Raw genomic sequence first — 72,089 nt, 5'->3', positions numbered from 1 at the left:
ACTCAAAGCAGCTGTATTTAGGTAGGAAAAACCCCAACTTAACATTACGATTTAGGTTCAGCACTTGTTCTGTAAACATCACAATCTCATTGCATTAGGAGGATGTCTAAGTTGTGATACATTGTGTACAAATTGTGTACATTGTTTCATCTATCTAGTCTGATGGGGCCTCATTCCTGGACCACGTGGTGGAGTTCAGGCTCAGTTTGAGGTTTGCTGAAATTAGTAATGAATGTCCAAATTTCTTCTGGTTTATAATATCATTTTACTTTAGCTAAAAAGGGTCTGATCCTTCTCTCTTTGGGCCAAATGTTGGGCCAACTTACAAATGTAAGTTGTACAGTACTTACTTAGAGGAGTACTGTACTCTGCCAGTTGGCTCATTTTCTTCAATATAAATATATGCAGAGTAATACTACTCAGCATGAGTAAAATCTGGCCCATTAAATCAATGACAATGCTCCCATTGACTAATGGAAGCAGAGCCAGAGTGAACATTTTGCTTCTTCAACTACGACTAAAAAATGCGGAACAATGTCTGTTGGTTTAACCTGAAATGGGAAAACGTTTTACAGGGTTTTCCTTGGTGCCAAACAGAGGTGTAATATGTTGAATCTTACTGTGTTTAGGAAAAATAACGAGGAGTCCTTGTGGCACTTTGGTGCCACAGGGACTCCTCATTGGTTTTTGCTGATACAGACTAACACAGCTACCACTCGGAAACCTGTGTTTAGGAAATGACTCTCCTTGGTATAGCATTTTGGCACATGTGCTGGATTTCTAGTTCAAGTTTGAGTCCATCTATAATAATGGGAGACCCCCTTTCTTGGCAGAGAAGATGGCTCCCGGACATCTGCTGCACTTATGCTTTCCTCGGGCAGGTAGTATAGGGAAGTCTGAGATGAGTCATTCCCTAAGTACATGCTCTGGTATTATGAGATAATACAAAATTCCTGTAATCAGTATAATATCTTCAGTGAAATTAGCTTCAATGGATAAAGTGAAATTGTCTCATCCTGTTTGAAAGACAAATCACCTTTTCCTGTTTCTGGTCCACTGAGTGTCAGAACAATGACATGGTGAAATCTGATAGTCCACAGGCTCAACAGGCCAGCCATCATGGGCTGAATAGTGGGGTCAGTTTAAGGATGTCAAATTTTTCCAGTAGCTGTCTTTAAAAAGGAAGTAAGCTTCTTCTTGGATGCTTGTCTTCATCCCTGTGGGATCAGAAATACTGGGGAATTTTCTTTTCACAGGGTAAGGATTCAGAAAGAGGTATAGATTAGATGCTTTAAAATTTAGTGACTGCAGAGAAAAGCCTCTTAAAAAGTTGGTTAGTATCCACCAGGCATAGTGGCAAAGGTGGTGATGGTGAAAAAGTCCTGGGGTTTGGGGCGAATGCTAATTATAAGGTATCTAGAGCTAGAGATGGGCAAAAAGCAGAGTCATTTATTCAACCCTCCATCCTTCAAACTTGGAGATTTTAGGTAAAATGGGACCCAGATCCAGACAAATCACCATCATTTTGATTGTGCAAAAGTAAAAGCATCCCAAATTTTCTCATCTCCATTGTGACAGCACTTGCTGCAAGCACATTATCCTAGGAATAAAATGGAAAAATGCACCATTATTCCAGTGCAAGGATAGCTGAGTGATTTGAAAAGGCCAATTCTGAGAATTCAAACCCTAACTGTTAGAAGGTTCTTAAATACACAGAGCAAATACAATAAAAAGATGATAAAAGGAAACTGCACCCAATTTGCTCAGCAAAGTATCCAAAGTCCACACAGGGCAATAATAATAAATTTCTTATAACGTATGAACAATGTATTGCATTTGAAATCTAAATGTGGGGTACTAAAATATGCACAGTGGGTAGAGTTTTCAAAAGTGCTCAAGGAAAATTTTCAAAAGCACCTAAGTGACTTAGGAGCTAAAATCTCATTGAAAGTCACTTGTGTACATTTGGAAAAGTTATCACTGGTTCTTCTTGTGTTTGCTACTGTATGTCCCAATTATACCCTTAAGTAATTTCACCTCCCTGAGTAAACACCTTTCCCTAACTTAGGATGGATTGTCCCCTACTGCAGAGGAACCTGGAGGGGAAGCTAAGAGTAGAGGAATCTTTCTCTTTCTCTTATATCTCCTCCTCCACAGATGATTTAAACTTCCTGTGGCTAAAATGTCTATTTCTTCCCAAATGCATTTGCATTTCACCCATTCTCTGCCACTGTTAATCCTCCCTATCCTTCAGCCTCATAACCAATCATTGACTCCTTCCTTTCCTTCTCCGCACACATCCAGGTTATACCCAAACATTGACATTTTTCCTCCACATTTCAAAGATTCAACCTTTCCTCTTGAGCCTGACAGCTAAAACTCTTGTGTACGCCTTGGTATGGTGTCTTCTATCTCAGTTACTCTAAACTTTTCCTTTCGGGCCTCCCCAATGCCCCCACTAGCCTCCTGCCCTTCAATCCATCAGACATGTGACTGCTAAATTAGCTTCCAGAGCACATCCTGATCTGAACACTTTTAGTCCCTCCTTCCCCACTGCAGCAAGTTAAACGTTCTTGTTCTTGCTTTCAAGCTCCAAGCTATCTTTGCTGCTTCCTACATATCTGACCTAGTCTCTTATCACATTACCCTTTATCCCCTCTGTTGGGCCAGTGATGCCAGCCTAGATACCACATTTGTCTAGTCTTCCATAACCATCCTTAGGCCTTTCTGCATAGCACCCCCTATGCATAGGATAAAATGCCCAGTGCAACAGGGCCCTGATCCTCATTGGGGTTTTTGAAAACAACTGTAGTAATGGAGAAGATGAGGTTATAATTCCATTCCTAAAATAATAGGGCCAAAATGAATAAGTGGTGTATTTAGCTAGACAATAATGATGACTCTGTCATGAATCAGACAGCTCCTATAAATGACTATGAAGTTTATCAGCAACCATTTCATGTTCAGATTATTACAGAAGGGATGGTCACACTGAACTGTGTCATGGATTCTTTACTTTTGTTTCCTGTTCTCTTTATCTAAAATAATAATCATCAGACTAAAGTGCCTTTGTAAAGTAAGATTCATATCAAATGAATGTAGGTTGATCTTTGTGTATAAAGAAATGGAACAATAGTGAGGCTCAGTTTATACGGTATGTATTTTAAACACAGGTGGTGATATCTAATTTGAAATAGAAATGCACTAGGATCTGCGCTGCATGATTACAAAGCACATTCATTCTGGGCAGAGAGGTTGGATTTTGAATTTTGTGTGAAGTAGAAGGTTGGGACGAAGGTGAATATTACAGTCTTTTTGGTGTGTTTTTGAAATGGATGGGGTGTATGACCAAAAAAGAATTTGAAGAACAGCTAGCCAAAGACTCCAAAAGTAGTAGCAAATTTTTTTTTAAAATACATCCAAAGCAGAAAGCCTGCTAAACAACCAGTGGGGCCACTGAACGATCGAGATGCTAAAGGAGCACTCAAATACGATAAGGCCATTGTGGAGAAACTAAATGAATTCTTTGCATTGGTCTTCACTGTCAAGTATGTAAGGGATATTCCCAAACCGGAACCATTTTTTTTTGGGTGACAGATCTGAGGAACTGTCCCAAATTGAGGTGTCATTAGAGGAGGTTTTGGAACAAATTGATAAACTAAACAGTAATAAGTCTCCAGGACCTGATGGTATTCACCCAAGAGTTCTGAAGGAACTCAAATATGAAATTGCAGGACTACTAACTGTCATCTGTAACCTATCATTTAAATCAGTTTCTGTACCACATGACTGGAGGATAGCTCATGCGACGCCAATTTTTAAAAAGGGCTCCAGAGGTGACCCTGGCAACTACAGGCCCGTAAGCCTCACTTCAGTACCAGGCAAATTGGTTGAAACTATCATAAAGAACAAAATTGTCAGACACATAGATGAACATAATTTCTTGGGAAATAGTCAAGATGTTTTTCGTAAAGGGAAATCATGCCTCACCAATCTACTAGAATTCTCTGAGGGGGTCAACAAGCATGTGGACAAAGGAGATCCAGTGGATACAGTGTATTTCAATTTTCAGAAAGCCTTTGGCAAGGTCCCTCACCAAAGGCTCTTAAGCAAAATAAGCAGTCATGGGATAAGAGGGAAGGTTCTCTCATGGATTGGTAACCAGTTAAACAAAGGGTAGGAATAAATGGCTAGTTTCCAGAATGGAGAGAGGTAAATAGTGGGTGTCCCCATGGATTTGTACTGGGCCCAGTCCTATTTAACATATTCATAAACGATCTGGAAAAGGGGTAAACAGTGAGGTGGCAAAATTTGCAGATGATACAAAACTACTCAAGCTAGTTAAGTCCCAGGCAGACTGCGAAGAGCTACAAAAGGATCTCACAAAACTGGGTGACTGGGCAACAAAATGGCAGATGAAATTTGATGTTGATAAATGCAAGGTAATGCACATTGGAAAACAAAATCCTAACTATACATATACAATGATGGGGTCTAAATTAGCTGTTTCCACTCAAGAGAGAGAGATCTTGAATTCTTTGTGGATAGTTCTCTGAAATCATCCACTCAATGTGCAGCGGCAGTCAAAAAAGCGAAAAGAACACTGGGAATCATCAAGAAAGGAATAGATAATAAGACAGGAAATATCATATTACCTCTATATAAATCTATGGTACGCCCATACCTTGAATACTGCGTGCAGATGTGGTCACCCCATCTCAAAAAAGATATATTGGAATTGGAAAAGGTTCAGAAAAGGGCAATAAAAATGATTAGGGGTATGGAACAGCTTCTGTATGAGGAGAGATTAATAAGACTGGGACTTTTCAGCTTGGAAAAGAGGCGACTAAGGTGGGATATGATAGAGGTCTATAAAATCATGAGTAGTATAGAGAAAGTAAATAAGGAATTATTATTTACTCCTTCTCATAATACAAGAACAAGGGGCGACAAAATGAAATTAATAGGTAGCAGGTTTAAAACAAACACAAGAAAGTATTTTTTCATGCAACACACTGTCAATCTCTCAAACTCCTTGCCAGAGAGTGTTGTGAAGGCCAATACTATAACAGGGTTCAAAAGGGAGCTAATAGATTCATGGAAGATAGGTCCATCAATGGCTATTAGCCAGGATGGGCAGGAATGGTGTCCCTAGCCTCTGTTTGCCAGAAGCTGGGATTGGGTGACATATCACTTTATGATAACCTGTCTGTTCATTCCCTTTGGGGTACCTGCCATTGGCCACTGTCAGAGGACAGGATACTTGATGGGCTTGATGGACCTTTGGCCTGACCCAGTATGGCCCTTCTTATGTTCTTATGCATACATTCTGTGGGCAGAATACATGCCATTTAAACTTGTAGTGAAGGTGATATCTGCATATTGCAGGGCTCCAGAAGTGGAAAGGAACTCACTAAAACAGCACTTGTCAAAATGGAAGACACTTTCTATACATCAGGGCTATACTTTTAGGAGGTCTCTACTGCACAAATTTTCCTCCAGGCACCATTTGAATGCTTAGTAATTCATTAATACGTAGGCCCCTGAGTTGTCTTCCTAATGTTTCATAAAGTAGTCATGATAATATAATATAATGAATCTATTGAGAACATGTTGCTTTAAAAAGCTCTATTTTTCAGCCATATGAGATAGTCTGGGAAGGATGCAGACAGAAAGTTTAGTTTAAGCACCACTCAATGAAATCACATTTCATTATGAAGACATTTTACTGTAACATCAGGGATTCTAAGCAAAAAGGCAGAGATTGCAGCTATTGCTCCATGTACTTCATGTAAGTAGATTTTTATAGGATCTTTAAATGCCAGGTGACAGTTATTCTGCTGATGCATTATGCTACTTAGCATACATTTCCCTGGACATGAAAAAAAAGCCCGAAATGCACAGCTGGGATTGGGAACTGTAAGGCCTAATACCTACTTTGCCAGAGCAGCAAAGTGCATGCCACTAAGACATAGGCAGAGATCCTTGACAGTGCCTTAGTACTGAAAGGCAAGAGACATGAGGGGCTGCTAGCTGCAATATGGATGGGGGGGCATTGAGAATGTCAGGACATTAAAGGTGCTTCAGTTGGAGACTAAACTAGGACTCCTATCAGATACTGTAGATGTTTGCTACAGTTACCAGAGCCTTGTGGTGTGAACTGCCATTGAAAAAAAATATCTGCATAACAGCTGTAGCAATTGCTGTTTTTCTGAAGTGAAGAGAAGAGTTCAGGCTGTGACGATCTTGGGCCTGATCCTCAATGCCTTGCACCTTGTGTAGTGTAAAGTGAGTGCACCAAATCAGACCCATTGTACAGGCATAAATGACTACACAAGGTGCAGGGCAGTGGAGAATCAGGCCTCCTGGGTTTCTTGTGGTGGGGGGAGGTATCTGAAGTCCTACTGTAGCAGGAGATTGCCTTTAAAAATAGACTAGCAAAACCAGAATGGTTAAAAGGCCCAGCAAGCCAGTGAGAATTACAAATAGGGATTTAAAGCTAAAGAAAGAGACAATCTTAATTAGATCTCCACCAAACTGTAGAGAATTTTGGATTAAAATGAAATAGAGCTTTTTACTCCTAGGGTTTCAGAGCAGGAATGGGGAGAACTATTTACATATGCTATTTGAGTAGATGGATTGCTTTTCCTGAGAACTTGTCCTCATAACTTTCAGCCTTTTCAGAAAACTACTAAAAACTGCCCGTGTGGTATATTTGGGTGATTCTGATCACAATATACAGAGAGAGGGTTCCCATGGCTATAGACTGAGTGAGTTGTGTCCCAGTTTAATTTCACCCTTCCAAAGTTAACGCCTGTTCGCGTTTGTACACCGGCTCATCCATCATTCAGGGGAGCTCAGTGAAACTTACCTTATATTTCACCACCACAATTACATTCCATTTCATGAGCATCCATCAATATTTAATACAGTGGTGTCAGCTTGACTGTAACACAAGAGGACCTAATAGGAACCCTGAATTATACATTGCATGGTTGGGAGAAAATAAAGAGGCTTTTCTTGTAAACCCAAAGATCTTCTTGCTGAGTCGATTTCTGGGAGACGCTGCATGAAATCCATATCAATGGACGAGGTTCAGAAGAAACTAAGCCAGAGGTGTGAGGCAAGACCCCGCAAAGTGAGGTTCAAAATCTCTTCGGCATACAGTGGCCGGGTGTTAAAGCAGGTCTATGAAGATGGCCAGGAACTGAAGCCTCCAGAGGAAGAATCCCCTCACCGTTTTCTCCACCACAGCTTTGAGTCAGGGGACCATTTCAACAAGGTTGGAGAGGCACCAGAATCCAGGTTTTATTCATCAGCCAAACTGACTGCCCAAAGGATCAGTGTATTCAAAGACGGTACCAAGTACAATCTAGCAAGTAACCCTCCACTCTTCAGTGACTACCAAGCAAGTGATAGTCATCGCAGGGTAAGTAATGTCCATGCTAGATTTTCACACTGGCTGCAAAGTGGCTTTAAAATGGGTCCACTTTTATACTATGGAGTCTGGGTCTTAGCCTGAAGTGTCTCAAATCAAAATATAATATAGTAAGTCACACTGCCAATAACTTTCACAAATTTGCATTGAACTTTGCAGGTTTGGTTTAGCACACAGAAGTTATATATATCAGTTATTCTATTCTATTTCATTCCATATAGGTAAGGTTCTACACCACTGCATCTGCACATATTGCAGTAGTGACTAACATCTGTTACGTGTGTTATGTGCGATTCCTTGTCTCTCTCCTCTCTCCAGTGGGGAAATTGTGTGTGTAATGTAGTGTTCTGGTAAGGTACTATATAAATATTTATATGGTGGTGTGTGTTTATGTACCCGAATTGCAGGCCCAAGTGACTAGGTGCAAACGGCAGGTGACACTAGGCTAAATTGAAACCCTTTTTAAAACATGTCTCAGTGTATGAACTAATTACCAAATGATTGATAGATTTGGTGAAGTTTAACAACTGTGTAGCACACCCTTAGCACATAGCCTATGCTGTATTTCAGTGCCAGACACTATATGTAGACTGGGATTTTCCAAAGAACCTAAGGATGGTGAATTTCAATAGGCTTTGGATGCCTAAAACTCTCTTAGGCTACTTTGAAAATCCCAGGCTTAGTTTGCACCAACTATTTAAAGTTTAAAGGTCAGAAGGAGCCATTATATCATCTAGTCTGACCTCCAGTAAATCACAAGCCATTAACAACCCAAATACTCCTACATTAGGCCCAAAGACTTTAGTTAGATTAAATCATTTCAGTCCCAAGGAAACTAAACTGTTGTGTACCACACACAGAGAGAGAATGGGAGAGATCTAGGTGCCACCAATGCCCACACAATGTCAACCCAATGTGTAAAATAACAAGATATGGAAGCTACTGCATGATACTTGTAGAGAGAGAAGAGGAACTGGGCCAAGTGAGCAAACATACTGCTTTACTAGAAGTGCTCGACAGCCCCTAGGTGAGCTTTAAAATTGGTAGAAAAGAATATAAATTCAAGGAACACAAGAACATTTATTTAGTCCTTCTTTTCATTGTTAGATATAGACTACAACAGATTCTGGATTTAGTTGTTTTTGTTTCTTTTCCATCCAAGGATCTCAAAACACTTTACGAACATTAATAAATTAATAAATGAAGCCCCTCCTTGCCCCAAGAGGGAGGTAAGTATTTTTATGCCCACTTACAAATAGGGAAAGTGAGGCATAGAAAGGTTGATACACAATTTCCAAAGGTGTTGCACACCTGCTGGCTCCAATGAAGGCATCAACTTTGACATTGGTGGTTATTGCAGGTGCTCAGCAGATCTGAGAATGAGGCCCAAGGTGACTTAGCTACAGTCACACACGAAGTTGGGGTAGAACTTGGATCTCTTTGTGGCCAAAACCTGTGCTTTAACCAATAGACCATGCCCCTTTTCTAGCACCTTTGATGTTCAATAATGAATTAGATTCTGGCAGTGCATCAGGTTGTATAGGCAAACATGGCACCCATTATGCAAACTGTAATAGCTCACGCACAGCCTTGGATATTGGAATTTACATTTAAGAGAGGGAGTATTGTCTAGGACTCGAGTTATTTCTGGGTGAGTTTCTAAGACATTTGCCTTTGTTTGGGTGACTGCCCCAAATGCTTGTCTACTCATCTGTTATCTTTTTAAATCTGCAAAATTGAGTTAGGAAATGTCAAAAGTTACAGACTCTCCTGACATCATTCGGCACTTCCATTTCTGGGCAGGATCAGAAAGTGAAGACACGCTTGGAAATATGAAAAATCATGGGGAGATAAATTTCTGCAAACTTCTCAACCGCCAAAGGGTGCAGGTCATTTCCTAATGCAGAGATGGTTTTCCTCCCTAATCCTCCCCTGCTGATTTCAAACCATGGTATTTTTACATCCCTTGGGGCTGAAACAAACAGATGGACTCCAGGATGCTGTCCTACCCAAAGATGCAATTTGTGTATGAGGCTTATAGGGCCTTGTCTAATGCCAACTGAAGTCAATGAAAGATTGTCATTGACTTCAATGGGTTTTGAATCAGGCCCATAGGACCAGATTTTCAAAGGAGTTCAGGGCTAGATTTTCAAGGGGCTCAGCAGCCAGAATTGTGGCCCAAGTTTTTAACAGAGCTCAGCGCTCAATGTGCACTCAGTGTGTTGAGCTCTTCTTAAAATCTGCAGAGCAAGCCTATTGGGTGAACTGCAGTGAGCATTATGGGCCTTATTCCTCTGGAAATTGCCAGGGCAGCAGAGATTGCCTTGTACTGTGTGATAGTTTTGTACAGCTGAGGTACTCATGTGTCCCTTTTACAGCCCTCCCCCATTTTAGATTTTGGCAAGATTGTCATCTACACTAGTAACCTGAAAATCATCCGCACACCAATGGACAAGAAGGAGCTGATGAGAAAAATCATCCAGAACGAGGGCACTGATGACTGGTCCTTCATGTCCCGAGATGGGAAGGAAAGGGATGGTCATCAAATCAATGGGTGTGTGAAAGATGCAGAAAATCAACTTGCTGACAAGCAGTATGTGCAGGTAAAGCAAGATGGGCTGCAGTGCTTCCTCCCCACTCCCGCTGTGTCCTCCTCGCCCGGTCAGGGCCCTGAGAATTCCCACATCAGCCCCTCTTCAAAGCTCACCCATCTGCAAGGTCACCAGTTACTTCAGCTGAAAGCTGGAATCATTGGCCTCAATGTTGTTCTTATATCAACTGTGGGAGATCACTGTTTATGCAGCAAAGCATCCCTGACACCCAGGGGATAGGGGCTATACTTCTGTAGTGCTAGTTTGTCCTGAATATTCTCCCTAGTGAAGTCAATTGGTCTTCCATTGACTTTTATGGATGTTAGACCAGGCCCTTTGTCCCTGTCTCCCAATGGAATGAGAGACCAGGCCTTAGAGTTGACCTTGAATCTCCCCATGCAGAGCACTATTACTACATGGCTGAGCTAGCCCTGAGGTTGTAACGGAAGTCCTTTAATATCAGCAGAAATATTTCGGATTCAGGTCCTGCATTTTTTGCACAGGTCATTCTTTCCTGGTCAGAATTCCAATTAGTCTGACCTCAGTGGGCTCCCAGAATGTCGTGCCGCTGTGCAGTGACACTCCTGAGAATTATAACTTTTGCAAATCAGTAACTGACCTTTTATGCTTGGTGTAGTTTTACTTACAGAAATTCTCCAAACACAAAATCTGCTTGTGGCTCAGACGTATGAGTGTACAGGGAAACCGAATGCTCTACCTTCTCTGGAAAGTTTTAAGGCAGAGGTTTTCCAAAGTGACTTTGGGATTCAGGTGTCTCAGTTTTTGGGTGCTGAATTTGAGGCACCTAAAAGTGGCTTGATTTTCAGAGGGCAGGTGCTCAAAACCAGGGTGTCCTTACAGTGTCTCAAAATCATCACCCAAAATTGAAGATCCCCCTAAATCAGTAGCACATACAGTAACATGGAACTTGTTTTGGTTAGAAACAGGGAAGGGGAGACCAGTTTTTGAATGTGGTCATCTAATGTAGGGATCCAAATTCAACATTTAACCTTCAAAGCTCTGAATGGGTTTGGGATCTCATTACTTGGGAGGCTACCTCCTTCCCTACATGATCCTGTCATAGCTGCAATCCGTGGAGGAGCTCAAGGTGGAGGTCCCTCAATGCAGACAAAGGGAGCTGCCATAAGGTGTTGTCCTTGAATAGTCTAATCTTGTGGAAGCTCAGCAAAGCCCATCAATTTTCCTGGTCATCTGAGATGAAGAGAATATGGTAAAAGGTGAGGTTTCCATAATTAGGACTGGTTCTTTTCGGAGGGTAACTGTGGGCCAGTCTATTTGGATAGATAGATTGCATTTGATATTGTGCAAGCTCAGAGCCCTGGAAGGTGCCTATTAGTATTATCATTATAAGTTGAAATACACCAGTCTGGACTTTCAGCAGGTGGGCACCTAAAGCATGTATCTGGCACCAAACTACACCTTAACTTAGGCCCTCAAATTTCACCATTTGCTCTGTAATGCTATGCAAAATAGAAGTCCATGAATGATGCAAATACCTGAACTTGACAGCCTTTTTGCAGTAAGGCATTTTTCCGAGTGAAGATATTTAATAATTTCTGGGATCTGCAGACACAGGGAATTTTGAGAGGGATTTGAAAGAGAGCGCCTGGCACACACAGATGGGGAGGCAGTTGTAGGTGTATAGGGCAACATTGAGGATGGCATGATGGTGCGTGTGGCGGGGGGAAGAGAAAGAAGAAGGAGATTAAAGAACAGATGAGGCAAGATTCACTGGTGGAGAGACAGAGGAGAGAGGAGTGGTGAGAAATGCCAGCAGAAACAGATGGAGAGCTATGCAGAGCCTTGTGGGAGAAGGAAAGAAGCTTGAACTTCATTGCATTTCACACAGCCCATAATTATTATTTGTGGTAGCATCACAATATGCCAGGCATTTCCCATAAACATGGGAAGACACAGTCCCTACTTTGGAGAGCTCCCTGTAGGCAGAACAGAATAAGGATAGGAGACCCAAGCAGGTAGCAGGAGGGAGAGCAGTATATCAAAGCCATGAGCTGTTGTACTGATTTGAGGAGAATTTCCCCCTAAATTGGGCTCTTCTGGTGACAGTTCTCTGCTACTCTGTGTGTTACTAATTAGATTTCTGGTGTTAAATAAAGGATATTTGTTTGATTCTTTTGTTTCAGGAAGGAGACACTGAACACAATTGCTCCCAGTGTAAAGGATCAGGCTCAGCCCCCTGCTCTCTGTGCCATGGAAGCAAGTTTTCAATGTTGGCTAACAGATTTAAAGAGTCCTACAGGGCTCTCCGATGTCCTGCTTGCAATGAAAATGGCCTGCAACCTTGCCAGGTCTGTGCCCAATAATCATATCTACCATCCCTTCAATTACATATGCATATCCAGGTCAATGTTTCACTGAAACCTTAGTACACATTATCTATTCTTCATATAAGAAAGCAACCAGTGTATAACAGCAGGTTATTAAAAAGTGGCAAGAGTGCATTGTGCACACCCCTAAATCTACGTGTAAACCTACTCCTATTACTGTTACTCCACCCCCCTCCCCATCAATTTGTCTGTACATGCCCCTGTTGCGTCTTCTAATTAAATTAGGCCCCAATCTTGCAAACACTTACACATTGTGCTTAATTTGACATGTGAGCAATCCAGTGAAGTCAAACGGACTACACATATTTATAACTTAAGCACATGCTTAACTCAGTAGGGTGGGGAATACATGTTTACATAGTGCCTGGTACAGTGGGGCTGCAATGCTTGTCTGGGCCCTGTAGGTACTCCTGTAATAAAATAATAACACTAATAAACAGCAGAAGTAGCTGTAGTTTAAGCATGTGAGTAACTTGTCAAATTACAAAATGTTTGTATAAAAACAATGCTGCATGTTGGCAAAACCTCCTCTTAGATTTAACTTGGTGGACATTTTAAAATGATACTTTATTGTGCAATTCACTCGACCCTACAGTGGATTTCCTGCAGATTTCAAATATAGTCTGATGATACACAGCAGTTCTCCCAGTGTATGATTTAAGTAGCTGACTAGAGCCTGTCTCCAGGTCTGAAACCTTATTGAGAAATTACCATGGGGAAATTAAAAATAGAAAAACTGGAGCATTTTATAGCCTGATCCTGAGAAGTGCTGACCCACAGCTCCCATTGATGTTAATGGGAATTGAGGGTATTCAGCTCTGCTCCGCATCAGGCTGTTGGTGAACAGGGCTCCTGTTGCTTCGTATTAATCCCATGTTGTAATTTGCAAAATACAAACTCTAATTACTTTAGCTGAAGCAGTGATGTTCAATTGTTAGCAGGCTACCAGTGGCAGCACAGGACACAAGGGCTTCATAAAAAGTGAAGGCAAACAGGGGAAATGCTTTTTGTTTTCTAAAAGCTTATTACACTTGATATTCTTGGGTAATGTTAATGAAGGTTTAACTTGCATATTACCTCTGAGACTCTGAATTAGCAGGCTTTTTACATGCTCCACACGCTGAGGTTGCAAGCCTAGACAGAGTAATTTATGGTTGAGTTTGTACTTTGGCATGTGTATGTTATAAGATTTTTTTGAGACAGTTGCTTTATTAGAAATAATGCCATCCTAGTTTTCAGATCTTCTGATGTTTGTAACTGATATCAAAATTATGCTTTTAAAAAAGTGCATAATAATATCGCAGATAATTTAGTTTCCTTAACTTGGGGAACTACCATTCTGTGCTGTGAATCTGAGTGGATGGGGTCCTGATCTGTGCATGAACTAATGGTAAAATCAACTTCAAAAGTCTGTAATTCTCATTAAGCATATTTCTGTCCTCAGATTTTGTTTGGTTTTCATTTCAAAATGCTTTTCTTGAGTTTTGTTGGCTTTATTTACAGTTTCACCAGTGTAAAATAAATAAAATGTAAATTATTTTTCCTGGTATACATAAGCTAAATACTTACAATAAAAATTAGCTGAAAATGTAAATTTATAAAGTAATATTTATTGTCCATTCTCATTGCCCAGATTCCTTCCCCAACACTATTATCAGGTCTTCACACCTCTCCTTGTCATCTATCCCCATTTACCTTGACCCCTTAGTTTAGCATTTCCATTGTTCGAAAAACTGGGTCTAGTACTGAGATCTATTCTTTCCTATTTACTTCAATAGGAACATTGCCTAAATAAAGCCTATGGATTTCAGGATCTGCGTCTGTGTGCATTGTGAGATAGGTATATGAATTACACATAATATTAAGTACTGTGTTATACAATTATTTGGGTTTATATAATTTTTTACCTTTCAAATTGATTCAGCTGATTTTGGTTATATATTGCCCCGAGTAACTTAATAAATGTTCTCTTACTTTACTGAGTAAACAACACTGAACAATGTGTTTGTTCTTTCTTAAAACACCACATTCAGGTGGACACAGTGGGATTATTTTACTATTCATATTTCCATCAGGCACAGAAGCCCCTGTCCGGATAGTTGTCCAATTGTATTAGGCACCATATACAGTATCTGTCCTGTCTGGACTAGCTGCTGGGAGATATGGGTTCTGATCCTAAATTTCTCTGTGATTGTAGCAGAGTCTTTTCACCTCTCTGTGCTTCCACTTCCTTTTCCTCCTTGTGTCTCTCTTGTCTCTTTACACCAGGGGTGAACAAACTTTTTGGCCTGAGGGCCACATCGGAGTTGCAAAACTGTATGGAGGACCGGGTAGGGAAGGCTGTGCCTCCCCAAACAGCCTGGCCCCCACTCTCTATCCGCCCCCCAGAGCTGCCCAGAGGATTCAGGGGGCCTGGGGTCTTCGGTTGCGGGGGTCCTTCCGCTCTGGGACTTTGGGGCACTTCACTGAAGACATGGAGCGGAAGGACCCCCGCCACCGAAAACTCTAGTGGGGGACCCTGAAAAGTCTCCTGGGGCAAATTGCTCCACTTGCCCCCTCCAGGCGGCCCTGCCACCCCCTCCCACTTCCTGCCCCCGACTGCCCCCCTCAGAATTTCCGACCCATCCAACCCCCTCCCTGCTCCTTGTCCCCTGACCAACCCCTCTGTGGGGCAGGCAGGGACTATTTGTTCTCTGTTTGTACAGCACCTAGCACAGTGGGACCCTCATCCACGACTACATCTCCTAGGTGACACAGCAATGCAAAAAATAATGATGATTCATAATAATGGAGCCCTGATCTTGGTTGGAAGCTGTAGACTCTACTGTATTATTGAGAATAATAATGAAGAGAACAAGCCCTATCGGAGGGTGGAGTCAGCGAGTGAGGTAACCAAATGTAAAATCTTTATGTATTTACATTGACACTATCTTTGTGTAATTATTGTGAATAGCTACAATAAGTGCCAGCTGTCTCCCCCTCCCCCAGTCCTCAATCTAGCCAATGTTACGTTGTGGATTTCTTATGAGTGTGGTGCCAGAGGTGGGTCCTGAGCAGAAATTTGAAGGAAAAGAAGGTAGCGACCTTAAGGATCACCTCCACGTTCCATGCATAAGGAGCGGCATTAAAGAAGGAGCGGAGATATTTCCATAAATTGAAAAGTAGGTGAAGGAGGCTGACATCATAGGCACAGTGGAAGAGGCAGGGTCTTGTGATGAGAGATGAGGGAGGGGCAGAACTATGATGGCCCTGGAAGGTAAAGAAAAGAATCTTGAACTTGAAGCAGCGAAACAAGGAGAGAGTGATGTGATTATAGTGACCGCCAGGGAAGGTGATCGCAGCAGTTGTGTTCTGTACGGACCTTGGGGTGGGCATGGGGCAATGTCGGTGTTATAGAGGCCGAAAAGGAAGAGTACATAACAAAGAGATGATAAAGATCTGGACAAGACTTTGGCTGTTTGGCTAGAAAGGAGAGGACAGAGATACAATCTGGCAGAAGAAGCAGAAACATTGGACACAGCCTGAGCGTGCAGGGCAGCAGAGCAGAACTGAAAATGCCCAGGTTACCACTCTCAGGAGGAAAGAGCGGGGTTACCAGTGCCGAGGCTGGGCAGGGGAAGGTAGGAGTGAGACATTCAGAAGGGCAGCCCACTAGTGCCACTCCAGGTATGGGGAAGTGGCCGGGGAACCTTTCCCTAGAGTGAAGCAGACTTCTGGGATGATTTAGGTGGGGATTGGTCCTGCTTTGAGCAGGGGGTTGGACTAGGTGACCTCCTGAGGTCCCTTCCAACCCTGATATTCTGTGATTCTATGATTCTGCTGCCTGGGGCATATGGACCAGCGGCTGCTGCGGGCCCAGAAGGTCCCCAGGCCCTCGCCCCTCGGGAGCTCTAGGGGAAAGGGGCGTGGTCAGAAGGCAGGTGGGCGGAGCCGGGCCCAGGCATACCGTGCTCCAACTCGCTGTTAAACCCGCGCCCGGGCCACGCTTGTTGCAGCCCCACCCCTCGCCTGCAAGTTGGGGAAGTTCGTAGGGGAGGCAGCTGCGCTCGCCGGCCCCGGGCATGGGGGTCACGGTGGACGTGCACCAGGTTTACAGATACCCCTTCGAGCTGGTGGTGGCCAGCTACCTCCGCAAGGTAACAGGAGGGGGCTCGAACCCCCGCTTCCACGGCCCCTTCCCTAGCGGTTCAGCCTGGGCTCTGCCCCGGCGCGCCCGCTGCTCCCTCCCGGGCTCTTCCCCCGGCGGCAGCCCGCCGCGCGCCTGGCTCAGCTTGGCTGCCTCAGGCTGCGCCCCCGGCCGGCTACTGTGGCCGCTCTGCGCTGCGCGGGCTGCCGGGACTTCCTTGCCGTGCCGGCGATTCCCCCCCCCCCCCCCCGCCCCCACGGCCTCCATTTTGGGGCCAGCTGGCTGGGGATGGCCCGCGAGGGTACCTGCGGTCGGTCTGATGCCGGAGTCAGCGGTTATTTATGCCCCTGTGGTGGAGCGGGCCAGGCGCCTCCCCGGTGTTTGCACAGGGCGGCGGCCGCTGTAAGTGGGACCTGCCCGGACTCTCGCTGGGGAGACGCTCACTGATCTGGGGGGCGTTCATGTCAAGACCTCCCCAAGTGACCGCGGGTCTGAGTGATGTGCCATTGCCGCCTTCGGCTCCAAACATCCTGGTTCCCCCCCCCCCCGAAGAGCTACTCGCGGCTGTGTTAGACTCAGGGTTCACGCTGCGAAGTATCACGGACTCTTTTTTTCCCCCCTACTTTGGAAATTCCTCCTCCCTCAGAGCTATTTCCCAGCCTCCTCTCCAGCGCCAGTGTTTATATTCGCCCTTTTCTTGGAGGTCTCTAGTGCAAATCACTTAACTTCAGCTGAGGACAGAGAAGTCCGTATGTTGGACTTGAATTTCACTGTTCAAAGTCCTTCTTTTAAAAAGCGAGTTTACAACAAATGGTAGGCAGTGGTTACAGGGTACAGTTATGGGACCCTTTAAACTGGGGTCACGAGCCACCCTTTGAGAACGGTTGCCATATCCTAAAAATGATGTAACCAAATGAGCTGCCAGTGCTGCATACCCTTATGATCATATCAATAAACAGCATGCTGGTTCTTGAAAACACTGTCTTCCCCATATTGGTTAGTTTTATAGACTTGCAGTGCAAGCCTCTTCCCTCTCCTGCTTTTAAAAGCAATTTTTAAAGCAACACTCACTGTTAAATGTACTTAACTTAAAAAAAAAAAGTTGTAAATAATTTCAGCTACTACTACAACTGGAGTTCCTCTGCCAGTTATTGTGGTTGTGTGCACTTAGACATATAAGATATAGAAAATGTTTTCTCTCCTGTGTTGCTGTGTGAAACACACAATGAAATTGACTGGACCCAAAGATTCATCAAATGCTCAAAGTAAACAAACAGGACGCTTTGGGGGTTAGAAATATTTGTTCTCTGATCTCTTTCAGTCCTAGTACTCTTAGGTGTTATTACCATATCCAGCGGTTCTCAAACTTTATTGCATTGCAACCCCATTCTGACAACAGTTATTGTATGGTGAGGAGCGGAGGCGGGAGCTTGAGTCCCACGTGGGGGTGGAACTCCGGTTTCAGCTTCAGCCCTGGGTCCTAGCAAGTCTAATGTGGGCCCTGGCAACCCCATTAAAATGGGGTCACGACCCACAGTTTGAGAACAGTTGCCAATACTAATAATAGATACAAATGTGTGACTTGTAAATTGCCATTGTTCCTTCAACTATTTCTTTTGAGGCCAGGTAGTCTCTTACACTTTTTTGACTCAGTGTTCTGGTGGTTTTTTTGGTCTGTGTAGCCTTGTAAATGGAAGGAAGTGACGAGCAACTATTGGCAGAAGAAACTGTTAGTTGTGAGCTCAGTATTTTTCTCTCTCTGTGTATAATTATGTTTCTCACTTGGATGAAAGCATACTTTTATGCAGACCTGTGATACTAATTTGTCTGTCATTTCCGGAGTAGTGGTCTCTCCAGCACTGCCTTACCTCTCTTTCACTTTCAGCAGTTGTTGCCTTGCGACCTTACCCACATATCTAATCTGCACTGGTGCTTTAGGCAGTGTGGGTTAGTACCTGATAACACTTTCAGGGCTATAACTATGCTAAACTGTGATGTGTTTTAAATCATACTTTTCTGTTCATCTGTGTAAGATTCAAGTCTCCATGTAGACATCTGTGGAGTAGTAACCAACCCCATTTACTTTATAACCTAGTCTGCACTCCTGCAAGTGCATACGCATGGGCATCCCACTGCTCTGAGCAGAATGAAGTCAGAGGAACTCTGTGAGCACAGGGTTCTGTTGACAGACTGCTTTTTCAGGATTGGGCCCTTAAATATCTGTGTTCTTAAAGGGACACTATTGAAGTGAGTGGGCCCAGACTTTGGATTTTCTTTAAAAACAAAAGTCAGTAGAAATGTTTCCATGCTATGATATGAATAAATAATAGTGAAATCATTTTCTTTGGCTGTAGACATCCTCCTAGAGAACCCATAAACCTAGTGTTGCAGTTAGTCTTTTACACCAGAGATATGAAACTGGTTACTCTCTCAGTTGTTCAAAATGATAGTAGTGCAAAAACTACATATTACTATGGGAAGTAGATTTCTAAAAGTGAAATAATTTTAAACAATTAAAGGTGGTGTTCAAATGGAGGTAAATGATGTCTCATTGTTAGAGCTGGGCTTGGCCATGTTGCATCCTAGTAAATTTCCCTTCTGCATGTTACACTCTTGTACACCTAAAAATGGCCATACTGGGTGAGAACAAAGATCCATTAACCCAGTATCCTGTCTTCTGACAGTGGCCGATGCCAGGTGCTTTAGAGCAGTGCTTCTCAAGCTATCTGATGTGGGGGACCAGCAATTTTTTTTTTCCAATGTGTGCTCAGACTGGCAGCCGATGGCTCGCGGACTGGCACCAGTCCGCGGACCACCACTTTGAGTAGCACTGCTTTAGAGGGAATGAACAGAATTGGTAATCATCAAGTAATCCATTCCCAGTTTCTGGCAAACAGAGACTAGGGATAAGTTCCTGAGTGTGCATCCAAACTCTTCTTTTGCTTGTTGTTTTTCCTTTGACTAAAATGACTTTTTGGGGCTGAATTGTAATCTTTGTGTAATATGCTGATCCTGGTTTCATTGCCCTCAAACAGTGGCTCTTTTCTTATAAGAACAAAGGGAAAATCCAGAGCAGTGCCCACAATATTTTGTTTTTTGCAACATATGCTTTAAACATTAACATGACATTGACAGTAGAGAAACAGCTGTGTAGCACAGGGCATCTCCATGACTCCAGTCACAAATAATGCTGTTTGTTTCTTCAGAACATCTTACAATGATAAGAAGTAGAGTGGAGGACGTTCTGCAAATTGCTTTCTAAAATGCAAACTCTCACGAAAGCCAGGCATGGGTTCATACATTTTGGTCTGAATTGGCTGAAACAGTAACTTGCATGTCCCTTGGGACTCATCAGAAGAGAGCAGCTGCAGTGTCCTCAAGAAAAACATCATTCCTGAGGAGAAACGGAAATCTGTGCGTGTGTGCCCTTAAAGCAAAAATCTTACTATGATCGAGGTAGTGCTGTGAAAACTATCAAACTGCATGGCTCCAAAGTCCAATCTGATAATTGACAGACCATGTGCAACTTGCTGTGGCCCTGTGAAGTCCTGTCAGAGCTCATAGGGTTCTGTGCTGGCACAACTGTCAGTCCATGCACCGTCAACTGCAGAAAAGGGAGGGACCAAGATCGCTTTCTGCTATCTGAATCAAGAGTGGGCTGCGCTACTCATTAAATAAAGACATCCTTTCTAAAGCTGCTGGTGTCCTGTGTCCCCAGGAACAGAGGATGTCTACTTCTAGGTTGGGTTTTTTATTTTTATTAAGGGTTCTGCCACCTCTTTAAAAATCTTATAACCTTAGGGTTGTTAGGGTGAGTGTTATTGCTCTCCTTTCAAGAAATAATGTGGTTCCTTTTTGTTTTGAAAACTCATGGGGGATCTCCTGGCCCTATTCAAGTCAATGGGAATTTGGCCATTGACTTAAATGGGGTCAGGGTTTCATCCTGTGTAGTTCACCAGGGAATCCCTGATTGTATATGTGAATAAGGGCCTATAAAAAACATGGTCATGTTTTGTATTTTTATTGACCAAATGTTATGGCTCAATACTAAATTGCACGGATTCACTGCAGTGGTTTCATGCTGTAATCTGAAACCCTGTACAAGCCATTTTTGGTTATGTTAAACTTTTCAATATTATTCCACAGTCTCTTTCTCAAAAACCTCCATGTCACATTGTTGAACAGCAAGTGCAGACAGAAGTGCAGTGTGCAGTCTGTCTTTCTCTTCTGTTCTATTAATCTTCCACAGCTGTTCCTTAACACAAAAACAAACAAACAAAAAAACCACCCAGTGCTCACTCATGACCCTCTGCAAAGTTAGAAAAAATAATATATTGTCCCAGTTCCTGTACTCTTGATCTGTAAGGCTGGCAAGCTCAAATAGACATATTTAATAACTTTTGCATTTTAGAATGATGCATAACAGTTAACTAATCAGAATGGGACGTGCTTTGAAATCCTAGAATGGAAGGGACCTCGAGAGGTCATCTAGTCCAGTCCCCTGCATTCAAGGCAGGACTAAGTATTATCTAGACCATCCCTGACAGGTGTTTGTCCAACCTGATCTTAAAATCCCCAATGATGGAGATTCCACAACCCCCCCTAGGCAATTTATTCCAGTGCTTAACCACTCTGACAGGAAGATTTTCCTAATGTCTAACCTAAACTGCCCTTGCTGCAATTTAAGCCCATTGCTTCTTGTCCTATCCTCAGGGGTTAAGAAGAACAATTCTTCTCCCTCCTCCTTTTATGTACTTGAAAGCTGTTATCATGTCCCCTCTCAGTCTTCTCTTCTCCAGACTGAACAAACCCAATTTTTTTCAATCTTCCCTCATAAGTCATGTTTTCTAGACCTTTAATCATTTTTGTTGCTCTTCTCTGGACTATCTCCAGTTTGTCCATATCTTTCCTGAAATGTGGTGCCCAGAACTGGACACAATACTCCAGTTGAGGCCTAATCAGTGCGGAGTAGAGTGGAAGAATTACTTCTCGTGTCTTGCTTACAACACTCCTGCTAATATATTCCCTGAATGACGGTTGCTTTTTTTTGCAACAGCATTACACTGTTGACTCGTATTTAGCTTGTGATCCACTATAACCCCCCAGATCCCTTTCGCAGTACTCCTTCTTAGGCAGTCATTTCCCATCTTGTATGTGTGTAACTAATTGATTGTTCCTTCCTAAGTGGAGTACTTTGCATTTGTCCTTATTGAATTTCATCTGATTTACTTCAGACCATTTCTCCAGTTTGTCCAGATCATTTTGAATTTTAATCCTATCCTCCAAAGCCCTTGCAACCCCTCCCAGGTTGGTATCATCTGCAAACTTCAGAAGTGTACTCTCTATGCCATTATCTAAATCATTGATGGAAAATATTGAACAGAACCGGACCCAGAACTGATTCCTGCAGGACCTCACTTGTTATGCCCTTCCAGCATGACTGTGAACCCCTGATAACTACTCTCTGGGAACAATTTTCAAACCAGTTATGCACCCACCTTATACTAGCTTCATCTAGTTTGCATTTCCCTAGTTTTGTTTATGAGGCGGTCATGCGAGTCAGTATCAAAAGCCTTACTACAGTCAAGATATACCACATCTACCGCTCCCTCCCCCCGCCCCCAATCCACAAGGCTTGTTACCCTGTCAAAGAAAGCTATCAGACTGGTTTGACAGTATTCTTGACAAATCCATGCTGACTGTTGTTTATCACTGTATTTTCTTCTAGGTGTTTGCAGATTGAGTGATTGATTTTTGCTTAATTATTTGCTCCACTATCTACAATATATACAAACGTTCACTACAAACCAGTGAACTCATTTCTTACCGGTACGCTGCACTCATGGGAGGGACTTAAAGGGGGGGTATGTGACCTCCCCCCCACCCCCATATGACCCCAGCTCCAGCCCGGGGTCCCCATGCTCTCCCCTCCCCTCCCCATGATTCATTACCTGAGGGGTGGGGGAAAGTAGGCTCTGTCCTCCTCCTGCTGCACTGGAGACTTCTGAACCGCAGGACTCTCTGGAACTGAAGCAGCAAAAGGAGCAGAATGTGGGACTGCTGGGCAGCCCTGCTCCGGCAGCTCATCCGGTGTGGCTGTACCACCCCCAGCCCTGCCCCAGCCCTGCCCCAACCCTGTCCTCTGGCGAGGCTGCTGTACAGGAAGGGCTGGGGGCAGTACAGAGGAGCTGCTGGCATGGGGTCACCTGGCGGCCCCACCTTCTGCTCCTCCTGTGTCCTTCCAATACACAGTACTGGCTATAAATATCTAACCACCGTACTTGCACCACTGCCACAAACGTAGAAAAGATGGACGCGGTCCGTCGTTGATTTTAGTTGCATGACAATTCAGGGTCAGAAAAGAGGCATTGTTAGCATTATTTCTCGTTAAGGATTTGAGCCACAGACGCATTGCAAATCAAAATAATATTCTGTAGTATACATCTACATGACTTCAGAGGAAAGACCACTGGAGGTAAAGAGTGAGCCTAACTATGGCAGCCAAAGGCATAGAGCAGAAAGGTTAAAATAATCCTCTTTTAAATGTGACAATGTGGTACTGCATTCCTTATTTTTAATTAGGAATTTAATCCAGTTAAAGAAATAACTTGAGTTATAGTTAGCTTCATAAATCCCATAGTTCAAGTAGATTTTCCTCTTTTCTTTTTTTCCCTCCTCCCCCTTTTATACTGTGCAAATAAAACATTTTACTGCTTTGATGTTTTTGTGTTGCCTTTAACATAGGGTGAGGAAATGAAACTAAACTTACTTACTTACAAAGCTATTACAGCTGTGATTTGTCAAGGGGGCTTCCATGCCTAAGGCACTGAACTCCCATTGCCTTTTAATGAATGTAGGGAGCCTCCCTCCCGTTAGCCCTTCTGAAAATCATAGCATGTGTTGCTGTGTTCTAAGCATTCATGGACTGTAGTGCATGTATAAGCACTTGAATATGGTATCTCGGGTTGATTATACAAATGACCTTTAACCTACCCAAGAGGTCAAATTGTTTTTTCTCTCTATTTTTGCATACCTCAATAATGCAAGACAGTGGTTCTACATGACCAAAAAACTGGGTCACAAAAGCAAAATTCAAATTCAAGCTGCTTCTTCTCAAAACATACTCAATTTGTGGGATTGGATCATGATCAACCTAAGATCCAGTGACCAAAGAGAAATGTATGACAACCTTTTCCCTCTGCAGACATTAATACATATTGTCCTTGCATGTGAATGAAATAGCATGGCACATAGTATTTTACCTCTGAAAGATCACCTCAAAGCCCTGGGTCCAAACTTTGGAATTGGAGCAAAGCCTAGAAGCACATGGAACGAAATGGCAGCTCCATCTTATGCTTTAGGGGCATGGCTGTCTGCTGTGGTGTAGGGCAGTGGTAGCGTGCACAATTCTCTGCTTCCTTCCAGTGGAGAACTGAAACTATGTACAAGTCCACTGACTGTGCTTATTCCTCTCTGATTGGTGCTCTGTGGGTAGCTGCTGTGAAGGCATCAGTAATGTGCCTGGACTCTGCTACGTGGCTATCCAAAGTAGTGCAAATGCTGTGCTACTTAGATTGTAAGGTCTTAGGAATATGGTGATACAATTAATAACAATAATTTTTCCACTGCTTTGGTGGCTTGAGTGGGCACAGATGCCAACTCAGCAGCTGCCCCATAAAGCAAACATTTAGTTCAAGTGTGACAATGGTGTGACTAAAATAAACATATCCATATGTGAAAAGGCTTATGTAGTGACTGATGATCACAGATTACTTGATGTGCCGGGGGTTTGCTAGACCTTTTACAAAAAATGATATATAAAAATGTATTCGCAAAAACACTTGTGAAGCCTGAAAAGGTTGAGCTGATTTGGCAATGTCGGTGTTTCATTTCTGTGGGATAACAAAGGAGAATCAGTCAGAATATATATTTATTTTTATTTTTGCCAGCCTTTGATGTTGCCATTTTGATTTATTTGAGCTCCATTTGATCTTGCATGTAAAATCAACTCTTTCTTGCTTTGAAATACTTTTTATTTTTATATATACCATTACATGTAAGCTTCATGGATTCCTCTCTGCAGCTAAACACTCCGAGGAGTCTGTTCTCCCCACAAATAACTCCCAGCAAGTAGCATTGTGGTTAGAATATACCCCTTAATTCCATAACTTATTTTTATGCACTTTATTCAGTTTACTTTGTTATTTAGGATCATTTATTTCAAATTGCTTTGGCTTTAAAGGGACAACAAAGTGTGCGTTTTTTCTTTTAGTTTCTAAATGGAAGTCCTATTTGAAAAGGGTATACATTAATTCTTGCGATTTTGTTTGTTAAAGTCACTGGATTTACAGAAAGACAGAACATTAGGAGTTAAGAGTTATGCAATCATTATACATTGTTGGCATTCTACAAAACGAGAAATGAATTAATTGTTTTCAATAAATAACCAAAAAGGATAATCACCAGTACAACTCATCATTGTCTAACCCACTCTTAAAAATCTCCAAACACCTGTCAGGGATGGTCTAGATAATACTTAATCCTGCCAGGAGTGCAGGGGACTGAACTAGATGACCTGTGAGGTCCTTTCCAGTCCTATGAGTCTGTGTCCAGTTTGTTTATTGGAAATGGTGAATGAATTTGTGCTGGCTTTCACACTTGAACTACAGCATAAATAGCATTATATGCTATCATATCTGTGGCTCCAGTTCTACAAACTGGACTCGTAGATCTTCCTGGAGCCTCACTGACACCTAAAGAATAATTGGAGATAAAAATTTCCTTTTTAAAGTCTTCTCCCCACCCCCAGTGTGCATTTGGATTTGACAGCTTGTGAAAGTCAGTTTCACTGTTTCTCCTACCTAATCAGTTAATTTCTCTCATTATTTCTTTGCGCCTTTCACACAGCAATAGAGGGCTAAACCATGTTTTAAAATAGGAAAACCTGTCTGTAAAACCATACAAATTGACAGAGGAACTCTAGGGCAATTGTAGAATATGAAACTACTTTAGTCAGTTTTTAAAAGTGAGTTTAGACTTCAAGTCAGTCGGCCACCATAACAACGAATCATGTATTTACTTTTCAGGCAGGAATAGTATTTATTAATTACTGTCCCCCAGTACCCAAACACCCCTCCCCACCAAATATACTTTGAGGTTTCTATGGTGTATTTCAGGTTCAGATCTCAGTGTTTTACAAAGATGGGTAAATATTATGCCTAAACTGAGATACTAAAGTTCATTGGCCAAGCACAAAGCCAGTGAGAGAAATAGAACCCGGGTTTCTTCTCTCTAGGTCCTTGCTCCAGCCCCTTGATAGTGCTGCATCCATTTGCTGTCTCTTACCCTTTTAAAATGATTGTTTAAATGAAATCTTAGCAATCCTCAGTTTTAAGTACTGAGAACTACTTTAAAGGATGGGGGTGAAAGATATCAGCAGTCTCATTACATTTCTCCCCACCTCATTTTGTCAGGAAACCAAGTAGCAATATGTGCAAATTATCCTGCCTCTGCCAATTTTTTTATCTCCTGAAATTCACTTCTGTCTCTTCTGCACCCTCCCATTCTGGCCTCAATAAAAGTACTATGGACTGGACTGATTCAATGCCTTTCTAGAATTGACCACAAGATGGCATCAAATCATTTCACAGGGACGGTGATCATAGAATCTCAGGGTTGGAAGGGACCTCAGGAGGTCATCTAGTCCAACCCCCTGCTCAAAGCAGGGTAGAGATAAAGAAAACAGTCATGCTTTATACATATGATTTCAACCCAAATTTTTTAACTTGGAATTAAAGTTGCTGCACTGTAATCCTACCACCAGAAAACCAAGGCACTAGCAGTCAAGTCAAAGATGAGAACAGGCACTGAATATGGACAATTGAATGACTATTTCCCTTTCATCACCCATAGCAAACATATCTCACCTGTATAACCATGAACATTTTCTAACTCCAACCATGTTGGTTGATCATCACTCCTGAAGATTCTGTCTGTACTGAGCATGCTCCATCCAGGAGGATGCAGAGATTGAGCCAGACTTTCCCTATAATTGCTCTTGTTGGCTGCTGCAGGCCACTGGAGCACCATGCTTGGGAAATGGAAGTAAAGAATCTGTCTCTGCAGTGCTCTCAGTGCCTTGCCTGCTGGGTCCAGGCAGTGGAATGAGAAATGCGAGGATGGCAGGGAAGGAGAGGAGTGGGGACTGGAGGCGGGGGAGTGGGAGAAGAAGAGGAGCTGATGGTTGGAATAGAGGAGGTGGGAAGTACATAGGCACGAAAAGGGAGGAGGCAGGAGCTAGGGGTCGGGAGGAAGGAAGAAAAATGTGACTAAAGACTGTATCATAATGGATATGCACAAGAGGCAGAATTAAGGTTGACAGCGTTAATTCTGGCACTTCCTAACATTTAACTTTGCAGCTTTGATTTTTTTTTTTTTTGAATTTGCATCCTTCATGTTCTTCTAATGGTGTTGGGTGGGTTGGTTTTTGGAAGTAAAATATGACTAGAGAGAGCAAGCTGGGTCTTGTCCATTATTTTATGGTATTTAGCAATAGCTCGCAACAAGGAGATAATGTTTGTTTAAATGGTTGTAGTGATCAGGTGCACAGGCCCTGTCTGATTGCTGGCATGCTGGAAAGTTGACTCCAGCACAGCTTCCCCTTTCCCTTGCACTCATGCTCAAGGGCAAGAGCTCTCTGGTTAATCAGAGACTCCAAGGGGAGGGCTGGAACCTCCATACCTGCAGTGGTGGGGACCAATGCCTTGAGGGTAGGCAGTTGCCCCACAAAGTCACTCCAGGGCTGAGGAAATAGCCAGAGTGAGATTTTTGATCTCTGCTGCTGTTGTACTTGAAGATCCTCAGAAAACCTAAGCCAACCACATTCTTCCCCCAAGGCTTTTAAGTATATTTTGTTGTGACTGCTACGCTCGCCGAACCATTCCATCTGCTTATAGGCTCTTAACACCATTTCTTATACTCTGCTGTGTAGGAAATTGAGTCTGTTTCTGTTTTAAATACTTGGGTAATAGAGTCTGCTATTTAGTGAAAGATTTATGTAAATGGCTTTTTGTTTCACACAATTGGGCCTTACAGAGTGTAAGTTACATTGATAATGTAATTCTACAACTACTTGTGCCATTTCAAAGCAGCATGTTGCATAGAAGCCTCTGATTTAGCTACATAATAGGAGTCTACAGACTCCTTTTTTAAATCCAACTTTTATTCCCAGCAACAAAAATAATTGTAGTGGTACTGCAGGATGAATCAATTATCCTCTTCCGGAATTTTTGTCCCTTTTTTCCTCCAGAATTCCTGGTTACTTTAAAGCAGGATGCTGTAACATCTGTTACCGGTAATCACTGCATTACCTTAACTCATTTAGTCTTAAGATATAATTTTCCCACCTCCTTTCACTCTTCATATTTTTTTGTCTAATGTTAATCTTTATCTGGCGTTCAGTATTTTCTCAGTACTAATCTGGGATTTGTATTAGTCCAGTTACTTTTGAGTCATGTTGGATTGCAATGATTTATCTTTGCTTTTTGTTTTTGATGTCAGCATCCATTCATGTGAAGGTTGCTTGCTTTTAGCAATGGGTAATATAGTTCTTTTCACCGTCTCAAGCTCTCTGCCAACAAGGGAGTCCTAAATGACTTACTTATCCTTTGCCTCTGTTTCTCTACATAAAACATTCCTTATTACAGAGTTCATATATTTCAGACATTTGATACAATTTCTACATAATTCTTGCACACGCTGTCTTGGGGAGTCAGAGCTGGAGTCTCATTTCTTCAGCTCTGAAATGACTCTGCTACTTGAGCTAAAGGAGATTTTCCTTAGCAGCCGCAGGCAGTAGTGGTAGTTCCATTAGCCTCTCTTCAAGCCAACCGCTGGAGCAGAGGGATGTGCACACCCACCAGTACGTAACAGGATGAAGTGACATCTTCCTTTCTAGAAGAAATCTTAAAGATGTTGCAGGACAGAAAAAGCTCACATACAGTATTTGGCTTTGCAGATGCCACTGTAAACCAGCTTTCCTGCACCTTGCTGCATAACTTCGGGCTATGAACTGTATTGTAAGCATGCTCAGCAGCATTTACAGGTAGTGTACTGCAGGAAACAAGGTCCAAATTATTACTAGTGTAGCTCCTTAGGGATGAATTTGACTCATGGAGCTGTGGCACTTCTGCAAGCCGTGGTCCGTTAAAATCATGTCATACAGGTCAATCTTATTCTGTTTCTGCTTTGAGGGTATTCTGTATGCTGGCTCAGGCTTTAAAATCTCTGTTTAATAATATGAGCGTTCTGTAGTAAGACTGAACGTTGGGTGTTTTTTGAAGGCTAAGCAAACCTCCTCACCACAATAAATGAAATGTAAATTTTAAAAATATTTTTAATTTCTCCCCTTAGCAAATGTTTTAGCTAATCTAAATGGACACTGGATACTGCACACTCTTGACACAAGCCTGCTCTTTTTCTCCATTGAGAGAACCATGAAAATGCTTATTGATTTCACAACTGAGCGTTGGCAATTTTCTCTTACCCAAGTGACAAATATAGTGATGTTTACACTGTACGTTTTTTTTTATCTAGTATCCCAGTCCCATGGATAAACATGTCACAGCTATAAAAACCATGGAAGAGAAAACAGGTAAGCTACCTATTCGTGGTGGTGTTATAATTGTGTTTCAGTAATGCTGCGGGTATGGACCCAGGACCCCATTGTACTAGGTGCTGTATAAACACAGAACAAAAAGACAGCCTCTGCCCCAAAGAGCTTACAATTTATTTACACCTCTCGTTTTACATTGGGAGGTAATTCAGAGGGTGTTAGGCAAGTTATGCTTCTATTCTCCTTGTACTACTTTCTTTAAGTGTATAGGTCCATTCCATTTCTGTAATGACTCCCATCTGTAGCTATCTCAGTGAATTTCTAAAGCCCACTGAAGTCAATGGAGATTAGCTCTAAGTGATCCAAATCAACAGGCATTTGATTACTTTGGTTTAAAGATGGGGAAACAGGGTTTCAGTGACCCAATATTCTATAATAAGACACTGGCAGAGTCAGAAATTGAAGCCTGATTCCCACCCCAGTTGCTTTAACCACTAGAACTTCTAAAATAGTGTAAAGCATTTAGATTTCTCCAGCTGCCAAACATTCGTGACACTGTCTGGAAAAGAGACACTTGCACAGGTGGCAGAATTTTGGTAAGACTGATGCCTTTGCTGCTGTTAATGGGTAGATAGTGTTTGTGTTTGTATTTGTAATTTAAAAGAGATTTACTGGTAGGCACACTGGAAAATTGCCAGTTAAGCACACTGGCTGATATACAATGTATGTACACTTAAGCAATTTTATTTTAAAATACGGGGGAATAAACATCCATACAAAAGTGTTTTTGTGCTGAAACAATAATCTGTTTCTGCTCTTGGAAATGTGCTCAAGTTCTCAACTTCTGTACTTCACCTTCTGGCCCAAGCTGCTCACGAGTGCTCTAATAGAGAGAGCCTCTGTCTCCCAGGTTAGTATGATGACTTGCTGGGGAAGAGATACAAACAAAGGAAGTGTATTCATTTTGATACCATTTTCAGTCAAATGGAAATATCATCATGTAGGGCTAAACTCCAGCCTCACATTGAGAGGAAGGATGGTCCAGTGGTGAGCCTGGTGCCTAGGAGATGTGCGATCCGTTCCCTACTCTGCCACAGGCTTCCAGTGTGACCTTGGGCAAATCACTTAGTCTCTCTGGGCCTCAATTCCCAATCTGTAAAATGGCCATGTAAGTATTTAAAATAGATCTACATGGTGGGTCTTAATTACAGTATTCTGCTTTGTCTGTACAAGTGTGGTATCGCTGAGCTCCCCCTGCATAGAGACAATGGAACACTTGCACTGATATCAGCCAAAGTGTATTTTGAGAGCAAAATTGTACCAGTATGCACTAAGCAGCCCTTTTCGTGGGAAATACTGGTGTATATGCCATGTAAGCACCTCCTATTTACCCAATGTACCATCAGAGCCCTTTCACAGCCCACAGATCCCACCAGATAAACTTTTTGAGAAGACAGTCTTTTATCACTGAGAGCTCTCATTAAACTGGGCCGTCTGCCAGTTGGCGTCTCCTTTTGCAGCATACTGAGGTTTCTGTACATGGTCTGGTTCATTAAATATTAAAATGCAAAGAGATCCTGAAAGCCAGTCACGTTTTTGGTGATGCTAAATAACTATCATTTGATTTTTAATAGATCGCTTTGTCCTTGTCAGGGGGCCCAATTCAATATAAAAATAAATGAGTAGTCAGAAGAGCTTGCTGTAGACCTCAAATGCAGTAAGAGGGAGGAGTGTATTCTGTGTGCCGGTAGGATATATTTGAGAATATTAAGTGGAGGAATGAAGCAAGTGGAAAGCAAAGTTTTTGGTCCAGGCATGGACTGACTGCTAAACAGTCCATACAGACTAAAATACCTGCGCTCTACTTTTCTCTGTTCCCAGATCATCAACAAAATAGTGCCACTGAAAATGAACTCCTTTGCTGCTATGTTCCAAATCCAGCTCTGACTTCTGTGCTTTCATGCCCTCTTATGTGAGGGCTGAGTTTGGCTGTGTGTGCTTTGCCCTTTACAAATACTAGTATAAATGCCAAAAAAATGTTTGTAAAATACCATCTGTTCTCTGGTTGGTAGGGGGTACTAGAGTGTAGTGATGGGCACAGATACCCTCCTAATGAGACTGAGCCCAGATTGTCAGCATCTTTCTTGTTTACCACTTTGTCTGGCAAAGGAGAAGGAATACCGTGGTTACTCTAAATAATAATAATAATAATGAATAAAAAACAGTCTAATGCATCATTAGTTTGCCAGCCTTCCTGCCTACAGTTTCATTCTCTTGCTAAATCTCCAGATACTTTATTTTTATTGATAAAAGGCAACATTTTCCAGGCTAGCTCTTCAATATGTCTTATTTATTTTTTTTTACTTTTTTTTATTTTTTTATGATCAGATTTGTCCACAGGGATTATTTACAGAAGGAGAATTGCAACATGTCAGAATGTAATTCCAGAAATCTTAAGAAAGGTAATTACTTTAAATCCAGGTTAAACTTGGCTTTGGATTATGTTTTGTTTTATTTTATTTTTTATAGGGATACTTAAAAAGAGAAACAAACAAACAAAGAAAAAAACCCCAACCTAACAACAATCCTGATACAGGCTTGTGATGCAATTTACATGAAAAGACCAGATTTCCCATTAACTTTTTAGTGAGAAGAAAGCTTAAAACTTTTTTTTCTTTGAAAAATAATGAAAAGGCTCTGTATAAATGAGTCTTACACTTGGTTAGGAAGGACAAAACTTCAGTCTTGCACAGAGTAAGATATGGGTGGTGGCATCTCTCGTGTACCTGTAAAATAGTCCAGATGAATCCTTCAGCAGTTTCAAATTGTTTTCTCTCTTATTGAAACCTCTTAAAGCAAGCTGCTGTCCTTTTATGGAAGCAGGTTACTGGAAGACCTTGGAATATATCTGTGTGGCTATTACTAAAGTGATTTTGAATAATTGTATACATGTTTTATAAAATGATGTGATTGTGTGAACTGAGGGTTTTAAAGAGATGTTACCCCAAATAATAGGTTTTGTAGAAACATCTTTAATGTTGCCAGCTCTCTTGTGATATTTTCTTTTTTTATAAAGCTCAGCTCTTAAGAGTCTTGTGATTACTTGAAAATGTTAGCTTTTGTTTCTAGCCCTCTTGGTAGAAGAGAGAATCTTGAAAATGTGACCAAAGTGTACCCTGAAGGTTCAGAAACCAAAATTCAAGTGAAATACTTGAGGTCGGCACTTCTGCAGTCTCTTACAAAACCTACCACTCTAGAAATGCTGCCATGGATTTTTGTTTAAATGCCAATAAAAACCTTTGGTGGAAAAATGAACACGGCATGGAAGTGTTTTGCAATCCAAACGCTTTGAGTTAGTTCTTGAGAATATTTCATTGGCTGTTTTCAGTAATTGGCTGAAAGTAATGCAAATAAAGAATACAAAGAGCATAAGTAGCAAAAAATAAGCTGTCTTGCAAAGAAAATCAATTTGATTGCTCCAAGACACTTGTGTCACAATCAAAACCAACATTTATAACACGGCAATGTCACTTCAACCCCACCCCATTCCTACACTCCTTCGACATTCCTAGAAATATAGATGTAGCTAATTCCATGTAGGTGATCTAAGGAATCTCTTATTGCACTGCAGTAATGAGAGAGAGCTCTCACTTAAATTTGTATGCAGTGCTGTTGTGATGCTCGAGAGAGCATCGAGATGCTCGAGAGAGGAGGTGGGTGAGGTAATATCTTTTTATTGGACCCACTACTTCTGTTGTGAGAGAGGCATGCTTTCGAGCTATACACATCTCTTCCTGTGTAGCTCAAAAGCTTGTCTCACTCGCCAGCAGGAGTTGGTCCAATAAAAGATATAACCTCACCCACCTTGTTTCAATTACATTTCAGTTGATGAAAATTAGCTTTAATTTTATTAACAGCTTGTAACTTTTCTTATAGTTAGTATGAGAGCATTTATGCCCATTACATCTGTGTTTTCATTCTACATCCTTCTTCCACACAGGAAAAAGTAAACTTCCGCATACCAGACAGAACTTAAAATGATTCAAGGGTGCGATTCTCATCTTTGTTCTGTCCTTTGTGCACTGGATGCAAGGGAGAGAGCAGAGTGAATGAGTTCTAAAAGCATCAGGTCTGGCTGAGGAAGAATTCTCCCAGTGTAGGAATAGAGAAAGACAGACATAAGCTGACTTCTGATGATCCCTTGAAACCTCATGGTAGAGAGCATGATTGGGCAGGAGGGGTGTGTTGGGGGTGGAGACACAATATACAGCTTTGTGAGGATTCTGGGTAGTGCTGCTGCCCATAGGCAGCTGGGAACAGACTGCTGTAACTTAACTTACCCCTGAGGAGCTACTTATTTCGGGGGGCCAGAGCAGCCCAGAAGCAGGAGGGTACAGACGTAGGTTTGTGCTGCACATCTTAGTTTTAGCTGATTGTGTTTTGCATGCCATAGTCTGTGAATGAGCCCTATTAGAATCCATCATTTTAAATAGGCTATAACAAGTTAGAAATGAAACATGATGTAGCTAGATCATTTATTTGGCATTTAGCAATCCAGGAAGTCTGGCTGGGGACTGAGCAGTTTGCATAAATCTTTGAACGTTTGCATGACCTCACCGCCATCTATTAAGGTCAATGTGTATCATTAAAAACTGGCTGCAGCTGATGTACCTTCATTCTCAGTGTTAATCCTCAGTTTTAGTATACAAGGATAAAAATAAATTCTAAATATGTGAAAGTGTTTGGTCTCAAAATACTGAGTTTTGAACGTTATAATCCTTACACTTGGCAGGTCAGTGTCTTAAAAGTGTCTGACATCTACTTGGAGGAAGAATCTTGGCTTAATATGCAGGAAAGAAATATGGTTATGAAGTCTCATTGCCTTACCTGGACACAATATGCATCTCTAAGTGAAGAATCTGTCTTCAGGGAAAGCTTGGAAAATCCAAATTGGTAAGGTCGAGCGCCTGCATGTGAATACTGGGTGTCTGTGTGTGTGTGTGAATAAATATATTAGTCTATTATACCCAATCTAGTTGGCCAAGGAAGTCATGAAGCCCTAAAATGTTTTCCACTTTGTCTTCTGAGCTGGTAACTAGAGATGGGCCTAAAGGAAATCTCTGCACCCAAACACCTTCAGATGTTGGGAACGTTCAAGTCCTTTTTTTCTAAGTTGTCTTGGCTTGGTCTCATCTCTACTAATGACCACTTGAAATTTGTCCCTTACGTTAACACTGTTCCATCTTGTTTCACTCTTATTGTGCAATGCAAGTATTGCTTGCTTATTTATTTATTTTATTTGCCTTTTTTGTGTTCTCTGTGAAACATACAATGGTATTTTGGTACAGCCCATGTTACTGCTGAAAATTGTAAAGACATTTAGGAAGGGCCCTATCTTTAGCCTAAATAAAGTCAGTTCCTTGCAAATGTGAGCATACTGAATATGGGGTGGGAAGAGAACTTTGCTATCAGAAGACAAACTTCTTGTCCTTTCTACACCATTCTTGTGATTGGTAAGTGTCCTGGGGCCTGTGATCCTGCATTGAGGTTTCCCAAGTTTCCTAGAAAAGTAGTTTGTAGCTGTATCCATAATGCATCCCACATTTGGGGAACAAGAAGATTGCCATGAAGACTACATTGTAAATACAAGGTAGCTATAGTTTGGTCCTGTCAGTCTTCAGTATAGAAGCCATTCCCTCTTGAATCAGGCATTAAAATGGGAGGCCTTGAAACTAGAGGCTGAAGTTGAGGAAGTAACCCAGCTTCAACATGATCCATTTGTTTCTCATAAGCCAGAAACAGAAAAGGCAAGCCTGAATGATTGCTGCACTCTGCTGCCATAGGATATTGTGCAGAAATCAGGAAAGTAGATCTTACATTATGTTTTAACAATTCCCAGCCTGTGAAATAGAAAAATCTAAAGGCAAGATCTTGTCTGAATGAGTTTCAGCTTTGTGTAGGATGGGCATGGTGGAATTTGCATTTGAATAAGTGGAGAACTTATACAAAGGAAATAAAAGAATTTTAATGATGCGTTAATGTACAAGCTCTACAAGAAGCACTGGAGTGTGCGTTACTAGGATAAAACACTTAACCTTCGAGGATTTTGGACCTGTGTGTGTTTATTTCTCTGCTCAACGTGTCATGTTGTGCTCATGATGAGCCTGCCCATGCTGCTGTTCCCTTAATGTAATATTTAAGGTTATGACTATACAAGCTGTATGCGGCATTGAACATAAAGTGGTTGCACTTAAACATGAGCAGAGGGTATATGTGGATACAGGTAAGGGTAAACTATATTTATTCTGCTATACTGAGTAGTAGTAATCCTCAAGCCCATTGCATGTAGTCCCACCTATAGTAAATTGCCAGTGGATAATGCCACCATGTCGCCAGCTGGCATTACTGAGTTTCATTGATGTTTGTTTTTTCCCCCGGGGGGGGAATAGGTAGTCTTTTGGGGGGTGTTTTTTTTTTTTTTTAAGTATAGAAATACTCAGAACCTGTGAATTAATTTAGCCAAGTGTTCCTATCACTGTTGACCTTGTCTTCCTTGCCTAAACCCCTCTGTCTGTTTTGAACTTGTTTGTTCAGTCTTGTCTTTAAGTTGGACTGTGCACTCTTATGGAGCTGTCTGTTCCTAAACGTTTGTTCAGCACCTAGCATGTTGACTTAGGGCAAAAATGTCTGAGACATGAGATTACATACAATCTCCCCTGCTTCTGAGGAATAAGGTGGCTTCTTAGCAGTATTGGGGTTAACTTGTACGTTTTGTCCTGTCTTCACTTTCTGTACCTTCCACTTAAATGCGCAACTTGCTATGTGGAGGTTCCAGCTCAACATGTAACCAAAGCTTACCAGCCACATTTGTAAGTAGCTGTTTGTTTTCATCCAGAAAATATGAAATGTACAAATATAAGAAATTTGACGACGACTCCTTTCCTTCTTTATATTTATCCTATCTATCTAATATATTAAGACCAAATAAGTAGATAGCTCTTTTTCTGGTGGAGCCATTTTTTTGGTGGGCAATCCAAAGGCTGCATTGCTCGGAAATACTCAATGAACACAACTTTGAACTGCTCTACAGCATTTTGCTATAGGGCTATATCCGGGATTGGCAACCTTTGGCACGTGGCCCACCCGGGTAAGCCCCATGGTGGGCCAGGCTGGTTTGTTTACCTGCCGCGTCCGCACGTTCGGCCAATCGCGGCTCCCACTGGCTGCAGTTCGCCGCTCCAGGCCAATGGGGGCTGTGGGAAGCGGCGCGGGCCGAGGGATGTGCTGGCTGCCGCTTCTTGCAGCCCTGATTGGCCTGGGACAGTGAACTGCAGCCAGTGGGAGCCACAGTTGACTGAACCTGTGGACGCAGCAGGTAAACAAACTGGCCCGGCCCGCCAGAGAGCTTACGCTGGCGGGCCACGTGCCAAAGGTTGCAGATCCCTGGGCTATACTAAAATTTGAAAGTGTCATCTTTGTATTTATTGTGTATTCTTGGTTTATTTATCAAAAACTTTGCATGTAGGCTACCCACCTTTTTTTCTTAATTTGTTTTGCTTACACTGAAATGGACATTCTGATAGTTTATTCTGATGAATAGATTGGTCTGTCTAGTGTCACTGTGCCTTCCAAAAGTACTTCAGTATCCTCTGTTGAAATGCTATGTTATGTCTAACAGTAACTTTTGTGAAACAAGTCACTTTCTCTACTGTCCCTGTTTAGTGTCGTTGTAGGAGATATTGCTCCCCTTTCTCCAGTAGTGAAATCGTACTGGAAGACGGGGCTAGTCCTCGGTATTCTGAAGTCTCAGATGGCTATTTGTGTTCTCCTCTTTTTTGCATTTTATTTTATGTTCAAACCCCCTTTTCCCCACTTCCCATCTTTACCAATAAACACTGAGCTCTAAAGATTGACTCCCACCTGGCAGTTGCTCCTGTAAGATTAATCTGTAACTCTCCTTGGGAGTGGCTTTGCTATATGAGATCACTAGGTAACTTCAGTGCATCAAACTTTCTCTTTATTTTACAAAGCAAAAGTCGTCGTAATTATGTTCAAAACACTTTAACTGTCAAAATGGATGCAAAATAGTTGCTTTATATTTACGAAGTCCATATACATCTTTTGAACTCCTTCCCCCCCCACCCCACCCCGCCGCCCCCAAATGAGAACCTGTGTGTAATCCTGTAACAACAAACTAGTTCACCCAGAGTTAAAGCTGAAGGAATAGAATTTTGGTTTCAAATATCCAAGGAATTGGTAGAAATAATGATGTTTAAAAAAATATGCCATTCCACTTTCCTTTTGTCTTGTCCTCTTTAGTTCCTCCTTGTGTAGCTTTGTCCGGTCTTCTAGGACTGAAATGGTAACTCAGCATCAGTAATGCTGAAATGCAAGGGAGGAAAACTGCAATGGAATATGAAATAGTCATGAATCGCTTGATCCATTGCAAATGTGATTAAGTCACCAATAATTATTTAATTACAATGCCCTATATGTTATGTTATATGTATTACATATGAAAAAATAACATGGGAATTGACTGCATTGTCAGGCTACTGTCTAGAGGAGAACGTTGGAGTTGCAGTCAGACACAGAGAACCGCAGGGAACTTACAGCTCTTTTTAAGCAAGTTCAGTTTGTTTCTGGAAGTTTTTTGTTAGAGCTACATCTATATCTGTGCAATTAACATGCTGTTCTTTCGCCTTTGGCTACAGCTCATCTTGTTTTACTTGCCTATAAGCCGTGTTCCCTGTCACAGTTATTAAAATGGCTGTCCTTAGTGAGTGCATAAATGGCCAGTTTATCAACAGGGATTCTGAAACATTCTCAGGTGGTTTTAAGTATTGCATTATAACTTCTTTCTATAAGAGAAGTTTTCTGTAGTTTTCTGTAGACAGAGATCACTGGAATTTTCCTTTAAATGGCTTGTCTGCATAAGTCCCTTCATGTGGATTTTTCTATCATACAAAGAATGAGCTGTTCAGAGTTAAGCGCACTGTAATAAAATGAGGCTGTGAAGGGTTCTGATGAAAAGTTGAAAACATTTTGGAGGTGACCTATTTAAATCTGTGTAAGAGACCTGCCACTGGAGATAAGTAGGAAAGCAGTGCATGGTGAAGAGAATTGTAAGTGGTCCTGATTAGTAACAAAATTGTGCATTATGGCCTAAAGTGGGAGATGTTCTGAGAATGAGACTCCATCTCAGTCTAGATCTAGACGGAAACCTGTTGTAACAGATTTCTTTTTTTTGTGACCACAGAAAATAATAGAGGCTGGTTTTCATGGGCAAATTCTTGAAATTCCTTAAGGCATTAAAAGTCTAAAGAGAAGAATGGAATTCCAAACCTTATTCAGTCATCTTGTGCATATTCTGGCTAGATTGTATTTATGTAATCTGCTTTAATGTGATTTAGTTAAGGATAGCATCATAGCAATGAATAAAAGCAAAGTTTCCCTTGCTAGTATGAATTGTGATCTGCTTTTCCAGCAGGTTTTGATGACAGTGTGCCTTGCTGGCAACTCTAGGATAAGTGACCACCCCAGGAATTTAAAATGTAAAGACACTAGGCTGTTCTGATAGAAAAATAAAAATTGCATCACCTAAAGTTTCCATAGGTGGGACTTGTTTAAAGGCCCTCCCGACATGCCCTCCCAACATGGAAGTTCTCCTGAATTGCGTGACTTCCCCAAAGTCACCTACCTACATCCTTTGGAAGGGTGGATGTTGCTTCAATGTGACAAAATAACCCTTCCTTTCAGATGGATGTTTTCTGCCGTGGCCTATTCTAGAGGAAACTTTGGTGTCACTACTGTGTTTAGAGTGGATGGCTACTCTCCAGAGAGAGCCCCCCAAAGTGCTAAATACTAGGTGCCAGATTCTGATCTCCATTGTGCTGGTGTAAATGCAGAGTAGCACCACTCAAGTCTCCTAAATTAACAATAACGTTAGCTCTACTCAAGTCAAGAGACTGTGTGGATTTATACCAAAGTGACTGAGATCAAGATGATTTATTATTTGTATTATCATAGTGCCTAAGAGCCACAGTCATGGATCAAGATCTTTGTGCTATATTCTATCCAAAAGACAGTCCTTCCCGAAGGAGCTTACAATCTAGATTGAATCTGCCTTGTAGCATTTTGGGGTTCCTTCCTCTGAAACCTGTTTTTATACACATTATCCAAACGCTCTTCCTGCTAGCCAAGTCCTTACAAATCTACCTAGATTCTGTGGTCTCCCATTTTTAAAAGAGTAATTCAAACTGGAACAGGTTCAGAAAAGGGTTATTAGGATGATCAGCGAAATGGAGAACTTACATAACAAGAGGACACTTAAGGAGCTTGTTTAGCCTAACAAAAAAGAAGGCAGAGGGGGAGATATGATTGCTCTCTATAAATACATCAGAGGGATAAACAGCAGGGAAGGAGAGGGATTATTTAAGTTAAGGACCAATGTTGGCACAAAAACAAATGGATATAAACTGGCCATCAATGAGTTTAGGCTTGAAATTCAATGAAGGTTTCTAACCATCAGAAGAGTGAAATTCTGGAACAGCCTTCCAAGGGGAGCAGTGGAGGGGAAAAACCCTAAATTTGTTTTAAAACAGGGCGTAATAAGTTTATAGAGAGGATGGTATGGTGAGATTTATTACAAGGGCGTATGGCTCTTCTGCAACTGCTATTACCAAATATCTCTGGCCATTGGAGACTGAGCACTAGATGGGGAGGGCTTTGACTCAATGCAGAAAAATTTTCCCAGGTGTCTAGTGGGTCTTGCCCAGATGTTCAGGGTCTAACTGCTCTCTATATTTGGGGTCAGGAAAGAATTTCCTGCCCCTCTTCCCCCCCCCTTCCCCCCCAAGTCAGATTGTTAGAGAATCTGGTGGTTTTTCGCCTTTCTTTGCAGCATGGGTCACTTGCTGGTTTAAACTAGTGTAAATGATGGATTCTCTGTAATTTGAAATCTTTAAATCAAGATTTGAGGACTTCAGTAACTCAGCCAGAGGTTTGGGGTCTATTACAGGAGTGGGTGGATGAGGTTCTGTGGCATGTGATGTCCAGGAGGTCGAACTAGATGATCATGATGGTCCCTTCTGGTCTTAAACTCTATGATTCTCTGAGCGCCTCACAAACATTAATTATCTTACCTCATGGGAGGGTAAGGAAGTTATGTCCTCATTTTACAGATTGGGAAGTGGCGCATAAAGAGATTAAATGACTTGTCAAAGGTCAAATAGGAAAGTCTGTAGTGGAGCTGGGAATTGAGCCCAGATCTTCCTGAGTCTTAGCCCAGTGCCTTACCTACAATACCATACTTCCCTTCAAAAGCAAAGGTGATGTTTATGTTCAGATACATATGGATAAAGTTACGCTAAGTGATGCATATTTTTCTTTTCTTGCAAAGTAAATTCATGCTCAGAGGAACTCACAAGTTTCTTGAGTTTGGAAAGCTTTTAGCACCTACTGGGCACCACTGTAAGTAAATAATAAAGCATTTAAAATGGCATGATCAGGCAAATGGCTGATACATTGTGAAATGAATTACTGTACCGGTTTTAAATTACAACAGGTATCTGGTTCAACACATGGTGGCTATGCTTTGCTTTGCTTTCCTGGGCACTGTGCCTCTTTGTTCTGAAGTCTACACATGGTATTTCTGGACAGAAAAAGTAAACTATTGGCTAGCTTTTTTTCCCCCTTGGTGTGTCTTTTGAGGACTCTGCCAGTCTGTCTACACTGTCAGAACAATGACAGATGGTTAGGTGAATATGCTGTCATTAATGTGAATTTCTGGAGGAAAAAAGTTATTCAATGAACTAGCCAATTGAGATGTAAATACTGTGTTGGAAACCTCACCTCTGTAATTCATTAAAATTAAAATGGACTAAAACCCAAAATGTTGTTGTTCTGCTGTTGTTCTCAGTAAATGCTATGTTACTGTATAAGTGGGAGAGAGAATTTAATCAGAAAAATGTGAACAACTAGGAATTGTTTAAGAGAACTTTACTAGATGCCAAAAAATCAACAGTTGAGGAAGAAGGCTATATAGTTTAAAAAAGGAATTGATTTGGCTTAGAGGGGAAGAGAAGTTAGCTATAAAAAATAATATATATATATAGCAAATGGAAGAAAGAAGAAGTTGATGGTAATGAATATTAATCAGAAGCTAGGAATTGTAGAAAATTGATAAAGGAAGTAAAGGGACACAAGGAGAAATCCTATAGCCAGCTGTGATAGATGGCCGGCCAGCCAGCCAGTTAGCTGTAAAATTGGTAGCTGTTGTTTACTTGCTTTACCTGTAAAGCGTTAAAAAGTCCCCCAGGTAAAGAGGGGGAAAAAGTTGGCTCTTTTGGTCAGGTGCCCATGGGAAGGTAGAACTTTTTAAAATTGGGAAAGAAACTTTCCCTTTGTCTGTTCTCTGGGCTGGAGGGACAGAGCAGCCATGCTATAAGAAACCTAAGCCAGATATGATCATAAATCATCAGATCATGCCTACTACTACTACCAGGAACTAACATTCTGGACTTTGTAACCAACCTACAAAACACCCTCTGAACCTCTTTAGCTCTTGCTAGAGAAAAGTTACAGGATGCTCAAAAAGAGCAAAAAGTCTGGTATGATAAACATGCCAGAGAGCGTTCCTTCAAAGTAGGAGACCAGGTCATGGTCTTAAAGGCGCTCCAGGCCCATAAAATGGAAGCATCGTGGGAAGGGCCATTCACGGTCCAGGAGCGCCTGGGAGCTGTTAATTATCTCCTAGCATTCCCCACCTCCAACCGAAAGCCTAAGGTGTACCATATTAATTCTCTAAAGCCCTTTTATTCCAGAGAATTAAGGGTTTGTCAGTTTACAGCCCACGGAGGAGACGCCGCCGAGTGGCCCGAAGGTGTCTACTACGAAGGGAAATGTGGTGGTGGTGTGGAAGAGGTGAACCTCTCCATGACCCTTGGGCGTATGCAGCGACAGCAGATCCAGGAGCTGTGCACTAGCTATGCGCCAACGTTCTCAGCCACCCCAGGACTGACTGAACGGGCATACCACTCCATTGACACAGGTAATGCTCACCCAATTAGGGTCCAACCTTACCGGGTGTCTCCTCAAGCTAAAACTGCTATAGACCGGGAGATCCAGGATATGTTACAGATGGGTGTAATCCGCCCCTCTGAAAGTGCATGGGCATCTCCAGTGGTTCTAGTTCCCAAACCAGATGGGGAAATACATTTTTGCGTGGACTACCGTAAGCTAAATGCTGTAACTCGCCCAGACAACTATCCAATGCCACGCACAGATGAACTATTAGAGAAACGGGGACGGGCCCAGTTCATCTCTACCTTGGACTTAACCAAGGGGTACTGGCAGGTACCGCTAGATGAATCTGCCAAGGAAAGGTCAGCCTTCATCACACATCTCAGGCTGTATGAATTTAATGTACTCCCTTTCGGGCTGCGAAATGCACCCGCCACTTTCCAAAGACTTTGTAGATGGTCTCCTAGCGGGATTAGGAGAATATGCAGTCGCCTACCTTGACGATGTGGCCATATTTTCGGATTCCTGGGCAGACCACCTGGAACACCTACACAAAGTCCTTGAGCGCATAAGGGAGGCAGGACTAACTGTTAAGGCTAAGAAGTGTCAAATAGGCCTAAACAGAGTGACTTACCTTGGACACCAGGTGGGTCAAGGAACTATCAGCCCCCTACAGGCCAAAGTGGATGCTATCCAAAAGTGGCCTGTCCCAAAGTCAAAGAAACAGGTTCAATCCTTCTTAGGCTTGGCCGGTTATTACAGACGATTTGTACCGCACTACAGCCAAATCGCCGCCCCACTGACAGACCTAACCAAAAAGAAACCAGCCAAATGCTGTTCAGTGGACCGAAAAGTGTCAGAAGGCCTTTAACAAGCTTAAAGCGACACTCATGTCTGACCCTGTACTAAGGGCCCCAGACTTTGACAAACCGTTCCTAGTAGCCACAGATGCGTCCGAGCGTGGTGTGGGAGCAGTTTTAATGCAGAAAGGACCTGATCAAGAATTCCACTCTGTAGTGTTTCTCAGCAAAAAACTGTCTGAGAGGGAAAGCAACTGGTCAGTCACTGAAAAAGAATGTTACGCCATTGTCTACGCTCTGGAAGAGCTACGCCCATATGTTTGGGGACGGCGTTTCCACCTGCAAACCGACCATGCTGCACTGAAGTGGCTTCACACCGTCAAGGAAACTAACAAAAAACTTCTTCGGTGGAGTTTAGCTCTCCAAGATTTTGATTTCGACATCCAACACATATCTCAGGAGCTTCTAACAAAGTGGCTGATGCACTCTCCCGTGAAAGTTTCCCAGAATCAACTGGTTAAAATCGTCCTTGAGATGTAGAAAATATTGTTAGTCTTTATGTACTTGGTAGTATATTTAGAGATGCATGTTTCTTATTAACTCTGTTTTTCCTAGAGCTCCAGGAAGAAATCCCAGCCAGTGTTTCACCCTAGCTGAGATTTGGGGGGCGTGTCATAAATATAAAGGGAAGGGTAAACCCCTTTGAAATCCCTCCTGGCCAGGGGAAAGCTCCTCTCACCTGTAAAGGGTTAAGAAGCTAAAGGTAACCTCGCTGGCACCTGACCAAAATGACCGATGAGGAGACAAGATACTTTCAAAAGCTGGGAGGAGGGAGAGAAACAAAGGGTCTGTGTCTGTCTATATGCTGGTGTTTGTCGGGGATAGACCAGGAATGGAGTCTTAGAACTTTTAGTAAGTAATCTAGCTAGGTATGTGTTAGATGATGATTTCTTTAAATGGCTGAGAAAAGAATTGTGCTGAATAGAATAACTATTTCTGTCTGTGTATCTTTTTTGCAACTTAAAGTTTTGCCTAGAGGGGTTCTCTATGTTTTTGAATCTAATTACCCTGTAAGATATCTACCATCCTGATTTTACAGGGGGGATTTCTTCATTTCTATTTACTTCTATTTTTATTAAAAGTCGTCTTGTAAGAAACTGAATGCTTTTTCATTGTTCTCAGATCCAAGGGTTTGGGTCTGTGGTCACCTATGCAAATTGGTGAGGCTTTTTATCCAACATTTCCCAGGAAAGGGGGGGGGGGTGCAAGTGTTGGGAGGATTGTTCATTGTTCTTAAGATCCAAGGGTCTGGGTCTGTAGTCACCTAGGCAAATTGGTGAGGCTTTCTACCAAACCTTGTCCAGGAAGTGGGGTGCAAGGTTTTGGGAAGTATTTTGGGGGGAAAGACGCGTCCAAACAGCTCTTCCCCAGTAACCAGTATTAGTTTGGTGGTGGTAGCGGCCAATCCAAGGACAACGGGTGTAATATTTTGTACCTTGGGGAAGTTTTGACCTAAGCTGGTAAAGATAAGCTTAGGAGGTTTTTCATGCAGGTCCCCACATCTGTACCCTAGAGTTCAGAGTGGGGGAGGAACCTTGACACAAGGTCTGAGAAAAGCTGTAACCTTGGGAGTTTAATACAAGCCTGGAGTGGCAAGTATTAGTTTTTAAAATCCTTGTGGGCCCCACTTGGAGGAACAGAGTTGGGATTCAGCCTTGATACCAGCAGAATTCAGGACAATAAGGACTCTAGGTATAATAGGAACAAAAAGACTCCTGACAATGGTATTGGCCCATTAGTAGTTGGAAGTGGTAGAATTATCAGTAATAATGCAGAAAAGTCAAAAGTATTCATAAATATTTCTGTTCTGTATTTGGGGAAAAAACAGATGATATCTCTTCAGATGATGATGATTGATACACTTTCCATTTCACTAACATCCAAAGGAGGATGTTAAACAGTGGCTACTGAAGTTAGACATTTTTAAATCAACAAGTCTAGATAACTTGCAGCCAAGAGTTTTAAAAGGGCTGGCCAAGGAGCTCACTGGACCGTTAATGTTGTTGTTTTTTCAATAAGTCTTAGAACACCTGGGAAAGTTTCAGAAGACTGGAAGACAGCAAACATTGTCAGTATTTTCAAAGGGTAACAGGATGACCAGGTAATTAAATGCTTGTCAGTCTGACGTTGATCCCAGGCAAGATAATGCGGTGGCTGATATGGGACTAAATTACTAAAGAACTAAAGGAGGGTAATATAATTAATACCATTCAACATGGGTTTATGGAAAACAGATCCTATCAAACTAACTTGATTTCCTTTTTTGATGAGATTACACGTTTGGTTGCTAAAGGTAATAATGCTGATGCAATATACGTAGACTTCTGGTAATTGTAAACAGGCACTCATCGACCAGGGGTATTTCTAGCACGGATCTGCAGAGATCCATTCTCGGTCCTACGCTATTTACTTTTTGTCAGTGACCTGGATGAAAACATAAAATCATCACTGTTTAAAGTCCCTAGAAGACACAAACTGGGGGAGTGATAAATAATTAAGAGGGCAGGTGACTAAAACAGAGCAATCTGGATTGCTTGATAAACGGGGTGCAAGCAAATGATATGTGTTTTTAATGCAGCTAAATGTGTGTATCTAGGAACAAAGAATGTAGGCCATACTTACAAGATTGGGTACTCTATCCTGAGAAGCAGTGACTCTGAAAAAGTTTGAGGGTTGTGGTGGATAATCGTCCAGTTATGAGCTTCTAGTGTGAGGCTGCAGCCAAAGGCGCTAATGCAGTCCTGGGCTGGATAAACGGGAATCTTGAGTGGGAGTAGAGAGGTTATTTTATCTATGCATTTGGCACTTGTGCAACCACTGCTGGAATTCTGTGTCTGTTTCTGGTGTCCACAATTAAAGAAGGATGCTGGGAAATTGGAGAGGGTTTGGAGAAGAGCCACAAACATCATGGAAGGGTTAGAAAACCTGCCTTGCGGTGATAGATTTGAACGCAATCTATTTAGCTTAACAAAGAGAAGGATAAGGGGTGACTTGTCTACAATCTGTAAGTACCAACATGGAGAACAAATAATGGACTCTTCAGTGTAGCAGAGAAAGGTATAAAACAGTCGAACAGCTGGAAATTGAAGCTTGACAAATTCAGACTGGAAATAAGGCGTAAATTTATAACCTTGAGAGTAATTAACTGTTGGAATAATTTACCAAGGGTCATGGTGGAGTCTCCATCACTGGCAATTTTTAGATCAAGATTGGATGGTTTTTCTAAAAAGATTTGGTTTAGGAATTATTTTGGGGAAGGTCTGTGGCCTGTTCTATGCAGGAGGTCAGACTAGATGATCAGAATGGTCCTTTCTGCTTTGGAATCTATGAAATGTGCAGCACAGCCAGGACAACAATTATAAGGGCTATTAATCCTTGTGCTTCAAGTGACAAGTTGGTAAAGCACCTGGACTCAGAAAGAAATTTCTCTAGTGTTACAGTATTACAGAATTGGCTGGGTGCAAGTCCTCCTGCCCAATACTTGAAAGCACCTAATATATGCTACTGTCAGAGAGAGGACAGGGGATGGTCTCTTGGCTTGTTACACTATGGTTTTTCATATGTTCCTAAAACAAAGTGTTGTAAGGTTTTGAAATGTTTTGTATTCCATCTAATCAATCAAGGACACCGCTTGTCTGGTAAATATTGCAAGGTTCAGACTTCACAACTTTCATTTCTCTTCCACCTCTCGGCCCCCGCCCACCATGAATTTTAAAATACTTTGGTATCAGTTTATGACAGACTATCTGAAAAGTGTCCTTGTTCTTACAGATATGGGGCTGCTTGTGTTTGAAATTACAGTTTATAGAAGTGCTGGATTGAATTGCTAGATTTTTACAGAGCCATTCCCCTAGTCTACATTCTGTGGAAGGAATTTATCCAGGTCCATAAATACTTGAAATTCAAGACAGCACAAACACTCTGACCTTCTATCTCTGCTTTTAAGAGCCCTGTGAGTTTCCAGAATGTGGAAGGATTTTTGAAAGAGGAAATGGGGACGGAATCCCACACCACAATCTTTGTTTGCTTTTTGGCTCTCAAGAAGAGTATCCAAATCCTCTCAAATGAACCTTACTGGGATTATTTGACCCAGAAAGGACGGGAGAACCACACTTGTTCCATTAAGATGTGCATACTTGGAAGCCCCTTTGGTATAAACTGAAAACAATTTTTAACAAAAAAATTCATGCGTTTTTACAAAAAGTATTATTCATATTTTTTTCTGATTTTTTTTCACCCTACTTTTTGTATCCTTTTATTTTTATTTATACGCACACACTTGTTTTATTAGGAAAAATACATATATCATGCAATGTACTGTGTTACGATAATACATTAGTCTGTGTGTATGCAAAGCTGCCTGTTGAAGTAAGGCTATGTATTAGTCTATATTAGAAGATACACACAATAAGCAGACAGGCACGTATGCAAGTTCTGAAGTGTGTGCGCATCTGAATGTACTGATGAATCTCATGCCCACAATGTACACATTTCAAGCTGTTAGCAGATAACGGTTTAAAGATTTGACACACTAAAATGGGAAGACAATGAAAATCTGTATCAGAATGTTTCAGAACACAAGGAAGTAGTCAAAAGCTTAAAAAAAAAAAAAGAAAAGGGATGAAGCTGAGTGTATGCGCTGCAAATGGTGTGGCTCAATTATTAAATGTAAATATTTATAGGCTACTAGCTCTAAGTCTACAATAGTAAACTGTTTGTTCAAATGAAAAGTTTTATTTGGGGATTAGAGAGAGAATGTTTGTTTTCTTCAGAGGTGGCATTGTGTTTTGTGTTCTGCAGAACTAAAACAGCAAACCACACTGATGAACAGAATTCAAAGCATTAATCTACTGAATACTCTCCTCCCCCCGCCCCCGTTTTTCATCCACCACAATAAACCCCAATATTTACTCAGAAAAAGTATTAATAGTTTTTAGCACTCATTTTCATCTGTTTTTGCTGTTGTGGTAATAAACACTGGGAAAAATTAAATTAAATAAAAACTGAAAATGAAGGGTCCTAAACTCATTTCAAATGCATTCATTGCTCCATATGTAGACACTTCATAAATTCTCACATAACAAAAGCTTCGTCGCTGGAGGACCTCACACTTGATATAACTTTTAATTTTAGTTTTGAAAGCCCAAGCAAGCTGTGAGAGCATTCCTTGACACTGTCTGAATAAGAATATTGCTAGGCTTTTTGTACTAAAGGCACTTTAATTAAACTCCCATCACGAAAACAATTAGGCCAAATTTGCAGTACTTAACTAGTCAATAATTTAGTAGCTGGATCTCATTAATAGACTTCTCCCTGTGACTATGTTGTTGTAATGATGTGGCATTGCCAGCTGTGTGCTACAAGAATCAATCAGTGATCAATATTTTCCATGAGCTTTTTTTTTCTTCTTCCTCCCAGAGCCATGAAAAAGAAATATAAATAAATAAATCTTGACTGGATGGGGCTGGGTCTTCATGGTGGCTTTATTATCTCTTGTGGCCACATTCCTGTTTCTGAGGACAATTTTCCTACACACTCAAGCTGGAACAATTTGCATAGAGGGTGGTGCTGAGAGCTGTTGAACCAAACTGTAAACCTTGAATATGATGGAAACCACTTCAAGCCAGAGGGTGTGGCAGCACCCATAGCACCCCTAATTCCAGCACCTATGCACTCCAAAATGATCTTTCTTTGACTCCATTACATTGTTGTATTAAGTTACATCAATCTGAAGGACAAAAGCAAACGAGCTTGGTTCAGCTCAGTTTACAGATAAGGAACTGAGGCCTGGAGAAACTGAGCAAGGTCACATCACCACAACTGGCTACCTGGTCGGCAGCCTCAGCAAGGTCATAGAGACTGAACTATTCTCAGACATTTAGAAGAGAAATATCCAGGTCAGGATTGAGGCTTTCTGGGTGGCAGTTAAGCTTGTTTTGCTGCTGCTTGTTTGTTTTGCAAAACAAACTTTTGTGTTCAAAGCTGTCAGTATGGCCCAACCTCAGCAAGAAGAGGGGTGTGTGTCTTTCATTGTGGTGGGCTTCACCCACCATTCCAGCTACACCTTTCACCACCATTAATTTTACAACAATAACAAAATCATTTTGAGGAATAACAATATGAATGTCTCCCCCGATGATGGACAAAAACACTGTTCTTCCCTGCCCACAATAGTGCCCTCTCTGATCCACTTGTCTGAATCTAAGCAGTGAATTTTGATTTTTTTATGTCTGTTTCTAACATATAGTTCATCATAGTATTACTGTCCATGCATTTAAAGAGAGGGATACAATTGTTACATTCTTGTTTTATAGGACTGAGTTCATCCAGAGAGGCAGGATATCCATTACCGGAGCAGGGTTGCTCAACTGTGTATTGGAAGCTTTTGCTCAAACCTTTCTAAATCAAGGAGTCAAGAAGGTAGGTTTAATTTATTATTTATATTTGTTCCTAAAATTGCATTTTAAATCTGTCAAATTCTGCCTATCCCTAATAATCTAGCTTGGGTTTTAAAATCATAAGGAGTTTAAACTTGGCTTCTTCACCCATCATATAAAAATAACTTTTTGGCCTTTTCCTTTTATTGTAAATAATAAACAGAACAAGAAATGGGATACAGTTTGAATATGTAATAGTAATTTTCCAAATGTATTTTTAAAGCATTATGGGGCACTGCCAGATCAATTTTGTTCAATTCATTATCCTCATTTCCTTTGGACATTGAAACTTTTTCCTGCTAACATTTCATTGTACTATTTAATATACTGTAATAATAATAATAATAATAATAGCTTATCATTTTATAGCACTTTTGCATCTAATCATCTTACAGTACTTAACAAACATGCATGTATGGCTGCACTTTCCCCCCCGAGTAATGTTGGCTGCTTCAGGCAGCTTGATATATTTACAATAGCAACAGTCAATTTTCTTGTAACAATTTTATATGGATCAATAATCCTGTCTTTTTGGTAAGAATTATGAAGGGAAATGAAATAAAAGCCCCTCTGGTATCCAGAAGTGTATCCCAAAGGAAATAATATTCCAACATCATTAGTTTGAGGAAGACATGTCATATTGAAGATCTGGGTTTACAAACAAAATCTCATGCAAATTATTCACCGTGAAATTGAATGATGTAGAATTCCTACATTCGTTGGGGGTAAGGGTTTTGAGGAAGAGGAGGAGGATATGCTGGTGTCCAACTGGCTCCATATTCAACTTTTCATCAGCTAGAAAGGAAAGGGATGCTTAATTAAGCCTTTTCACTAAAAAATACACATATTAAGTGTTTTGACAGGTATGTTGTTTTTATGATGCACATAAGTGTGGGTGGGTGACCAGTGGTGCTGCATTTTCATATTGGGATATAAATCTTATATAAGGCGCAAAATGTAACTGACCTAAATTTACAGCAGTGTTCCCTCTAAGCTGTGTGCGTGTGCACGCACACATAGATCCTAAACCCCACGCACACGGCGGAACATCGCCCGCACAAAAATTTGCACAGAAGAAATTTTTTGCTCACACAGCCTGTCAAAAATTAGAGGGAACATTGATTTACAGTATTTTTTTTTTTTCTTTACCAGGAGTAATTTCACTTTTTAAATGCACTTGAAGGATCCGCATTTGTCAAAGTTGACTTCTTCTAATTAGGAACAGATACAAATGATAGACTTCTGGGGTGTAGGATTTTCAGAAGTTTTTTTGCGTGCTATCAGATCTCTCTATTCTCAGAGCGAGAGCTGTGTTCGTATTCTTGGCATTAAGTTGAGTTCGTTCAGGGTGGGCATTGGACTCCACCAAGGGTGCATCTTGTCCCCACTCCTGTTCGTGATTTTCCTAGACAGGATATCAAGGCACAGCTGAGCTGTGGAGTGTATCCAGTACGGGAACGCGGAGGTGGCATCTCTGTTTTCAGATGATGATGTCCTCCTTGCATCCTCCGATTGTGATCTCCAACGTGCACTTGAATGTTTTTGCTGCTAAGTGTGAAGCGGCAGGGATGAGCATCAGCACCTCCAAATCACAGGTCATGGTCCTCTCCCAGAAGAGAGGGACCAGCTGCCCTTAGTGGAAGAGTTCAACTATCTAGGGGTCTCGTTCATGAGTGATGGTAAGCGGGAGTGTGACGGCAGCAGTGATGCGGGCGCTGTACTGATCTGTGGTGGTGAAGCAGAAGCTGAGTTCTCGGACAAAGTTCTCCGTTTACAGGTCACTCTACATCCCCATCCTCACATATGGTTGTGAACTTTGGGTAATGACTGAAAGGACAAGATTGCGGGTACAAGCAGCGGAAGTGAGGTTTCTTCATAGGGTGGCTGGGCTTACTATCTGAGACAGGGTGAGGGGCTTGGCTATTTGGAAGAGCCTTGGGGTACAGCTGCTACTCCTCCAAATTGAGAGGAGTCAGCTGAGGTGGTTCGGGAACCTGATTAAAAAATGAGACTGATTGATTTTGAAAATATGGATCCAGGTATTACTCTCAGAGTAATATTCAAATGGTGGTTTTCATTTTTTTTTCCCCCCTTAGGCTACTCTTGTTACCCTAAAAAGCCTTATTCTTTTTAAATAACGACTGTCTCTTTTTACACCTTTTATAAATCTTTATTTTGTAATGGGTTAAACTTTAAGCACCTTACTAGTATATCACAGCTTGGGGTCAGTGCACAAAATAAAATCCAAACCACAATAACTGTACAATGCTGCACTGGAATCTCTTTGAGAATTTTGGCTATGGCTGCAGATCTGTGGATAAGAAAAACCCAAATTAAACAAAATTGAATTACACATTTATGTACCTTTTGCTTCCATGCTTTTCTTGATAATGCACTAGGAGAGACTGCTTTGGATTTCTTGAAAACCCTTGGGTGAGGATTTCTATTAGAAAGAGTGGGGAATGAGGCGGGTCCAATTATGCTTGGCTAAAATATGCTCACTTTCAGCAATAGAAAGATAATCTTTTAAAGTGTTAAAGTAACATATACTTAATAAATGACCATGCTTGCATTCTAAAGATTCCTATAGCTTTGGGTTTACTCTATTCCCAAAGCCAGCACTATGTGAAGATTAATTCATATAGAAATATCTGCTGGTCAGAATTGTGCCAGTAGTAATTCAATTAATCCTAAAGACAGAATCTTGAGACCATTAATAAGGAGAGTCATTTTACCCCTAATGAATTGCCTTTTTCTGCACTGGAGAAGAAATTATGAAATAATTCATTAAGACCTAATAAATCTTGAGATGCAGATTTGTATCTGTACCAAATTTATAACATGTAGCCAAAAAAGAGACACTTCCTCATTATACCTGGTATTTGTAGTGCTTGTAATAAATAGAAGTGCAATATGGTCAGGATTTTGAAGAGTTTACAGAGAAATACCCATCCTTTCCACCGATCCCCTGCCACTAGTCCACATTTAAATCCTACATTTTTAGTTATTAAAATGAGAGAGGTTATTACGGTGGGGTGGTAGGAAGTGTAATTGAAGGACTGGAGGGGAAAGCATTGAGATAGAGCATAGGCGTCAGATGGAGCAGGTGAAAATGCTGTCTTAATATTTACAGTTATGAATAGACAACAGTCAGGTGTCTGTTTTCCCACACAATCAGTATTCAATGTCTCTGAATTTCCCATTGTAGTGGAGTAGAAGGCTCTTCTCTATTCATGGAGCACTAGAGAAGGTGATTTTGATTTTTTTTTTCAGTATATTTCATTACTGAGATATGATCTCAATAACTGTTAAACTGTTTTTTAAAAAAATTGACGGTGAAATCTTTGACTCATACCTCTAGAATTTCTTCTTTGATTTAACTCAAATGTTGACCAAAAATTGTACCCTGTGATGGGGAAATAAACTGTGAAGTGTCAGAATTATTCCTTTTGTTTTGTAGAAGTTAGGAGTTGGAGCTTGAAAACTAGCCTTTAACGGGAAAGTGAACTTTAAGTACAGAGAGATGTTGGGGTGGGGGTGGGGGTGGGGGGCTCGTTTTTTCTTGTTGCCCTAAGGCTCCTTTATGGTACTCTGACAGTGTAAAGGAGCCCCAAACCAGGTGGAAATGTATAGGGGGTTCCCTTGCTAGCATAGAACTGACCAGATGGCATAGGGTGCATGCTGGGGAAGGGAGAGGGCAAATCATTGGAGTTACTATCCTGCTATTCTCAGCTTTTCCTGAGCAAGCAGAGTGCAAGGTACAGCGGTTTTGAGACTCTGGGAGTGCAAAGGTGGCTTAAAGCACCAAGTGCAGGATTGGAGCAATGGAGAGTTGGGGCTGAAATCTCTCTTTATAATCTAGTGAACGGTGATGTATCAACTTGAGGAGTTGCTACATTAGTCAGTGTAGAAAGTAAAGAATGTAAATAATTTTTTCCCCTGAAGATTCCTCTGCAGGGGGGAAAAAAAAAATCTGTGGCTAGTGTACATCTGCATAGTAGCCAATAAGATTGTCTATAGGAATAATTCAAAAATCTGGACAGATATGCTCCAGGAATTCCAGGTATGAAAACATGTCATTCTGGCACCTGTCAGACAGAAGGCCTCTCCAATATTAGAATTCTTGTCTCCAGTTTATTAAATATTGTTAGACATAGCTGCTGGAAGATGCTTACTGGCTTGAAGGGGAATTGGTGAGCAACAAGTCATATTTTTATCCCACTTGTTTTAAAAAAAAAAAAAAAGTGATCTAATTGGTTTGTAGGTTCATTGCTGATCATCTGCAGAGGTAATCATATACAATCTACCTTTTGCGTATTAAGTAAAACCGTTTTAAGGCCATTTTATAAATTGACCATGCATACCAGTGTGTGTTGATTCCAGTCTTATCCAATGTCTCTAAAGCCCTGCAATGTTTGTATTATTGCCCATTCTTGGAATATTATTTTTAGATTAACTTTTGATGCCAAGAACAGCCAAAAAAATAATGAGATGGAAATATAAATGAGTTGTGTCCATTGATCTAATTAATCTAAAATGATGATCAAATATTTCTTTAATCTCTCAAATGTTTTTGTCATGGTTACAAAAAACGTGAGATATTAGGATGCTGTTTTCATAGGTTTAGAAGAATATAGAGGAGACTATTGTAAGAAGCAGCTAGTTAATCAAAAACATCGAGGTTACAAAGCTTTGTACTGGAAGTGGAGATGAATTTTACATTCAGACCTAGATATTTTTTTTTTCCCCCATCAGAATCAAATCTATGGTTTCTACGTAAGATGAAAATTCTCCAAGCAGCCACTTAATATCATATTTTATTTAATATTTATACAGTTCAGTAGTTGTACATGGTACATTACAGACATGATCTCGGTCCAAAGTAGCTTGGAGACTATATTAGTTTTCACCTAGGTTATAAACTACCAGCTAAGGTTCCTTAACGGGGTTGTTTCTATGGAGTTGGAGAGTCCCATAGATTGCCATTCATCAGACTTTCCTTATTTATTTTGTCAACCACCCTCTTGGTTTGTTTTTGTACCTTCTTTGATATCGGATGTCCTGTGTGACACTTCAACCAAACTCTGTAAGCTCTTGGCTGTTACACAAACTAATACAGTAGTATCTAGATATTTGCAAGAAAAGAGAAATTCTTGCAGTAAAAAAAATAAATTAATAAAAAATCTTTACCATGGAAAAAATAAAACTCTTCTATGGCTTGTCAATCAGAAAAGCTTTTAAGCTGTATCTATAAAGGTGGACAGCTTAATGGGTAAGCAATGTTTGTGCTGCATTTCAAGTGCATCATTGCGCTGTAAGTAGTGCAAATTTAGCCCCTTTAAGCTTGATCTCCTGGGGCTGAGATTTAAGTGTTTGAACTTTAGTTGAAAGGAATATATTGATTAGTCTTTGATTTAGTCATTCTCCACTGAAAAGTTACTCAGTAATGACTTGTACCTGTCCTTTAGTATTTTTTATTCGTTTTATAGATTCTCTCCCCACCCCTCAACAATTCTGCTTGAAAGACTGCAATGCTATGAGGAAGAGAAAAGAAAAAGCAGCTGTCACACTGCGAACATAATTGATTCAATAAATAACACTTTTAAATTCCCAAGGCAAACCTCAGAGTCTTCACTATGTCAATTAGTGCTCTATTCTGTAAATGGTGGTATGCTTAATTTAGACTGATGGGCTAAGCTAGCCAGTTCTCGCTTCCTATGGAAAGAATAGTCATGGAAGGCGAGCTATTATATACATTTCTAAAATTTCACCTGATTTTAATGTAGAGCTGTGTAAAGAAGTGCTCTTAAACTTTTTATTAAAACCAGTATTGCTTTTTATTTTCCACCACAGCGACTTGAACTGAGCAAGAATTTTCTCAGCTTGTCGAACAGAAGAATACACAGGGTGAAATCCTGACCTCATTGAAGACATGGCAAAACTCCCATTAATTTCAGTGGGGCCAAGATTTCACCAACAGGATCTGAACATGTAGTAGCAAACATTATATATAGTCTGGCAGGGCGTACTCCATTAGGGCTCTTCATCCTTAGCACTGTAACAGCCCAAGTTGGTTAGCATACAGGTACGCTATAAGGCCTGCTTTTTGTCCTTTGCCTGGTATTGGGCTAGGGCTGGTTAGTGGTGACATGAGGAGTGTATGGGGAGGCTAACTTATTGTTCTTGTCACTGACTTTGTTTGATTTGAGCTGGGTTTCTTTGCTTATTTAGCATTTTTCCGAAAGATTCAGGGGCTCCCAGAGCATTGGATTATTATAGTTTAGTAAATGTTTGAATGAATCAATAAAAAGAACAGGCTAATGTATGTTGCCTAAGACATTGACTGTCCTGAGGATTAACCCCCACTTCAGCAGTCAGTGACAAGTAACCTGTGTCTTGCTCTGGTGTAGTCCTTTAGTGTAGACACTGCAAGTGTCATTTGTACTAGTAGTGTTTACCCCAGTTTCCAGCAGTGTTTAGCTGATGCTCCTTTATTAAAAATAACGCCCAGCTCTTATGCATCATGTTTCATCCATAGAGTTCAAAGCCTTTTACAACAAAGGTAAGCATTATCCCCATTTTACAGATGGAGAAACTGAGGCAAAGAGAAGTGAAAGGCCTTGGCAAAGTTCACCCAGCTATCCAGTTGAAGAGCTGGGAATAGAACCCAGATCTGCTGAGTCCCAATCCAGTGCTCTAGCCACTAGGCCAAAGTGCCTTCAGTGAGACTAGAATGCTGTGGGCACAATATGATGTAAACACTCCTCCTCCTCATCTCCCCACAGCCCCATATGCACACACCAAGCTATATAATTGCACTGCTGCCCCAATAATGCTACAGACAAAATTACAATGGAATTATTGCCATTTTATAATAAGGCAGTAAATTGTTTTTTTTCCAGATTTGACCGTCATCCCATTGTTTGGATGATCTGAAGTTAAGTTATCTGTGTGCATGTTATAGTGTCGGTTTTAATACATGTGATACATATGTAGGTTGTGATTTGTCTGCATTCTTTACAGGGTATTAGAATAATGGAGACGCTTCTGCAGGAACAGTGTGGGTGCCCATTTTCCTGAGAAGGAACTGTAAGTGTGTCATCAATTTTAAAGATTCAAAATGCAATATGTATATATTTGCACACACGAAATGTGTTTATAAAACAGATTTTTTTTTAGTTGATAATTTTTGCTTATATACATTTCTTAACTATATACACCACATGTTTCTACATACAGACTTTATGTAGAATTTGTCGTCCATTTTGAATAATATCCAACACTTAATTATACTGATTTCAGGAAAAAATAATGAACTGCTGCTTTGGGGGACTTGATAATACAGCAGCGTTCCTTAATATCCTGTTGATTAAGACCTCTTTTGTGGACTTTGTCTTTTTCTCCCCCGTAATTTATCTATCACTAGACCATGACAGTGATAGTCAGACTTAATAAAACAAGATGTTAGCTTTGTCTGGAGATCATTATTGCTTGCAGAAAAGTAATCTCTTCAAAGATTGCCCATAGAGGCAATATTTGGCCAACTTTAAAAGTAGCTTCAGAATGAGAGCAAATGGCTATTGATTAGCTCCTAATAAATATTCTTCTAAAAACTGTTTTCTATGCTTTTTACAGGAAGAAAAGTGTCATCAGAGCAATATATCTTAATTGCTGTCTCAGTTTCCAGAGAAGTTATCCAGATTTTATTGGTACCATTTTATTGAGGAAACAGAATATTCAATATGCACAGTTTGGCGAAAAGATGACAATAGTCTGTACATCTTTCGGATAAGATTAAGGAAAGATATGTTGTTTAAAGGGACTCGGATCCTGGAGAAGCAGCTGTAAATGTGGAAATAAGTCTTCATGTGGATTTCGATGTAATTTCCAGAGACTAAGCATTCACTGAGAGAACCAACATCAGCAAAAACATAAATAGCTCTTTTTGCTGTGGAGAGATCTTCTACCATTTCAGCCAATGCACAGTTGTCTTGAGTCTTGCCAAGAGAGGTATCAATGAATGTTCCCTATTCGTTTTAATAGTTTTATTTTGAAGCTTAGCTGTTAGGGGCAGTGATTCTATTCACAGAATGCAGAATCTAATAAGAAATGTGCCATCACCGTTCCATGCTGTTGTGTGGACTCTGCATCTCTCTGCAGGCATTTGGTATTTCCAATGTGTCTGCAAACGCTGAAAACAAACAACAAATTGAAGCTTCCTTTGGAAAAAATTGTCTAGTCCTTCTGAATGTGAACTCATGCAAAACTTCCCTGCTGAGCCTGTAGAAACATGGAAACAGTAGTTCTGGGAGATGTGACTACACCCATTTGGAATCGTCACCCACTGAGGAGAAACCTAGTGATGGCAATTTAAGTGTCAACTTTGCTAATTATTTCACTGCTGAGACTTTAGCAGAAACATCCATCCGACATGCCTGTGCCAGTGTGGTTGGATTAATTTCAAAGGCTGTCCCATGGCTATAAAGTTACAAGTTTTAAAGTGAAAATATTTGTTTGTCCCCCAAATGTTTTTTTTCCTTTGGTCCTGGTAGGAGCCAATTGAGAAGTTTAAGGGGCTTAGAAGCTCTCTGAGTAAAATTCTTAAGGGAAAAGAGAGCTTCCATGGATGAGGTATTCATTTTGAAAGAGCAATTTTATTTAAAACCTCTCAAAAAAAAATACAAGTAATTTAGGGCCAGATTTGGATACCCTTGCTCATGCTGAACAATACCTCTGTCCACAGAGTCCCACTGAAGTCAATGGGTGTCAGGTGGTACTAAGTGCTTTCAGTTGAGCATGAATGTGATCGTTTTTCCTACTGAGGCCTTGGAGAGGAGAAATGTTGGCAAATCCACATTACTGTGTACCATGCCAGAGGATCTTTAATATCCATGCAGAACAGGCTGAGCCTCTGCTTTTAAGACCTTATTGGAACAGCTGGGGGGGGGGGGGGTGGAAGAAAGGAGGGGGGGGGGAAGGTAGACCTAGTACACATTTTTAATGGCAAGATCAACTAGCAATAGAATTATTTGATTAGGGAGATACGGAGCTGTTGTTAGTGATGCTTAACAGTCAGTTAAATAAAGTTCTTGTAGCAACAGTGTGGAGGCAAATCTTTTTCAGTATGAGGACAATTGGAGTAGGTAATTTGTCCTTTCCAACCCTATCAGATATAGTTTTTGATCAAAATGGCTAAAGCAGCATGGAGTATAATCACATTGACTGTCTACAACCAGTATATCAAGGCATATTTAACTCATTGCTTCCAGAAGTTAAGCAACGTTTCTGGTCATCTGGAAAATCGAATAGAATTTTTGGGGGCTTTTTTAGTCACAAAGTTTAAGGCACCCTAGGATATAATCCAATATATTAGAGTTCAATAACAACTTTTGTAACTTGTGATTGGGCCGAAAAGGAATTTGCTAACGAGGGGTTTCTCTTACATTTAAAAGTTTGAGGAATGATTCCTGATGGCGCATTGCATCATCCTATCTAGGTAATGTAAATCCAACCCAGCAGAGTACTCAAGAACATGAGTAGTGGCGAGTAGCCCCAGAAGGACTGCTCGGGTGCCTAGAGTCATAGACATGCTTTCCTAGATCTTAACCTTTATGAAGTGAAGACAGAAACAGAAATGAACAAATATGTTCTGCACAACTCTTAAAACAAACAAACTAAAAAATTAAAAGCTACACTGCTGAAAAGCTGGGCCTTGTAATTCATATATTTCAGCTTGACAGAAATCTGATTGCTCGTTACACTAAAGGCATGACATAGAGCATACTACTGAGGAAAGGGTAGACGTAAAAAGACAAGCATTTGGAAGTGAGAAAGTGGGTTGATAAATTGGAATACAAAGTGATGTTTTCTATAATAAGTACACCTCTGTAAACTAATTGTTCTGTTTTGATTTTCATTTTTGGAGTGGTGTATTTTGAGTTTCTGCATTGTTTATATTGTTTAGAGAAACTACTGATCTTAACATATTTTGGCTTTGTCCCTATGTAATTTGGCAGTTTATGAATGAATAATTTTGATACAGTAGGCAAACAAAAACTTAGAGGATGACTCCGATTGGACAACATAGGAGAAAGACCATGTAGTAAATGACACTTATGTATCCTGTTAGGTCCAATGACAGTGATGCATCTGTTGAGCTAATCTGTGGGGATGACAGCTCTGCTTTTTTCCCTCTTGGCACTGTTTATCCTGAGATCATAATCATGTAGATAATATCAGTTTGTTGAATAAACTAACAAATTATTTTAGAAGTGCAGCATTAAATGTTTTCTGGAGATTCAAATAGGAAGAATATATGGGATCTAATAGAAAATCTTTCTTTAACCACCCAAAGGACTGGTTGGGAAAAATATCCAAATAATAAGTAACTTTTAGTCTAATGTCCCGGAATGAAAGTTTTTCTAGATTTATTCAATGACTGATTAATGATTGAGAATAGTTGCTCAGATAAATTATGGTGGTAGTGGTATATAATACATAGATACTTTTGTAAACATATAGGCCAAGATTGTCAAAGTCCTACTGTGTCCTTAGTAGGTCCCTAAATAACTGGCTTGATTCCCCCGCTCCCTCCAAGGAGCCTAATTTTATGCACTGCAGGGTCTGACTAAAGGCCTACTTTAGTCAGGGGAAAGAAATATATTTGCTTTGGATTGGGCCCACAGTTTTAATAATCTTGGCCATAAGAACTCCCTAAAGTCATGTTCCCTCATATTTGCAAATTTTCCTCTCCTGGATAATGCTGCATTTGCCATCCAGTGAAACCTTTTAAAAATTAAATATTTTTTTCCTTACTCAAGACAAATATACCTGGGGCAAAATAATTTTGCTTGCTTTTTCTCTGGAACTTTGTCATTCTTGATTAAGTCTATGCTTCCAGGCAATTTAGAAATTCTCTTTAAGCGTTGCTTATTGCAGTTTTTATTACTGGTTATTTTAAAAATCTTTTTGTTCGTTTGTAGATTACTCTAAAGCTCTAGGGGGGAAGAGTTTTATATACAGTTAAACAAATTTTGTTAAGGAACAAAATAAACAAACAACTCACAAAACTAATAGGAACAATCCTAGATAAAATGATGACTCTAAGCTCTCAGCAATGAGAGAGTCTGTGGAGGTGAGGAAGGGCAAATTGTACTTCAGAATGAAGGAGATCATTTGTCTTAACTATATTGTGTTTATGAGCTTTGTCATGGTAGGATGAAAATTTGTTAATTTAACATAGCAGTATGCACTCAGAACATTTCAGATAGCTATCGGGTGTGCGTGCGTGTGTGTGTGTGTGTAAAATATAATTTTTTAGCCAAACCAGCTGCTAGTATAGCATATAAAAGAAAATCATGTATGTGGAACAATGAGTCAGGGACTTTATTTCAGCCAGGTAATCCATTATCAGCTTAGCCATATGGTGAGGAAAGGTGCTATATATTTTTTTATATATATTTTGAGTGTATGAATGTGTATTAACTGTTGGATACACAATGTTCTTTTATATGCAAACTACTACACTGTGAATATTGAATGTATTATCATGCCATTGTACATATGCTGCGTGATTATACAAAGGCTACTTGAACACAAAGGAAATGTAAAATGTCAGCTAACTACAACAGCAAATGACATCACTTCTCTGTACAACCTTGAAATAGTGCACCTCATTACATTGCAATTCTTTTATAAAATAAAATGATTAGAACTCCTGTTTCCAGAATATGCTCTGCTCCTTTTGGAGGTTCCCACCACTGGGCTTGCTCAGATACACACGAAAAAGAACTCTGGTATCTCCCCACCCCACCCCCGCCAAAGTCAAATGGGACTACTCATGTTAGCAAAGTTATGTATATGCATGTTTACAGGATTAAGCCATGTGCTAGAGTCACAGCTCGTTTAAATTTGCATTGCTCCTTTTTAAATCAGTGGGCTTACATCCGTTTATCAATTGAAAATTTGGCCCCAATATGTCTTGTGTGGAAAGAACCCTGAAAAATCCATGGATATTGGCACAATGGACTGAATTGCCTCTAGTTTTGTTTCTCACTTTGCTAGTTAACTGAACTCTTATAATTTAGGTCTTTGAGCATTGAATAATAAGCATTTGTGAAATGTGAGAAGCATGTAATGACCAACACAAAATACAATTTTCTGATATATTTATAGGTATTCTCTTGCATGTTAATGCTTTGTATTGCTTAGAAGGAAATGATAAAATTATTTCTCATAACTTGAAACCCCTCACTGCTTAGAACAACTGCTTGGAAATTTGTGACTGGCATTTTGATTCTTGATCAATAGCCATATTATTTCAATGGATTTTTTTTTTTAAAGCAGAACACATCAGTGGGAGCTCAAACTAAAAAACTGATGCCATGATCTAATCCCCAAATTTTCATTTGTTACACAGTCTTCACAAGTGCATTGAAACATTTTTATTCTTGGGGTAGATGGTTTAAAAATCTTGCAGTGCATGCCAAGAAAATAGACCAAACATAAAGGTAAGTTACATTTTGTACCCTCCAAGGTTTGCAGTTATTGTCATTTTTGAGTTAGTTGCAAAAACTAATCCCAAAATGTTGATAGGAACATTATTTAGCTGAATATCAAATGACAGAATTATACCTTTGTGGTGCAACAGACATAGAAAATCTAAACCAGTGTTTCTCTACCCCCAGAGGGGTCATTAAAGGTAATTGGGAGGTTGTGAGCCATTGACAATTGTACTACAATCAAAAGCAAAGAAATATTGCTTCCCTATCCCCTCACACCCTTCAAGGTCAACCTCTTGAAACACACACCAATAAATTATACAGGCTTATCATTGATACAGTCTTGTATCATGTACAATGTAAATGTAAAGGGGTTGTGAAAAATTCTGAGTTTCGATAGGGGGTCATCAGCCTGAAAAGGCTGAGAATAGGACTGTCAATCGCAGTTAACTTGCACGATTAATTCAAAAACTTAATTGTGATTAAAAAATTGACTGATCGCACTGTTAATCAATCTAATACCAATTGAAATGTATTAAATATTTTGGATGTTTTCCTGCATTTGCAAATAGATTGATTTCTATTACAACACAGAATACGAAGTGTACAGTGCTCATTTTAATTTTTTATTCCAAATATTTGCACTGTAAAAATGATAAAAGAAATAGTATTTTTCAGTTCACCTCATACAAGTACAGTAGTGCAATCTCTTTATCCTGAAAGTGTAACTCATAAATGTAGATTTTTGTTTTGTTACATAACTGCTCTCAAAAACAAAACAACGTAAAGCTTTAGAGCCTACAAGTCTACTCAGTCCTACTTCTTGTTCAGCCAATCGCTGAGATAAACAAGTTTGTTTACATTTACGGGAGATTCTGCTGCCAGCTTCATATTTACAATATCACTTGAAATTAGGAACAGGTGTTTGCATGGCATTTTTGTAGCTGGCGTTGCAAGGTATTTGTGTGCCAGATATGCTAAACATACATATGTCCCTTCATGCTTTGGCCACCATTCCAGAGGACATGGTTCCATGCTGATGATGCTCATTAAAAAGTGTTAATTAAATTAGTGGCTGAACTCCTTGTGGGGGAACTGTATGTCTCCGGCTTTGTGTTACCTGCATTTTGCCATATATTTCATGTTATAGCAATCTCGGATGATGACCCAGCACAGGTTCATTTTAAGAATGCTTTCACAGCAGAATTGACAAAATGCAAAGATACCAATGTGAGATTTCTAAATAAAGCGAGCACTGTACATTTTGTATTCTGTGTTATTGAAATCAATATATTTGAAAATTTAAAAAACATCCAAAATATTTAAATAAATGGTATTCCATTATTGTTTAACAGTGCGATTAATCGTGATTAATTTTATCACTTGACAGCCAGAGTTGAGAAACACTAATTTTTAACCTATCCAGAAGCATTTCTACAGTGCACATCACTAAAGTATCTAAGCCATGTACAGTACATATAGCCAATGAAGTCCAGTCCAGTTTGTGTGTTTTGCCTGCATGAACTCTTAACCATGAAAACAATGGGTAAGATACATAATTTTTACAGCTGTGCATCAATAAAAGTTAGCAATTTGTCTGCTGCTACAATTTCTGCACTGATGGACTTCATGAATGCTGTGTCCTTCGTTGCGCACGTTGAAATGTTTTGTTGCTGTAAGTTTACCCTTTGCCTTCTCTTTGATGAGCAAAATCGTCAGACAGAAATCGAAGAAACTCTTGTCAACAAGTCTGAAGAAGTCCCTTAGGACTCCACAAAGTGAGTTCAACAGAAAAGTGGATCTGACCGATTAGTTCCTCAGGGAATCTACTTACAATAGAGATGGGAGTGGGGTGGATATAAAAGGTCACATTTAGTAGTGTGGGGTGAATCGTATGAAATTTCCATATTTTCACAGGTAGGAGAAGGGATGGCAAGTCTTGGATTTCATCAAGCTGGTAGCAAAGAATAGCATTATAAAAGATTTTTGTGGCCATAGCAGATAGAGATTATCTTGTGAAGCACATTTGGAAGCTAGAGTTTTAAGGAGTGTCAAAGACTCTAGTATTACTTTTTTTCCTTTTAAAAATATTTTTGAGTCTCTCTGAACAATTCAGTTAATATAATCCAGCCAGGCTTATTTCAGGAACAAATTGTTCTTTCTCCTATAAATTTATTTATATGGGTTGTCTGACTTATATTGCCAGTCCAAGACACAGACAAACATTTTGAGATAAATCGAGGGAAGTGAATGTGTAAATATCTGTTTTCTCCTCTCAACTGCTCAGTAAATGTGCTTGTCTCGTTATAATGATTGCAAACATGAAGAGTACGCTTTTAGTCTCCTGGGTAGAGAGTATTGTAAATAGAACAGAGTGCAAGGGGGAGGGATAGTTGGGGTGTGTGTGTTTAAAGATCTAATCTGGAACATCCAAACAAAGATTTAACTTACTTGCAGCATGTTTCTTCCAAAGAATCAGTCCCTCTTAATTTAGAAACCAAGTGTTTCCACCCTATATTCCTCAGCCATTCTGTAAGCATGTTCATGTTTTTACATAGGTGCAGTATCCAGAGTATTCTTTCTGCAGACAAGACCTATATTCCCTTCATTAAGGAGTATTATATGAGACTCAAGTGAATCTGTTTATATACATCAGTGTGAGCAGCTGCAGTGTAACTTGTTAGAGACACAAAGCCGGTGTACATATAGTAAAGGAACTTGACCCTGTGTGGTGATATATGATTTAGGGGAGGGGTTCTCAAACTGGGGGTTAGGACCAAAAGGAGGGGAATCAGGGACAGAGGTGGATGGTGGGGAGCCTAAGAGAGACAGAGAGAAACAGAGTCTGTGAGTAAGGGGAAAGGGTAGCTGAAGGGATGGAGGGAAACCAGGACTGATTGAAACTGAGAGTAAGTGGGAAGACTGAGGTTGAGCAGGACAGACACAAAAGTTCAGAAGAAGGTCCTTTTTCATTTAAAGCTGGCTGGTCAAGTCAGTGCGTGTTGGTGTGTTGCTGAATCTGTCCCTGTGTGATCCTGATAATTAGTTCTGGTCGTCTCCAATCATTGATTCATGTAGTCCTGGAGATCCAGAACAGCAGAACCAAAGGTCCTTCACATTCAGTAGGTCTGCTCTTCTGTGCACCCCTGCAAGCAAGCACTACTGGAGTTCAGGAAGTCATAAGAGGCGCAAAGACTGGCTTGGGTATAAGACAGCACCCAATGAGAGATCTGGGGAAAGGGGAGCCTTTAACTAATTAAATAACCTATAAGATAATAGCCTGAGCACACAGAGAAAGCTATAGTCATATTTCTTAGAGCAGTGATACTCAGACTGAGGCTCATGAGCCCCCAGTGGCTCTTTAATGTGTCGTCTGCGGCTCTTTGCAGCACATGATATCTAAACAGTGTGTGATTTAATTAGTAACCAATCTAAGTTATTAACCAGTGAGGAATACTTTATTAACCAATTAACTTAGTGCAAGTCGACAGATATTCTTGCAGTGAATAAGTTAATAACTTTATCCACTTAATATTTCCCCTTTCATGCTCTTTTTAAATATGAGTATATAGTATTAAAATAAATGAAGAAATGAATTCATACTACTGTGGCTCTTTTGGGTAATCTTAATTGCTAATTTGGTTCCTGAACCACTGAGGTCTGAGTATCACTGATTTAGAGGATCATATTTAGTTAAGTACACTTAGTGAGTGTATTTTCAGACCATTATACATTTTTTTCATTATTTTTTTTGCCTATTCTATGTTGTAGGTAAATGGAATCCAGTCCCATTTGTTCCAGCTTCAACAAAATCCCCATTTTGTTGGGGTTTATATTTTGACAACCTGTTTATTCAATTGTAACCAAGATACTACATCTTTTATCATAGTACAGCACCTCCTCCAGCCCTTACCTGCAGGGTAAATTATACCACTACTATGACTGACCATTACTAAATCTTGGTTGGTTGTTTTGGGATGGGGTGACGCTCAGTTGTGTTTCAAATTATAACACAATTACCCTGATCTGAAAGGTCTTTTTACACCTGTAAATGTTGGCATGTTTACCATTAACTTCATAGAATTATAGGAATGTAGTGCTGGGAGGGACCTCAAGAAGTCAAGTCTAGCCCCCTGCGTTGAGGTAGGACCAAGTAAACCTAGACCATCCCTGACGGGAGTTTGTCTAACCAGTGCTGAAAAACCTCCCGTGATGAGGATTCTACAGCCTCCCTTGGAAGCATGTTCCAGAGCTTAACTACCCTTAGAGTTAGAAAATATTTCCTAATATCTAACCTAATTTTCCCTTGTTGCAGATTAAGCCTATTACTTCTTGTTCTCCCTTCAGTGGACATGGAGAACAATTGATCCTGTCCTCTTTATAAAAGCCCTTAACATATTTGAAGACTGTTATCATGTTCCCTTTCAGTCGTCTTTTCTCAAGACTAAACAAGCCTAGTCTTTTTAACCATAACTCCAGGTTTTCTAAACTTTTTATCTGTCTGTCTGCCTGCCCCCTTGATTTTCTCTAATTTGTTCACATCTTTCCTAAAGTATGGTGCCCAGAACTGGACATAATACTCCAGCTGAGGCCTCACTGGTGCCAAATAGAGAGACACAATTACCTCCCATGTCTTACTCTTGTTAATACACCTGTGAAGGGGTGGACCAAATTGGGAGGTCCCCGCTGGAGGCTGTGGGACCCTGCCACACCTCACCCCAGAAAAGGGCAGTAGAGAGGTCCTCCAAGCTGCCTAGAGCAGTTATATGGGAAGCAGCGAATCAGAGAGGCAATCTCATGTATATTCACAGTGCTTTCATAAGCAGCTTGATACACAGCTGTTTAATTCATGGCAGACTATAAAAATATGTGAGAAGAACTGCTGTATATTTGGTCTCAAGGGTAAAAATAACAAATTAAAATATAGAAAGTTCATATTTCATTCTTTTAATTAGTGGTGTTGCTGTTCTATTATAGATATCAGCGTTTCCATTCAAATATTCTTGCCTTTGTCTAATATCTGACACTTTTATCTCTTGTAGATGACTATTGTACACCAGCTGTCAGAGAGAATGCATTTTTATAGTTTACAAAAAGTGTTTCTAAAAATAGTCCCCAGCCTGTTTACTTTGAGATTAGTTTTAACGTCTTTGCTGACACTGCATGAACCTCAATATATTTATTTTAAAAAATCCCAAGTGGAACTAAATGTAAATAACACTAAGCACATCTCAGGATCTTTGACCGTTGTTCAACTGTTCCCCCTCTGCCTGCTGTATGGAGTCTAGTCTAATTCTGGCCTGAGGTAAAATTTTGAAATGAGATCTGGGTTCCTAAGTGCCTAAGTCAATTTTGAAAATGAAACTTAGGCTCCTCAGCTACTTCAGTGCTTCTGAAAATGTTACCCCAGTCTACATAAGCAATTATTCTTGTGTATGAATTGGGACCTAATTTTAACAATAGTTGACATGCTGCTGACTATGACTGTGCTGAGTGAAGGCAAGGGCAAGCCTGGTTCAGCATTGTGTAAGTTAGCCATGATTAAATCTGTGTAAGGACAATGGGGGTCCTGCCACTTATTTGGCTGGAAGGTGCCAGGAATGTGTATGGTAGTGTATACATAGTTCTAAAATTGCCATCACCATAGCATCTAAGCATCACGGGGGGGGGGGGCAAGTTGTTCTGAATCTGGAGGGAAAAGAAAGGGTTCTTAAGGTTAAGGTTTTTTCCATGTTTACAGCTGCCTTTCATTTGCTTGTTACATTTGTCAGATGTTCTCTTCCTTTGTCTACTAGGACAAGTGAGTCATACTTTGTAGCCTATTTACTTGTAAATCTGCATAGGTGACTTAAATATCACGCACTGATTTTTTTTCTTTTTTTGGGCTAACTTAAAGTAAATCTTCTTCAACAATGTTAGGGCACTAGTTACCCAGAGGAATTCGCTCTCCTCCAAATCAGTAATCAAGATCGAACTAACTCGTCACTTAAACTGTGTAAAGCATTGGCTGGTAAGCAAACTGTCAGCCTTGTGAATGTCTTGTCTCCTTTTGAAGAGCATGGTCGTCCGTCAGCCATTTGTGATGGAATATTTTTGACCATGCTGCCTAAATGAAAGCAGTGGGCAGTAACATCTCTCTGTATGTCTTAAAAAAAATCCTGTTTATAAAAGATGTTTCACTTTCTGAAACAAAAGAAGTATGATTGTACTGTAGTGTATCCAAACACATCCCCAGTGTGAAGTATAAGTTAAGAATATTGTATGGGGAATCTTTAGGGAGACTTTTTATTTTTTAAAATTCAGACGGGGAAAAAGTCTGATTTGCAAATATTCACTAGTTGCTGAATGGCTCAGTAGTCTGTTTCACACAAACACAGTGTGGCAGATCCTGTGCTCTTTTAAGGCCCCTTTCTGTGGCTCTGGAAATGTAAACAGCCCCCAGGAAATTTTCCATGTGCAGGGGTGGGATGGAGGAGAGCGGGAGTGGCTGAAGTGCTCTGCACTAGAGCTGAGCAGGAAATGGTTTCTGCCTGCTGCAGAAATTTTCAGTTCAAAATATTTTCCCGTTCAGCAGTCAATAGAGCTATGACAGTTTACACCAGCCATGGATCTGTGCCTCTGTGAGCTATGCGGGTAACTTAAAGCCACCTTTGTTCCCTTCCTTCCCCATACTCTAGGTTACGTCTCTGGGGAGGCGCTGCACTGAAACTGGCCTTGTAAGACTAGCTGTCAGGGTTGGATGCTACTGTTTTGTAAAATACATATTTGAAATTCAATTAGGACACAGCTTTGTTTTAAATCCATCTGATCTTACAAACTCTTACTTGCATGAGTAGATCTTATTCACGCTTTAGTTCCACTGAATTCACTCCTACTGCTTGTGTGGGTACCTTTATAGGACTGAGTTTTCAACTGTAACCACAGAGGGACAGTCCCATCCCAACCCCCCTTGCCAAGTACTAGGCATGGAAAAGCGGCTCCATCAACTACTGAGGCTTTCTACTATAATAGAATAGAATGTGTGTGAAAAATTATCCAGGCATCCACACAAGCAAGTTAAAGCAGACAAAGCAAATAATCCAGTGCCAGTGTCATTGGGAAACTTTTTCCTGTGCGAATGTTATTTGTCTGTGTGACTGAAACACATTTTGTGAAAGGATCATCTCTTCTGTTGGTACATGTAGAGGCTCAGCAGTACCTGAATGCTTAAGATTTTATTTTTCTTCTTTGCTTCAGCTATGAAACTGATGAAAATTTATTTATTTTTGAAGGCCTCTTTGTACCAAACAAAACCTCATGTTAAAACAGAGAAGATGGAGCCATTCTTCCTTCAGTTGATAGGTACAGATATATGTAGTACACATACTTCCAACATCCTTGGTGTTTGGAAGAGTTCATTTATTCAACTCTGGGCTCTGATCCCTGTGTCCCACTAAGCTGGGCTCAGTACAGTACAGAGGGAGGTAGACAAAGGTGCGAGGGCTGCTGCAACTGGGTTTGGTCTCTGTTGTAAATGAAAGGGTTGCTCTAATTTAAGATCAGCTGTAACAGCCTACAAAGGGCCAGCAAACCAGTCAGAGATGAATGAAGTGCAATAGTATTCCGACCACGCCCTCTTCTCTTGACACACCTCTAAGTGAGTGCTGCAAGATGGGGTGGTGTAAGGATATCTGTTTCTGTCCTATGTCACTTCAGGCTTCCCACCACACTAGGCAAATGCAGACCTGTCCACTTAAGCCAGTTTTAAGTCTGCTTTGTGATCAGATTAACGTTAGTACATAATGCGGGGAGTCTAGGCCAGGGGTTCTTGCAACAAATTTCTTGGTGGCCTCAGAGTGTGGCCACCAACTCTTGTTGATGGCCCACTATTATAGTTTTAACTAAAATTCCTAATTAAGTTTAGGAAAGACAAATAAATATGCACATATACATATCCAAATCATTGCAATTTATTTATGTTGGAATTTTTTGCAGACTCATTAATAAAAATAATGTACACTTGTCTCTCTTCTTTACTGGACCTAAACAAAATAGAAACACAAACAAGGTGTTTTGCATGTTCTTGTCTTGTTGTTGTTTGTTTGTTTTGTGAAACCCCTTTGGGGTTTAGAGAGCATGGCCCCTTTAAATCTTTTTTTCTAAGCGGGGAGGGGGCGCAGTGAGAGAAAGGAGGGAAACTGGAAGGGTGTGGCTCTGGAGCTCTGGGGGAAGAAGAGCTGCAGCTCGCAGGCCCTCACAAAGTGGAGCAGCAGAGAAGCTGCCTGAAGCCTGGGAAGGACAGGGCGCCGATCGGGGACAACCCAGGACAGGAGCCAGGAGGAGCACTGTGCCAGGGAGGAATTGCCCGAGAAGGACAGGCTGGAGCTGGACCCAGTATCACTGCTGCCCAGAGCTGCCTGGGGCTTGGAGTACTGGGGCTTGTAACTCTGCACTGGGAATAAGGAGCTCGTTTAGTGGGCAGGTGGTCGCTCTGTGGCTTTGCAGAGTGCGGCAGAAGAGGGCACCAGGGGGATTTGTTGGGGAAAGTTCACTGGTGCTGAAGATGACCAGGAGCACCCAAGACTCACCACTGGACTGGAACTTTGCTCAGGACTCCTGAACTCTGTGTGCAGACCCATTGCTCAGTGTCTGACCTTTCAGACTGTGCTACCACTGGGCCTGTGGGGCCTTGGTTTGGATGCAACCCTGTTTTACCACTGCCCCTATACTTTGCCTTGTTGTTTTTCTCCTCTCATCCCTCTCTAAATATTTCCCTTTCTTATATCCATTGTACTTTTCCTGTGGGTGGGTGTGTTCACTCTGGGGGGGTTAGGAACAGGTGCCCCTGGAAGGGATTTTTCCTGCTGCATTCCTGCGCACGCCATCTCTTGGCCAGAGCTGCCTGCAGAGCAGACTCCATCTTGGCCACAAGGGCACTAAAGTTACATTTGCTTTTTTGGTTGGTTGCTTTTTAACGACTTGCTAGCTAGTTAGTCTGTTGCTGTGAAATGTGGTAACAACAAACATACAAATATCACTTTTCACAGCAGCAGACTTACTCAGCTCGGGCAAGCCCAGGGACAAATTAAGCCCTGGATGAGAAAGTGGGTATGGTGGCAGTGGGGACCAGAGGTGATGGGGAGAATGGATGAGGCACCAGGAAGCAGTGAGAACCAGGGGGAATGTATGATAGTGAGCCCAGGCCCAGAGCCTGCTGCTCGCCACCCCAGGGAAGGTGGGGAACTCACTAACAGCCTGTTCCTCCAGCATTTGTGTCTCCAACAGGGAGCAGGACCCAACCCCTGCTGGAGGCCTTAGGGTAGGAGCCACTGCTTTGTCTCCTCCCCCATCACTGCCTAGAAGGCTGTGGCCACAAGAAAAGCCCCTGGTGGCTATGGTGGCCGCATTTGAGAAATACTGGTCTTGGCCATGTTATCTGCATTCAATAATGATATGCCAGGGAATTCAGATTTCTAGGAAAATCACGGCACAGTGCCCTTGAAAGCATGGGGGCAAATTATGTTCTGTTACACTGGTATAAATCCAGAGCAACCCCACTCTGTTTTGTGGAGTTACAAATTCTGCGCTATTACATCAAGGTAATTAAGGAGTATTTGTAATATTGTCAATTTCCAGACAGTCTTGTAGCTCCTTCTGTCATTTGTGCAACAACCACTCCTCTCTTCTGATGGTGACATCTAGAAAGCCTGTGATTAGCTATATCCAGACTGATAGCTCACTATGATATGGTGCAGGGATCGGCAACCTTTGGCACACGGCCCACCAGGGCAAACTCCTTGGCAGGCCGGGCCGGTTTGTTTATCTGCCATGTCCACACGTTCGGCCGATTGCAGCTCCCACTGGCCATGGTTCATCACAGGCCAATGCGGGCTGCGGGAAGCGGCGCGGGCCGAGGGATGTGCTGGCCACCGCTTCCCGCAGCCCCCATTGGCCTGGAGTGGTGAACCACGTCCAGTGGGAGCTGCAATCGACCGAATCTGCAGACGCGGCAGGTAAACAAACTGGCCTGGCCCGCCAGGGGGTTTGCCTGGTGGGCCATGTGCCAAAGGTTGCCATTCCCTTATATGGTGGATGGCACTTACACTCCTTCTCACCTTCTGAGAGTCCATAATTACCCTAAGTTGGAGACTAT

At 41.0% G+C, this 72,089-nt stretch overlaps 2 protein-coding genes across 2 annotated transcripts; both read left to right on the top strand.

Moving 5' to 3' along the window:
- The first annotated feature begins 7,049 nt into the window (after positions 1-7,049).
- On the top strand, positions 7,050-13,618 carry GRXCR2 (glutaredoxin and cysteine rich domain containing 2). The gene is made up of 3 exons (XM_073358155.2): positions 7,050-7,429; positions 9,817-10,041; positions 12,195-13,618. The coding sequence occupies exons 1-3, from the start codon at positions 7,070-7,072 to the stop codon at positions 12,372-12,374; spliced, it is 765 nt and encodes a 254-aa protein (XP_073214256.1). The 5' UTR covers positions 7,050-7,069; the 3' UTR covers positions 12,375-13,618.
- Positions 13,619-16,319: 2,701 nt separating this feature from the next.
- PRELID2 (PRELI domain containing 2) lies at positions 16,320-61,178 on the top strand. The gene is made up of 7 exons (XM_073355721.1): positions 16,320-16,534; positions 29,119-29,176; positions 31,526-31,599; positions 33,930-34,090; positions 49,335-49,440; positions 56,481-56,546; positions 57,093-61,178. Exons 1-6 carry the CDS (start codon positions 16,460-16,462, stop codon positions 56,535-56,537), a joined length of 531 nt encoding a protein of 176 aa, XP_073211822.1. The 5' UTR covers positions 16,320-16,459; the 3' UTR covers positions 56,538-56,546; positions 57,093-61,178.
- Positions 61,179-72,089: the final 10,911 nt, after the last annotated feature.

This window comes from Lepidochelys kempii, chromosome 8, assembly GCF_965140285.1.
Source record: "Lepidochelys kempii isolate rLepKem1 chromosome 8, rLepKem1.hap1, whole genome shotgun sequence".
Lineage (NCBI taxonomy): Eukaryota > Metazoa > Chordata > Testudines > Cheloniidae > Lepidochelys > Lepidochelys kempii.
This window is presented reverse-complemented; position numbering and strand designations above follow the sequence as displayed.

Coding starts and splice junctions, on each gene's coding strand:
- GRXCR2 (XM_073358155.2), top strand. CDS start 7,070: ATGAAATCCATATCAATGGACGAGGTTCAGAAGAAACTAAGCCAGAGG. Junction 7,430..9,816: donor CAAGTGATAGTCATCGCAGG/GTAAGTAATGTC, acceptor TCCCTTTTACAG/CCCTCCCCCATTTTAGATTT. Junction 10,042..12,194: donor CTGACAAGCAGTATGTGCAG/GTAAAGCAAGAT, acceptor CTTTTGTTTCAG/GAAGGAGACACTGAACACAA.
- PRELID2 (XM_073355721.1), top strand. CDS start 16,460: ATGGGGGTCACGGTGGACGTGCACCAGGTTTACAGATACCCCTTCGAG. Junction 16,535..29,118: donor TGGCCAGCTACCTCCGCAAG/GTAACAGGAGGG, acceptor TTTTTTATCTAG/TATCCCAGTCCCATGGATAA. Junction 49,441..56,480: donor TAAATCAAGGAGTCAAGAAG/GTAGGTTTAATT, acceptor CATTCTTTACAG/GGTATTAGAATAATGGAGAC.